General features: G+C 44.0%; 1 protein-coding gene across 1 annotated transcript; it reads left to right on the top strand.

The window, feature by feature from the left end:
* Window positions 1–19,454: 19,454 nt before the first annotated feature.
* On the top strand, window positions 19,455–56,790 carry RASGEF1B (RasGEF domain family member 1B). Its single transcript, XM_069742846.1, has 14 exons — window positions 19,455–19,657; window positions 33,581–33,763; window positions 36,749–36,871; window positions 38,802–38,939; window positions 41,484–41,696; window positions 41,778–41,852; window positions 43,941–44,036; window positions 44,121–44,223; window positions 46,653–46,732; window positions 47,318–47,413; window positions 49,378–49,473; window positions 49,627–49,750; window positions 50,085–50,157; window positions 52,159–56,790. The coding sequence occupies exons 2-14, from the start codon at window positions 33,587–33,589 to the stop codon at window positions 52,181–52,183; spliced, it is 1,419 nt and encodes a 472-aa protein (XP_069598947.1). The 5' UTR covers window positions 19,455–19,657; window positions 33,581–33,586; the 3' UTR covers window positions 52,184–56,790.
* The last annotated feature ends 15,299 nt before the right edge of the window (window positions 56,791–72,089 follow it).

Below are 72,089 nucleotides of genomic sequence, written 5' to 3'. Positions count from 1 at the left end.
GAGGCACCCCATCATTGAAGTGCGTGAGACCCGTGGAGCATATCACACGCTCTATGCGGAGCTGAATGCCAACCCGGAGAAATTCCAGGATTACACCAGAATGTCTCAAGATTCTTTCCGGGATTTACTGTCTCGTGTAGAAGGTTCCATACGGCGGCAGGACACACGGCTCCGTAGAGCAATTCCACCCGAGGAACGTCTGTTAGTGACATTACGGTACGTTCCAAAACTAAACCAATGACAGTCCAAATTTTTGGTTATGACATGTATTTTTGGTTGTTTTTTTTTACCTTTTTCTTATTTAAAAACACCATTAAGAGCCGATTTTAAATGTTTTTTTGTTTCCTTTTCTTCTAGATTTCTGGCCACAGGAGAGAGTTTATCTTCCCTGCACTTCCAATACCGCATTGGAATCTCAACCCCGTCCAGAATTGTTGTGGACACCTGTCGTGCATTATGGAATGTACTCCGTGAGGAGTTTATACCCGTACCCACCGTGGACATGTGGCGGGAAATATCAAAAACATTTTTGAACGTGTGTGATTTTCCAAACTGTTTAGGGGCGGTGGACGGGAAGCACATCCGCATTGTTAAACCTGCCAGAACCGGATCTGAGTTTTTTAATTATAAAAAATATTTTTCGGTAGTGCTCATGGCAATAGCGGATGCGGAGTGTCGCTTCATCGCCGTGGACATTGGAGCTTTTGGCCGTGGCAATGATTCCCAGACCTTCAAGAGCTCGGATATGGGCCGTCGGGTATATGGCAACAATTTTAATTTTCCCCCTCCACAGCCTCTCCCCAACACTCAAGGCCCACCGCTGCCATTTGTTATGGTTGGGGATGAGGCCTTCCAGATGTGTGAAAATCTCCTAAAGCCCTATTCTAGTAGGGACTTGGACCACACACGTAGAATATTCAACTACAGACTGACCAGGGCCAGAAGAACCGTAGAGTGCAGCTTTGGCATTCTGGTTGCTAAATGGCGCATTCTTGCAACAGCCATCAATCTAAAAGTGGAAACAGTGGACGAGGTGGTCAAAGCCTGTGTGGTTCTACACAATTATATAATGGCTAAGGAGCGACCCCACATTGAACTTGATGAACCAGTTTCACACCCATTGCCAGATTTTCAGCATCACTCGATGCGGTCAACTGCAGCCGTTGGTCTTATGCGGGACCAATTTGCGGCCTATTTTGTGTCCGATATTGGACGGGTTTCATGGCAGGACAATGTTGTTTAAATGTCCTGTTGTATGTTAATGTTTACCAATTATTAAATACTGATACAAATTTTTCTAATTAATAAACTTTTTTGTGTTCACCAGGTCTCCTGTCTTTTTCCTCTCTAAAAAAAGGTTGAACAAAGATGGGCAGTAGATATGTATATCATAATTTGTAATCCAAAACCAGAAGTGGGTGATAGTTGATGAGGTAATAATTAGATTTTTTTAATCATAATTGACCTCTGTTGCACTCCCTATTTTGGTTTACAAAGAATGATATAAACACGCATACTTATAATAATGTAACCAGATTTAAATTTATTTATTGGTAATCTTCTTGACGTCATTGCGTCAAGACTGGCACGCTCTCTATACCCGTCAAGTCAAGTGTAAGAAATAATGAATTCATGATGAACATATACATGATCATGAATTCAAAATTCTACACCTGCCCAGGTGAGGATAGATAGTTAGCGTGTGCCAACCCTTGTCCCATCAGTTTGACAAACATTTTCACATAATGTGCTATATAGAATATGGTGAATATACAAGTCAGTAATCAACTAAACAGGTCAGGTGTCTATTTTGACATCTGACCGGTTCAGTTGAGTTCTGAACTTGATTGCCACCATTTTCTCTTTGTACAGTGACACTACACTAGTTAAAAATTAAAAATAAGAGTATGGAAATAATTACTATTTTTTTGGCCAACTCATATCTGTATACTAAAGAAACACATATAGATGTTGTCTGGTATTTTATACTACTGGAGATATGTGTAGGCCAAAAGAATAAGTGTGTGACGAAGTTTATTGGTGTGTATTGAGAGCGGTGAAAGACACAATAAACCAAACATAATTGTTGCAAATAAACTTTTTTTTTATTGAGGAAAAACAAAACAAATTTATTTTTTGGTACCGCGCCGGGTTGAACCACGCCGGCTTGGGGTTGAGTGACGTAACTGGGGGGTATTCAGAACTGAAGCCTGGCTCACCGTGGAGGAGGCAGAGGTGGCAGGAGAATGGGCAAGAAAACTTGAAGGGTCTGTAAGTTCGGGGATGGGGCTTAAAACATGAGGGGCTTGAGACACACTGGAAGGTTGAGACACATCGGTAGGTGATGGGGGAGGAATAATCAAAGTTTTTAGTTTTCTATGCGTTTTGCCAGTTTTACGTTGGGTTTTCCGGGTTGGGGGAAGTCTTCTTGGGCTAGGTTGTAAAGTGTGGGCGGGAGACACGTCAGGACCCGGCTCCACAATTACACAGTCAGTCTCCATTGTGGAGCGCTCGGCAATGTCTGAGTCCAATGGGGGGAAAGATAAAGTCCCGCCTGGGTCCTGGTGCCTCGTTGGGGGGGGAAAACAAAAACCCTCCCAGGATCCTGGTGCCTCGTTGGGGGGGGGGGGAACATAACACCCTCCCAGGGTCCTGGTGCATCGTTGGGGGGGGGAACATAAAGCCATGGATGGGTCCTGCTGCATCGGGGTGGGTCCTGTCCGGAAAGGTATGGCTTGGTCGTGCTGCATCATGGGGGGCCCGGTGCGATACGCCATGGATGGGTCCTGCTGCATCGGGGGGTGTCCTGCCCGGAAAGCAACGCCTCGGTCCTGCTGCATCGGGGTGGGTCCTGTCCGGAAAGGTATGGCTTGGTCGTGCTGCATCATGGGGGGCCCGGTGCGATACGCCATGGATGGGTCCTGCTGCATCGGGGGGTGTCCTGCCCGGAAAGCAACGCCTCGGTCCTGCTGCATCGGGGGTGGGCCGGTCCGATATTGCATGGATGGGTCCTGCTGCATCGGGAGGGTGCCGGGCCGATAAGCCACGCCAGGGTCCTGCGTCATCGTGGTGTCAGCGGAGGAGGTCCAAGCCGGAGCAGCGGTCGTCATGGTGGTGGCGGTGGGATGTCCAACAGCACTCGTCATCGTGTTGGCGCTGTAGTGGAGTACACCTGTAGAGGGAATAGAGGTGGCCGTGAAGTGGTATGCAGCAGAGGTAGGAATAGTGTTTACTTGTGAGAGTGACGGCACAGTTGGATATGCCACCACATTACGACTCTGACTCTGCTGCATAGCCTGCACAAAAGCAACATTGCAGGCCTGCATCACACTCAGCTGGAGATCAGGGCTAAGGTTTTCCGACATGCCCTGTTCGATTTGATTAAAAAAATGATGAGCTGGCTTCTGGAGGTCGGCTTTCACTTGATCAACGCTTTTGGCGACATCCTGGATGCGGCACTCTAACAGGTTATGGGACACATCCATTCTGTCACCTAAAGCCTTGATAGCTTCGTGTAAAACCGAGCTCAAGTGCAAAAACTCGGGCATGAGGGACCTATCCGAAGCCCTCTGTCGCTGCCGGGATGAGCCCGCAAAAATGGGTGCAGCGAAAGAGGACTGCGAAAGGGGAAGACCTGATGGGCCAGCCCCCTGGTCTCCAGTGAGTGTGGAAGACCCACCTGGTGCTGCGCTGCTGGATGGCTGGGACGGGTCCGTGGCTGCCGGCTGAAGGACCGCTCCAGAACCTGTGGCGACAGTCGTGCAGTGTGTGCTGTGAAAAAAGAAAACAGAAAATTAATACCAAACTTTAACAAGACGGTACATCCTGTGGAATTAAAAATGACAGATTATGTCAATGCAGTACAACCGGAGGCATGTGAGAAATACTTACGTTCTCATGAGAAGGACCGGTCTCAGGAAGGCCAACACACGGTGGTATTTGTAGAGCCGGTGCCTTGCTCCGGAACCACTAGCTGCACTCTTCTCTGCACGCAGGTCCTTGTTGAAGCGGTCGTTCATGGAACGCCAACGTGTCCTTACTTTGTCCACTGTGAAATAACAATAAAATATAATGGTCAGAATAAGGACTTTTGCCCGTGCTCTCGTGACTGTGTGTGATGACAGAAACTACGAAAAGTTTCTTTCATCACACACAGTCAAGAGAGCATGGCCAAGGTCTGTTGCTTCACACTACCGTGCAATACTTACCAAATGCATTACGGACCCGTGGCGGGGAATTCTCCCAGCCATCCCACAACGCTTGGGCCACCTCACTCCACAAACGACGGAGAACACTATTGACGGCGTGCTGTTGATCCCGGCTGTCCCACAACGGGACTCGCTCCTGGACCAGACTGATCAGCAGGTCATTATCAATCCGGTCGTCGTCCCGTTGTGAAACCTAAAATTAAAAGAAAATCATTTAAGTTTGCTCAACCACATTTGGAAAAAATAAGACACGAAGATGAGAAAGGGCAGGAATATGAAAGACAACTTTCAGAAAAGGATGATACAAGAAAAATGTAAAGAAAAACAAGGGTACAGAAAGGAAGTTAAAAGAATATTACAATAAGGACAGTCTGCCTGGTATACATACCCGCTGCCGTCTTCCACCTGGACCTTGACTCCGCTGCTCAGTACCTCTCTGTCCCTCAGTTGAAGTGCTCTATAAAATTTAAAAAAAAAAATTGCCTCATGTGTCGATGTGACAGTCAATACTTACCAAGCTGACGGACAAAAAACTTACCTCGCTCACGTGATCCACTTCTGATTGACGTGGCTGGAACTCCTCATCAGACGAGGAAACCAGAGAAGACATTCTGATGCGTGTTGAAAGAAAAAAATAGAAGAAATTAGGACATGTAGATCCAAAAAATTGAAAATGAATGTATTGGCTAGGATATACTCACATTGCTCTGTGTCTTGTCCAACAATGCGTCCGGGCAGGGTGCTGTCTTCTTTGGAGTCTGATGAGAAGTGACCAGAAACTTCCCCCAACCTTCCTTTTATAACCCTGCTGCTATGGGGGAGGCTTATCAGTGTCTAGACATCCTTATCTACAGTTAATTCAATGGTGCCAAAAAAACGCATGCGTCAAAAAAACGCATGCAAACGCATGTCCAAAAAAACGCATGCGTCCCCATTGACTCCAATGCATTTTTTGTAAAAAAAAAAACGCATGTAAACGCATGCGTTTTTTTGGTAAAAAAAACGCCCCTCAAAATACTACAAGTTGCATTTTATAAACGCGTTCACAAACGCGTGCAAACGCGTACACCTAAAAACGCATGCGTTTTCAATGTTAAATATAGGGGAAAAAAACGCATGCGGTTTTTTTTGTAAAAAACGCTGCAGACAAAAACGCAAGTGTGAAACCACCCTAAGACGTTTTTTTTTTGTAAAGCTGAGCTGTAAAGTCTTGCAAATAATTTTTTTTTGCTAAGTAAGTCTGTCTTCCTGGCTTATCTGCTTGTTTTCAGAAGGGTTCTTATCTTCTCTGCTCTTATCAGTACACATATGCTAGCCCAGACATGTTACCTTTCAGTTTCTTTGGAGAGCAGCTGTGTGCTTCTACCCCCATGGCCTCTTCCGGCATCAAAAGAAAAAGATGCAGCTATTGCCCTTCTACTTGTGACAACAAGACGAGTATAACATGTTCTGGCTGTAAAACATTTCTATGCAAAAATCATGTGTATTGTTTTTCATGCAAGAATCCGTAAATTTATATGATCATGTAAATATATTCACATTGTAATGTTTATTATCTTTAATTTTTTATCCCAAAATGTTTGATTTGATTGTTTTTTTTTTTTTATTTTTTACAAAATATGTGTAGTTTTCTATTTTCGTTTTGCTCATTGGATGGATGTTTTTTCAGAATAAAAACAAAAAAAAAAGATTTCTAGTTCATTTTTCTTTTTTTTTTTTTTACTACCAAACATGTTCACAAACAGTCTAGTAAGCAAAAAGTATAAAAAAAATGGAGTTAGAGTGTCTAAAATCAAGGTTTAATAAGCCGGGTCATAGTGACCCGGAACACTACAAGTGTATAGTAAATGTGAACAAAACAGCAGGGTTAATATGTCTATTAAGTAAAAAAATAATACAGAAAAAAAAAACGGTCTGACCTTGTATTTATCCTATGCCAGATTCCTCATCATGTTATGCAGCCGGCTCATATGGTACACCCATATTAATAGATCACTGAATATGTCTTGTGTGTTAAGGTACCGTCACACTAAACGATATCGCTAGCGATCCGTGACGTTGCAGCGTCCTGGCTAGCGATATCGTTCAGTTTGACACACAGCAGCGATCAGAATCCTGCTGTGATGTCGCTGGTCGCTGCAGAAAGTCCAGCACTTTATTTACTCGCTGGATTCCCTGCAGACATCGCTGAATCGGCGTGTGTGATGCCGATTCAGCGATGTCTTCGCTGGTAACCAGGGTAAACATCGGGTTACTAAGCGCGGGGCCGCGCTTAGTAACCCGATGTTTACCCTGGTTACCAGCGTAAAAGTAAAAAAAAAAAAAACACTACATACTTACCTACCGCTGTCTGTCCCTCGGCGCTCTGCTTCTCTGCCCTGTGTAAGCACAGCGGCCGGAAAGCAGAGCACAGTGGTGACGTCACCGCTCTGCTTTCCGGCCGCTGTGCTCACAGTCAGTGCAGGAAAGCAGAGCACCGAGGGACAGACAGCGGAAGGTAAGTATGTAGTGTTTGTTTGTTTTTTACTTTTACGCTGGTAACCAGGATAAACATCGGGTTACTAAGCGCGGCCCTGCGCTTAGTAACCCGATGTTTACCCTGGTTACTGGCATAGTTGGTCGCTGGAGAGCTGTCTATGTGACAGCTCTCCAGCGACCAAACAGCGACGCTGCAGCGATCCGGATCGTTGTCAGTATCGCTGCAGCGTCGCTTAGTGTGACGGTACCTTAAGGCTCGCGTTACACTAGTAGTATTTGGTCAGTATATTACCTCAGTGTTTGTAAGCCAAAACCAGGAGTGGGTGATAAATGCAGAAGTGGTGCATATGTTTCTATTATACTTTTCCTCTATTTGTTCCTCTCCTGGTTTTGGCTTACAAATACTGATGTAAAATACTGACCAAATACTGCTAGCGTGACGGCAGCCAAAGAAGAGTTGGAGACAAGATGTTGCTGCCCAAGGACACTTAAATGTCCAGGACAATTCATAAGATGAAAGCTGAATTGTAGATGTGGTCAACAAGGTCATTTGTGATACAAGACTAACTTTATCTGTTGAGTAAATTCTACTGCTTTCCAGATAACTATCAGAGGACAGCTATGGTGTTGGATTGCAGGACTGTTTGTTTCTGTAGAAGTGTTTTGTGAAATCATATTGAAAAGCCTATAGAGAATGTCACCTTAAAAATTGCTCATGATGAGCATGCTACAAAAGAAGGCTGCAGCCCTCAAAATTGCAAACAAAGCGCTGTGCAGACTTTTTCAGAACTTGTGTTTAGCTCCCAGCTAGTGATGAGCCCAAGTGCCCGTTAATCGAGTAGAGCGGGCGCTTTGATATGCACTGAGTAGCACGGGCGCTCGAGTGACATGTTCACGTCCCCGCTATTACACAATCACAAAATATGTGGGGATTGCATACAAACAGGGGCAATCCCGGCATGTTTTCTGGTTATCTAACAGAGGCGATATATGAGGCCCCAGGTATGTGAACACTCGAGCACCTGCGCTACTCAGGACATACCAGAGCACCCTCGGCAAACTTAAGTAACGAGCACTTGCGCTCATCACTACTTTCAGCAAACATCTTTAGATACCCAAAAAAACTGTGTGAGAAAGTCTCTGTGTACAAAATCCATTATGTCACTTTTATTTTAGGTCGGCAAACCCGTTGAGTTTTTCGAGAGGAAAATCGCCCCGGCAAACGTTGGCCTTTTTTTTTTTCCCTGAAGTGTCTATGTTAGGCCGGTTTCACACGTCAGTGGCTACCGGTACGTGAGGTGACAGTTTCCTCACGTACCGGAGCCACTGACACACGTAGACACATTCAAATCAATGCATCTGTGCAGATGTCATTGATTTTTTGCGGACCGTGTCTCCGTGTACCAAACACGGAGACATGTCAGTGTTCGTGGGAGCGCACGGATTACACGGACCCATTAAAGTCAATGGGTCCGTGTAAAACACGTACCGCACACGAACGTTGTCCGTGTGCAGTCCGTGTGCCGTGCAGGAGACAGCGCTACAGTAAGTGCTGTCCCCCCCACTGGTGCTGAAGCCCCATTCATATCTTCCCTGCAGCAGCGTTTGCTGTAGAGGAGATATGAATATTCCTTTTTTTTTGTTTCTCATGTTTAAAATAAATATCCATGTCCCCACCCCCCTGTCACCCCCTGTGCGCCCGCCCGCTGTTCTTAAAATACTCACCCGGCTCCCTCGCTGGCTGGCGCTGCTTCCTGTCCTGGCCGCACCTTCTACTGTATGAGCGGTCACCTGGGGCCGCCGATTACAGTCATGAATATGCGGCTCCACCTCCCATAGGGGCGGAGCCGCATATTCATTACTGTAAATGAGCGGCCCCACGTGACCGCTCATACAGTAGAAGGTGCGGCCAGGACAGGAAGCAGCGCCAGCCAGCGAGGGAGCCGGGTGAGTATTTTAAGAACAGCGGGCGGGCGCACAGGGGGTGGGAGGGGGTGGGGACAGGGATCTTTATGTTAAACACGAGAAACAAAAAAAAAAAAGGAATATTCATATCTTCTATACAGCAAACGCTGCTGCACAGAAGATATGAATCGCGGCTTCAGCACGATGCAGCGGACAGCGCTAAACTTTAGCGCTGTCTCCTGCACGGTGCGTGTGGTACCCAGTGGGCACACGGGCGGCACACGTGTGCCACACTGATGTGCCACAGAAACGCACGGGCACACGGACATGGATAATTCCGGTACCAATTTTTCCGGTACCGGCATTATCTGGACGTGTGGGACTGCCCTTAGCGTTGTTTCTCCTGATCACTTTTTCTAAGTATTTGGCCACCATTGGGTTTTTTTTAGGGTTTTTCCAGCATTTTTTCGGCATCTTTTTCACTAGTGTTTTTTCAGTCTTTTTAACCCCATTCAACAATGAAGAATTCAGTAATTTTTCAAGCAAAAATGCAGGCAAAATATTTGAAAAGATGCCTGAACATCTTCTGAGCCTTCACTTTTACCTTAATTGTAAAGCATAGAGCCTCTTCAGAAAAGAAAATGCCTGAAGAATAGTCAGATCACATAATTTCACCTCCTGGTGTCTTTGTAAACCTAAAGCAGTTAAAAGAGGTTCAGAAGACTAAACATATGAACAGCAAGTAATTTTTAGCTCAAAATCTACCTGAAAAAGCTTCACAAACGCATCCCATAAAATGAACATAATGCACAGCAATGTCAAATGATATTGCTTAGTACATACATGTTCAGGATTTGGAAACCCTGGAGGTGTTGAAAGACGTGACCCGTATATTGTAACAGAAATGGCCCGCTCGCCATACCTCAAAGTATAGAGTAAAAGACTTGCTGCAGTGTCTCGCTGCTAAAACATCTGAAAAGACATTGACGAAGCCGCCTCAGGAAAGCAGTTACAGGTTTTTGCTGTGTGGTTTGGTTCATTTTTTTCCCATCTATCTGAATAGGTGAAAAACGCTGCAAAAATGCTGAAAGAATTGATTGACATGCTGCAGAGTTGAAACTGCATCAATCCATACACCGAAACACTGCATATTGAAATTCTGATTTGGCTTTTTTCCTAAGTCACATTACAAGGCTCGATGAAGGGTTGATTGTGACTTGTAGGATTGCTACTTCCATCAGGTGGCGCTATAGAGTTCGTGTACTCTTCCTCAAGAGGCAATTTGCATACCAAGAAAAATAGACAGCATGTGTGTAAGATTTCAGAAATCTCATTCACTTTGCTAGTACTGTAAAACACTGTGCTTTTTTTGCGGCAAGAACGCATGGGGAAAATGCGAAAAAACGCACCTTGTGAACATTACCTTAGGCCGAATTTACGCTTTCTGCAGCAACATTGATGTTTCAGGCTAATGCTATTGGACCTATTGATATAGACAGATACTGCATTACAGTCTATACTAAGATATCAAACGCCACAATGTCAACTACTCACAATAATGTACTCATCAAGACTGATAGAAAACCAGAAGACGTAAGTTGCACCAACTGTCATCTACCTCAGTAATGTGAAAGTCTGTATTAATTGAATCAGGCTTTACCTTAGGGCTCATACTCATTTGCGAGAAAAACGGATGAGTGCAATCCGAGAAAAAATCGGATGGCACTCTGACCAATGTTATGCAATGGGTGACATCTCATCTGCCATTTTTTTTCTCAGCTGACATCAGACTGAGAAAAAAATTGCAGCATGCTGTGAATTTCTGCGTATCTCGGACGAGACTCACCAACGCAAGTCAAAGGATGCGAGAATAAATGCTCCGCACTCACACAGTCACTTTCCCATGGTCCACAGTTCACCGCAGTTCAGGCTGTGAGGGAGCGCAGCTTCAGTGACGTCACTGTTAGTCACTGAAGCTCCGCTCTCAGCAGCTAATTCACCAGTGGTTTTCAGCCGGGACAGTAGCATCTTGGCACTGTCCTTGTTGAAAACTGGATATCGCACAGATATGGATTACTGCGTGGGACACAACGACGGACAGGCATGGATATATTGTTGGTTTGTTATTTCACTTTTATTACAGGAGATTGAGGACTTTGCAGGAATTAGGTGTGGTAATTATTAAAGGAGTCTGTGTCTTTATTTCAATTAAAGGATTTTTTACGGGGTGTCTATGTTTTCTTAACAATGTGACTATGGGGTTAGTAATAGGGGCATCTTATTGACGCCTCTCCATTACATCATGACATCATGATGTCACAAAGGTGACATCAACCCACACAACTATTACCTCACTTGCCACCACTGCAGGGCAAGTGGGAAGAGCGAGGCTAAGTGCCAGAATTGGTGCATCTTAGAGACAAGCCTTTTCTGGGGCGGCTGAGTGCTGATGTTTTTAGTCAGGTAAGCCAATATCCATTGCCCCTTCCTAGGCTATTAATATCAGCCTGCCGCGGTCTGCATAGCCTTTGCTGGTTATTAATTCTAGGGGGACCCCACGTCATTTTTTTAGATCCCCATTTGAATAGCCAGTAAATGCTAAGTATACAGTTGTGAGCTGATATTAATAGTCTGGGAAGCTCCATGGGTATTACCCCCTTCCCAGGCTATAAACATCTGCCCCCAGTCACTGGCTTTCCCTCTGCTGGTTGCAAAAATTGCACGGGAGTCCACGCCATTTTTCCCCGTAAAAAAATCTTTTATTAATACATGTCCAGTAATTTGCACATACACTGTACTAATTGTATTTGTCACAGACATCTATATATCTACCAATTCTATTTGTAGTTACTGTATGTAATCCATCTCTTCTATCCTGTAGGCTCTTGCAGTGATTTTACAGAACACGGCAGCTGAATTTTCAGCTTTTCCTCTATGTATCTTTCTGTATATATATATATATATATATATATATGTATGTATATATATATATATATACTGTATATATGTGTGTTCTTCTGACATGTATATATATGTAAATATGTATTCTATGTGTTTATTTCTATTCCATCTATTCTAACCTGTCAGTGTGATTTTACTGCATGCACACAGGAATTACTGGCTTTTCTTCTATCTATCTAGATATTATATATGTGTGTGTGTGTGTGTGTGTGTGTGTGTGTGTGTGTGTGTGTGTGTGTGTGTGTGTGTGTGTGTGTGTGTGTGTGTGTGTGTGTGTTTTGACGAATATTTCCTTTGAAAGCGATGTGTAAATGACATAGAGAACTGCTGTATGTAAAGGCTCATGTTAAAATCGCAATGCACTCGGATGTAAATCGGATGCTAGGTGTGCAAATCGCATTGTACTCGCATGACACTCGCACGTCACTCAGATGACACTCGCATGTTACTCGTCCGTTTTTTCGGTCCAGATTACGGACCGTTTTTTTTCTCACATATGGGTATGTACCCTTACATTGAGAATGAATGATCAGTTCAGGAGGAGAGAGAAGCAGATCTCTCTGATAAGACAAATTACAAAGTTGCTTATTTTCACATACACTATTGATGAAATAGGAATTAAAATGACACTCTAAGGCTGCCGTCACACTAGCAGTATTTGGTCAGTATTTTACATCAGTATTTGTAAGCCAAAACCAGGAGTGGAACAAATAGAGGAAAAGTATAATAGAAACATATGCACCACTTCTGTATTTATCACCCACTCCTGGTTTTGGCTGAGAAATACTGATGCAAAATACTGACCAAATACTGATAGTGTGACGGCAGCCTAAGTATTTCAGAGAAGGGTATTGGAAAAAGCACATGGGGCCAGACTCATTAAGGCGTTTTCCCCAGTTTTCTGTTATAAAATACCTTGAAATATCTCAGCATTTTCGAAGTTGCAACAATTTTTTACAACGTCTGGCGGTTTAATGCCATTCCCGCTAAAATGAGTAGAACTTGGAAAGTATGGTGTGTGGCAATGGTTGCCCACAAATTTTTCTAAATTTATGCCAGAAATGTATTTTGACAGGAGTAACATTTCTGGCAAGGTGCATCTTTCTTCAGCAGTACCTTCATTAATCTGTATGCTGAGATAGGGTTAATCTGCAGGTTAATAGCAGGAAGCATTACAATACAGCACCTGCGGCACCCAGGAGAAAATTAACTTTATTCCTCCCTGGAGCCGCCGGCTTTCAGTCACAGAGGCGTGATGGAGTAATTACAGTCATTGCTTGCCAAACTGTGAGAAGGGGCTGTAATCTTGCGTTGGCATTAATGACAGTCACGCTGCACCGCAATTAACCCCCTATCTGCAGGTTAATAGCATTTGGGGACAGGACAGGTTTTCATTGATACTGCCATGCAAAACTCCAGTCTTTAAGCGGTATTCTCAAGTCTGGATTGCTCTCGATTGCTGGGACGCAAGCTAGAGATCATTGAAGTGCCATTCATGCTTACGGGAGTGCTGAAGACCAGCTGAGTCCATCATAGACCACAGAGCTTTTCTCGGGATCGGTAGGGGTCTCATCACTGAGATCCTCAGCAAGTGTGGCGTTATCTATCACATGGCGCTACTTCTAATTTTGAGAATATCCTTTTGGGCTCATTCCCACTTACGATGAAATTGGACGAATTCAATACGATTAAAAATCAGATTGCATTTGGACCGATGTCATTCTATGATTGTGTGTTCATCTGTGTTTTTTCCAGCTCGGATCGGATCACGATCGAACTGGAAAAAACTCCCAGCATGCTACAATTGTAATCAGAAATCGGATCGCATCCTGCAATAGAGCAGAACTTTCTCATGCTCGTGGTGCCTTCAGATAGCTAATAGGAGTTCACAGGGAGACACTAAGCACACGGTTCTCAGTGTCTGCTGGATGACAGGCTGTATGGTCACATCATGCAACCATGCAGCCTGCCATCTAGATGTAGCAGAGCTAGTCCCGTCATGGGACAAATGGATTAGCAGCATCTCTACAGAAAGGTGAGGAATATTGTTGTTTGTTTTTATTTAACTCTTTTGCCGATGACAAGGGCATCGGGGGAATGGGAGAGGTATGGTTTAAGATTTATTAAAGGAGTCTGTGTCATCCTTTCAATTAAAGGACTTTATTCTGGGTGTATGTGTTTTCTTACGTGACTATGGGGTTAGTAATGGAGGCGTCTTATTGACATCTCTCCATTACCCCGGGGTTTGATGTCACCTGACAATATAAAGGTGACAATAATCCCTCATCACCACACTTGCCCAAGCTACAGGGCAAGTCGGAAGAGCAAGGCTAAGTGCCAGAAATTGCACATCTAAGGCCGGCTTCACATTCAGCGTATGAAAATACGGTCCGTATATTACGGCCGTAATACGCTGAAAAGTCCCGAAAATAGTGGTCGAAAGCTCCTCCGTAGGCAGGGTGTTTCAGCGTTTTTTGCGCATGGCATCCTCCGTATGTAATCCGTATGTCATCCGTACTGCGTGTTTTTATCGCAGGCTTGCAAAACCGACATACGGATATACAAGGGATCCATGTGTAAAAAAAAAAAAATATATATATATACTGTCTATATATATATATATATACATATATATATATATGTCAGTAGACACATATATGTATATATATTAATATTTCATCCAGCGCGATGTAGCAGAAAGCCGGTAATTCAATTACCGGCTTTTGCTATCTCCTTCCTAAACCCGACATGATATGAGACATGGTTTACATACAGTAAACCATCTCATATCCCCATTTTTTTGCATATTCCACACTACTAATGTTAGTAGTCTGTCTATGCAAAATTTGGCCGTTCTAACTAGTAAATTAAGGGGTTAAATGGCGGAAAAAAATGGCGTGGGCTCCCGCACAATTTTCTCCGCCAGAGTAGTAAAGCCAGTGACTGAGGGCAGATATTAATAGCCTGGAGAGGGTCCACGGTTATTGGCCCCCCCCCCTGGCTAAAAACACCTGCCTCCAGCCACCCCAGAAAAGGCACATCTGGAAGATGCGCCTATTCTGGCACTTGGCCACTCTCTTCCCATTCCCGTGTAGCGGTGGGATATGGGGTAATGAAGGGTTAATGCCACCTTGCTATTGTAAGGTGACATTAAGCCAAATTAATAATGGAGAGGCGTCAATTATGACACCTATCCATTATTAATCCAATACTAGTAAAGGGTTAAAAAAATACACAAACACATTATTAAAAATTATTTTAATGAAATAAAAACAAAGGTTGTTGTAATATTTTATTGAACGCCCAATCCAATGACTGAAGACCCTCGTTCTGTAACAAAAAAAACATAATAAACCAACAATATCCTTACCTTCCACAGATCTGTAAAGTCCAACGATGTAAATCCATCTGAAGGGGTTAAAATATTTTGCAGACACGAGCTTTGCTAATGCAACGTTGCTCATGTCTGCAAAACCCCGGGGAATGTAGGTAAAGTAGGTCATTGACCTATATTTACCTGCATTTGCGGTGAGGCGCCCTCTGCTGGCTGTTCCTAGATCGTGGGAACTTTCCTAGAAAGCTCCCAGGCTCGAGTTCATATGAGGACAACCAGCAGAGGGCGCCTCTTATGATCTCGAGCCAGGGAGCTTTCTAGGAAAGTTCCCACGATCTAGGAACAACCAGCAGAGGGCGCCTCACCGCAAATGCAGGTAAATATTGGTCATTGACCTACTTTACCTACATTCTCCAGGGTTTTGCAGACATGAGCTGCTGCATTAGCAAAGCTCGTGTCTGCAAAATATTTTAACCCCTTCAGATGGATTTACATCGTTGGACTTTACAGATCTGCGGAAGGTAAGGATATTGTTGGTTTATTATGTTTTTTTTGTTACAGAACGAGGGTCTTCAGTGATTGGATTGGGCGTTCAATAAAATATTACAACAACCTTTGTTTTTATTTCATTAAAATAATTTTTAATAATGTGTTTGTGTATTTTTTTAACCCTTTACTAGTATTGGATTAATAATGGATAGGTGTCATAATTGACGCCTCTCCAATATTAATTTGGCTTAATGTCACCTTACAATAGCAAGGTGGCATTAACCCTTCATTACCCCATATCCCACCGCTACACGGGAATGGGAAGAGAGTGGCCAAGTGCCAGAATAGGCGCATCTTCCAGATGTGCCTTTTCTGGGGTGGCTGGGGGCAGATGTTTTTAGCCAGGGGGGGCCAATAACCGTGGACCCTCTCCAGGCTATTAATATCTGCCCTCAGTCACTGGCTTTACTACTCTGGCGGAGAAAATTGCGCGGGAGCCCACGCCAATTTTTTCCGCCATTTAACCCCTTAATTTACTAGCTAGAACGGCCAAATTTTGCATAGACACACTACTGACATTAGTAGTGTGGAATATGCAAAAAAAAATGGTGATACGAGATGGTTTACTGTATGTAAACCAGGTCTCATATCATGTCGGGTTTTAGGAAGGAGATAGCAAAAGCCGGTAATTGAATTACCGGCTTTAAAGCTGTCTAGCACTGGAAGAAATATTAATATATATATATACAGTGGGGCAAAAAAGTATTTAGTCAGTCAGCAATAGTGCAAGTTCCACCACTTAAAAAGATGAGAGGCGTCTGTAATTTACATCATAGGTAGACCTCAACTATGGGAGACAAACTGAGAAAAAAAAATCCAGAAAATCACATTGTCTGTTTTTTTATCATTTTTTTTGCATATTATGGTGGAAAATAAGTATTTGGTCAGAAACAAACAATCAAGATTTCTGGCTCTCACAGACCTGTAACTTCTTCTTTAAGAGTCTCCTCTTTCCTCCACTCATTACCTGTAGTAATGGCACCTGTTTAAACTTGTTATCAGTATAAAAAGACACCTGTGCACACCCTCAAACAGTCTGACTCCAAACTCCACTATGGTGAAGACCAAAGAGCTGTCAAAGGACACCAGAAACAAAATTGTAGCCCTGCACCAGGCTGGGAAGACTGAATCTGCAATAGCCAACCAGCTTGGAGTGAAGAAATCAACAGTGGGAGCAATAATTAGAAAATGGAAGACATACAAGACCACTGATAATCTCCCTTGATCTGGGGCTCCACGCAAAATCCCACCCCGTGGGGTCAGAATGATCACAAGAACGGTGAGCAAAAATCCCAGAACCACGCGGGGGGACCTAGTGAATGAACTGCAGAGAGCTGGGACCAATGTAACAAGGCCTACCATAAGTAACACACTACGCCACCATGGACTCAGATCCTGCAGTGCCAGACGTGTCCCACTGCTTAAGCCAGTACATGTCCGGGCTCGTCTGAAGTTTGCTAGAGAGCATTTGGATGATCCAGAGGAGTTTTGGGAGAATGTCCTATGGTCTGATGAAATCAAACTGGAACTGTTTGGTAGAAACACAACTTGTCGTGTTTGGAGGAAAAAGAATACTGAGTTGCATCCATCAAACACCATACCTACTGTAAAGCATGGTGGTGGAAACATCATGCTTTTGGGCTGTTTCTCTGCAAAGGGGCCAGGACGACTGATCCGGGTACATGAAAGAATGAATGGGGCCATGTATCATGAGATTTTGAGTGCAAACCTCCTTCCATCAGCAAGGGCATTGAAGATGAAACGTGGATGGGTCTTTCAACATGACAATGATCCAAAGCACACCGCCAGGGCAACGAAGGAGTGGCTTCGTAAGAAGCATTTCAAGGTCCTGGAGTGGCCTAGCCAGTCTCCAGATCTCAACCCTATAGAAAACCTTTGGAGGGAGTTGAAAGTCCGTGTTGCCAAGCGAAAAGCCAAAAACATCACTGCTCTAAAGGAGATCTGCATGGAGGAATGGGCCAACATACCAACAACAGTGTGTAGCAACCTTGTGAAGACTTACAGAAAATGTTTGACCTCTGTCATTGCCAACAAAGGATATATTACAAAGTATTGAGATGAAATTTTGTTTCTGACCAAATACTTATTTTCCACCATAATATGCAAATAAAATGTTAAAAAAACAGACAATGTGATATTCTGGATTTTTTTTTCTCAGTTTGTCTCCCATAGTTGAGGTCTACCTATGATGTAAATTACAGACGCCTCTCATCTTTTTAAGTGGTGGAACTTGCACTATTGCTGACTGACTAAATACTTTTTTGCCCCACTGTATATATATGTGTGTCTCACTGACATATATATATATATACCTATTCTATGTGTACACATTTATTCTACCTATTCTACTGTAAGCTGTCAGTGTGATTTTACTGTACACCGCAATGAATTACCGGCTTTTCTCGCTAACACCGCTGCGTATTTCTTGCAAGTCACACTGCTGGTCCGTGTGTGATCTGTATTTTGGGGCTTCCATAGACTTTCATTGACGTTTTATTTGCGCAATACGGTGACAAACGCAGCATGCTGCGATTTTCTACGGCCGTAGAAAGCCGTATAATACTGATCAGTTTAATACGGCAGATAGGAGCAGGGGCATAGAGAATAATTGTGCCGTTTGTTTTGCGAGTTTTACGGACGTAGTTTCTGCGCTCTTACGTCCGTAAAACTCGCAAGTGTGAAGCCGGCTTTAGAGATGCACCTTTTCTGGGGCGGCTGACAGCTGATGTTTTTAGCCTGGGGGGAGGCAGTATCCATGACCACCACCTAGGCTATTAACATCAGCCTGTAGCTGTCTTTATAGCCTTTGCTGGTTATTAATTATAGTGGGACCCAATGTCATCTTTTTTCAGGTGCCCCATTTTAATAGCCTGTAAAGGCTAATTATACAGCTGTGAGCTGATATTAATAGCCTTGGAAGCTCTATGGGTATTACCCCCTTCCCAGGCTATATCTGCCCCCTGCTGTTGGCTTTCCCTCTTCTGTTTAAGAAAATGATCCGGGAGCACACGCCATTTTTTTCAGAAAAATATTTTATTAAATACATGTGCAGTAAGCTGCACACACACTGAACTAATTTAATTTGTCACAGACCTCATGATATCTACCTATTCTATATGTAGTTACTGTATGTAATCCATTTCTATCCTGTCGGCTCCTGCAGTGATTTTACAGTACACGACAGATGAATTGCCGGCTTTTCTTCTATGTAATATATACATATATATATATGTGTGTGTCACTGACGTCTATATAGCTATCTGTTCTATATGCATATATCTATTCTATTCTAACCTGTCACTGTGATTTTACAGTGCGCGGCAGATGAATTGCCAAGTTTTAACCTATGTATCTATCTAATATATATATATAATTATATATCTATATATGCGTTGTAGAATATTTCCTTTAAAAACCATGCGTAAATGACAGAGAATTTCTCTTAAAAGCTCATGTTAAAATCGCATTGCAGTGTGTTAGCAAGCGCACTGTTCAGATGTAAATCGGATACTAGGTGTGAAAAATCGGATTGTACTCGCATGAAAAACCCGACACTCGTCCGACTCTCCTGCAGCAAAACCGGATCGATTTTTAAACCCGCAAGTGTGACTTCGGCCTCATGAATTATTGCTCTTGGTACAAATGTAACAAACTAACTAAAGCCGCTTGTTGGCACACCATGTGCTCTGCAGGGTGATACATGATTATTGCTGGGCAGACATTGCCATATATCTCCCTATATCATCCCTATAAAGAAGCCGCGAACACTGGGACGATACAGCGACATTAGTGTCCCCACACTGCATCTCTGTGCCGCTGACCTCCATCATTCCACCCCACTAGCCCCATTTCTGTGCATTCATCAGCCTGTCTCCCCAGTGGCCCTGAGGCGACCACTGCAGCCATAGAGCAGGGGGAGATGGCTGTCTGCGCGGCCGACCTGTGATTCACACGTCTGGGGAAGAAGGAGGAGTGGGCGGGAAGGAGGACACAGCGGTGACGTGTGGGGGAGGAGGAGGAGGAGAAGCAGGAGGAGGACACTCCGAAGAAACAAGTGCACATTGCTGCTGCTGGCGACCGGCTGAGAGGAGCAGTAGTCCTGAGCGTGGGGCCTGTGGATTTATCAGTGAGTGCACCCTGCATGGCGGCGGCATTAGCCCGGGGAGCGTAAGGGCAACTCCGGAACCGCGCTCATTCCCAGGTAATGTGTCTGTATGTAATGTGTATGTGTAATATATGTGTATGTAATGTATAGAATATGTGAAATAGATCATGCACAAGTGTGTATGTGCATGTGTGTAATGTATACATGCAGAGGTGTGTATGTTTATATATATATATATATATATATATATATATATATATATATATATATATACATGCACAAGTGCATGTGTAATGCAAATATATATATATATATATATATATATATATATATATATACACACACTTATACATGAATGTCTAAAAAAAATATATATATATATATATATATTTTTTTTTTTATTTTTATATATAAAATGTGTGTATATACATATTCCATGTATACATGCAGCCATATAGGCGGACTATGCCCTTTGTAAGCGCAGTGCGTGGTGATCAGACCTTGCTGCACACCTTATGCTGATGACTGGTGCGGGCAGTGCACATACATAGCTGTGACATTGTCCTGAGTGGGCCCGGGTGACCTCGGTGGGTGATGTGAGCAGTGAGCCAGGGCTGCCAGTGGAGGTGATGGGGCAATGTGCCTGGCTTTCTGTAGCCCAGTGGTACAGTGTGCACCTATGTGGTATCCCGGCACAGATGCCACCAGGACGGTGTTATTTCTCCTAATGTATATAGTCAGGACTGTTCAGCGGTCCCTGGGGGAACACAGAACGCTGTTACTACACGGTTACCGCGCCACGCTCCATCTCTTCCATAGAGTTGTATGGCTACGAGCAGACGATTAATGATGCCACTTTTCTCAGCTCCGCGCCCGTCATTCCTGTCACATGTATACACAGGGCTATCGTCGCCTTCCACACTACACTTACTATTGGATATGTTCCTTTACCTAATGATCGCTGTTAGTTGTCCTGACTAATGGAGGGTGGCATCAGAGAAATGTCATCGGCCCGGTGCTAATGACATCGGTGGCACATTGACTCCATGCCATCAGCCTCTGATCATTGGTGGCCTCCCCTCAGCCACAGAAGCCTTGGCTACTATGGAATGCACAAAATTAGATATATTTTTTGCTTCCAGCAACTCTAAAGCTCTCCGGCTGTTGGATTTGGGTCACCGCCGTAAGGCTTTGTTCACATGCCGCCTTTTTTGCCGCATTTTTTTAGTGCAAATTGTAAGTTGTGTTTTTCAGTACCGGCATAATCTGAGATGTCAGAAATCTCATGCACGCTCTTGTTTTCGTGGCCAGAAGACAGAGCAAATGTAATCTGCTCCCAAAAAAACGCTGCAGAACCGCTGCATGTGAACATAGCCTAAGACCCCAGAGAACCGTCACCTCTGCTGGTTGTGGTTCGAATATCCAACTTTCCAGATCGAACACTTTCCTATTGGAATCCCTCCCCCGCCGAAACCATGAAATAAAGGGGGGGGTCTCATGGCAACACAGAGCTTGAATATAATATCTGTCGTAAGCCTAGAATCATACTCTGGGGCTTTATTGGTGAGTTCAAAGAAAGGTCAAGTCAAATGTCTATTTAAAGAGTATTTCTGGTTTAATCTGGTTTTGGTTGGCGCTTTTGGCGCCTTTTTAAACGGTTATTATTGGTCAATATGTGGTTTCTGGGGGCTGTGTGAATGATAAAAGCCCGGTTTTCTGGCTAGTTACCTCAGACTGAAGTTTTTGATGAAGATCCCACCCTCCCACCCCTTTTTTATGTCCCGTCGTGATGTCTTTAATTGTGGGAAAATCACCCATTTTATGGGCGGATTGGTTAATTGGTGTTTTGGATTTATGGACATTTATGAGTTATTATTTAAAGCATTTCTTGGATATGGATTAACCCTAAATAAACATCACGGCCATTTTTCCTCCATTACAACTGTGTTGCGTTTTTATTTAAAAGGTATGAATAGGTCTTGTGATGCCATGGGCTTTGATGTGAATCCCAGCAGTAAGACCCCCATAAACCAGTCATATCTGCTGTTTCTGGTGGGAATACCCTACCCAGGTAACAGGGGTATAGACCACTAGTTATCAGCCCTTTCTCTAGGCTTCAACAAATGTGCATTGATGGATTTGTCATCGGCGCAAATGAATGAATGAAAGAGAAGTGTATCCCGTCCTGGCAGAAATCTAAGCTTCGTTAATGAATGGCATTTGTCGGACTGCTCAGGAGGGACATCACACAAGGACCTCCCGCAAGGACCTCACACAAGGACCTCCCGCAAGGACCTCACGGCTTTTGATTCAAGCTATGCATAGATTCAGAGAGGGGAATGGGTGTAGTAATTACCGTACGATCGCAAACCGAAGTACTTTCTATTTTGTAAATCTCCATTAGTCTGAAACCTCTCTGGATGAGCGCAGGTTACACGTTTCCATAAAGGTACCTTCACACATAACAAGCCGTCAGCTTCCCTGCCCTGACTGTCAGTGCCGGCCATAAAGCAGAGCACAGCGGTGACGTCACCGCTGTGCTCTGCTTTACGGCCGGCGCTGACACAGTCAGTGCGGGAAGCTGACGGCGGGGGACGTGACAGACATCGGAATGTGAGTATGTAGTGTTTTTTTTTTTTTTTTCTTTTACTTTTACAGTGGTAACCAGGGTAAATATCGGGTTACTAAGCGCGGCCCAGCACTTAGTAACCCGATGTTTACCCTGGTTACCCGGGGACTTCGGCATCGTTGAAGACAGTTTCAAGGATGCCGAAGTCGTTCCCCTGATCGTTGGTCGCTGGAGAGAGCTGTCTGTGTGACAGCTCCCCTGCGACCACACAACGACTTACCAACGATCACGGCCAGGTCGTATCGCTGGTCGTGATCGTTGGTAAGTCGTTTAGTGTAACGGTACCTTTAGTTTGTTGTGGAACTATTGGAAACCCACCCAAATAGTATACATGATAAGTATGGTGAAAGAGAACCCTATGTAAGAAAGCTGTTTGTTTTCTTCATATGACTGGTCTCCATTGTTTAGTCTTTCCTGCTTCCAGAAATATTACATAAGTGATCTTATATTATGGAACATGTTCTTATTGCTTGCACTGCATGGAAACGCTTTACAATGGCACAGCGCCACCTGGTGGTCGCTTTCTCATGATGCACAGTGGAATGTATTGTACCAAATTGTTCCCGAGTCAGTGAATGATGATTAATTGGATCGTTTGGGTAATTATATGTCCTACACATCAAACCAGTGCAACGTGCTGATCGCTCTATATAACTTCTAAAGTGCTCCATACATATTGGGCTAAGGTCAGCTGATCTCAGTCTGTGATGGATGCCCCTACTGAGTGAAGAGGTTCCTTTTGTCTTTGGACATGCTTGGTGTTGGCTCTCATACACAACACAACGGCCGAGTGAGTACATGAGAGAGCCGGTTGAGAACCATCATTTGACTGACTGCTATCCAAAGGGCATGGGGAAACTTAAATGGGTTATCCGAGTCTTTGCTTATATATTTGTATGGGGCTATGAATGAGTGAACCCGAACTTAAGTTTGTGGTTCGTACCGAACACAGACTTCTTCCAGAATTTTCAGAGTTCCGGGAGAAGAATCTTTTCCATTGCAAAAGTTCAGGATAATAATTATTATTATTATTATTATCTTTATATGACAACATATTCTGCAGCGCTTTACAGTAACAGTTTCAAACACAACAGTCATAAGTAACAACGTTAACCATACAATAATTAAAGCAAAATAAGACGTCCCTGCTCGTGAGAGCTTACAATCTACAATGAGGTGGGGGAGATACAAGGTACAGGTGAGTATTTACAATGATGGTCCAGCCATCTTCAGGGGGTGGCGGATAGATGGAAGTAGTGAAACATAAACTGACTTTGACTTTTCAATGGGGCTTGGGGTCGGTTTCAAGTTTAGATACAGTTCTGGTACCCGAACCGAACTTTGGAATAAAGGTCGGGTATCGGAGCCCAAACTTCCATGGGTCCGCTCATCCCTAGCTATGAACTTAAAGTTGCTAACTACTTGTTCGTGCTGCCTGGCGACGTTCTCTGCCGACTCAGAGAAGTCACGGACCACTCCTGCCGGTGATTCTCCTTCTGGGGACATCCCGTCGAAAGATCTGCTTCAGTCAACCGGACGTCGCTGCCAATCAAGCAGATTGACAGCGGCTCTCCACTGCCTGAAATAGGGAGGGAACTGTTAATCAGCATGACGTCACCAGCGACGCTCCATTGACAGAACAGGCCAGAAAAGAAAGACCAGGAGAGTCGCCACGTGAGCCGACAGAGGTCATCGCAACTACCTACTGCTAGGTTATTAGTCCCATACGAAACCATACCTAAAGTTCCACATAACCCTTTTAAGTCTATAGGTGTGGTATGGAAAAGTATTTGACCCTTGATTTATAGTTGTTGAACTGGGGATCAACCCCAAACAAAGCATAGCAAACAATAGCACTACATGTTTAGAATAGGAAAATGAATAGTAGGTCCGTGGTGATGTGTTCCTAGTGACACATAATGTTTCACCATATGGAGTGTGGCATGCCATCTGACTGCTACACCGGCCCTTTAACTACACACCTACATTTCTGCACAGTGACGGGGAACGGACCGATACTAAGTCAGCAAATAACCGCTCAGTGGATCTCTCCGTGTATCTGGTGCTCGTGCTGTTCTCCTTTCCAGGGTAATCTAGTGAGAGCCTTCCACACACTTCTTTTTTTTTTTGGAAAGGATTAATCTGATGCAGGATAAACAGTGATGTTAGAGAAGCGGCTATTCTTAGCCATGTCGTGACCCATGAAACTAATCCATTGCAAACATAATCAAGAATAAATCCTCTAATATTGTACATCCCCTAAGCTCCCAGAGGGCAGGTGGTGGCAGAGTCTGTGCACAGCGCTTACTCGCCTGCGCTGCTGTCGCATAGGGTGCGTAGTATTTCAGGCACCGCAATGGATGTTTCTTCTAGTGTAACAAACCGAAAACTACATTTAGGTTTTTGCTTTGGAATCTGAGAGCAGCATATTGAAGGGACAGAGAGCCTGATTTCAGTGATGTCACCTGCTGGTTTGCGTGCTTACATTCTGATACAATCAGCCAGCAAGTTATGGTCATGTAATCTGAGAGTAGAATAATATAGGGACAGAGACCCTGATTCCAGCAATGCATCATTTACTAGGCTGCATAATAACAATTACGGTATAATGTTGTTTCTATAGCGCCAACATAGTCCTCAGCACTTTGCATTTTAGAGGGGACTTGTGCTGGCAATAAAAGACATTAAGGTGGTTCCAGTCATATGATATTGCTGACCCATCCTTATCCTTGGTCATCAATATCCCGTGTAGTGCGACTCTCTGCACCCCCACCGATTAGCTGTTACTAACTCATCTTCTGGATGTAGATGGTGCACGGGGCCGTGGTGTTTACCTCCGGTCACCGTGCCAACTTCTTTACTCTCGATTTGCTGCCACACAATATGGCACCATAATGGCCGATAGATGCCACCTTTAGGATTCTGAATCCAGTTGTGTCCATAGTCGTATTGGATCTGACGTGTTGGATTTCATCAGTGCAGACTGGTTGTCAATGAGAAATATGAGGTATCATCTTGTGGACAATTAATGACTTATTTGGCCAAGATATTTCCCCTATTCCTTACTTTGGGGATTTGACGCATAGGATGTGTTCTGCAAAGATAGCAGCGCTGTGTGTAGTAATGAAATGAGCAGCTTTTCATTCTGTAAAATGTCAGGTAGAATCTGGTTACCATGGACTCGGCATCTGCTCTTTTACCCCGGGGCCTTGCTTTTGTGAAGAGCTGTAGGCTCTGCATACATCCAATATTTGCTGTAGGCTGTATAGACACAGCTGGCAGGAGGTCCACATTCCAGGTGGTGTGACCAATGGTGAGATCTCTCCTGATGTCCTGTCCTGTCCCATATTTATACCAGATGGTCAGATGCTAATCTACATGTGAAAAATCTAAAGGCTGCTGTAGATAAAAAAAATAAATAGAAAATGATTTGCCTTCCTTGGTTTCGAGGCCGGCTGTACGATTGGCTTCAGCCCTGCAGACAGACAACACAGACTGGGGCAGCGGGGAACAACTGGCGCTGGGAAAGGAAAGGGACGATATGCTCTTTTTTATAATAATTACGTCCTCCGCTTATAGCAGAAACATTCCAAAAAGGGGACAACACCTTATAAATAACAGCTTGAGGACATTGTACAATTCCTAGGACGGTCTGAAGTGCAGGACCAGCAGGAGTCTGGGTTTTGGGTACCTGGGGGCCCCTTTTTGCGCTCTGCTGGCACATGTGATCAGAAGCTGGCCGACTCTGCTACCAGCAGCTGACAAGCACTTTTTGCAATGCAGAATAGGGACATCAATGTTTTATGACCCATCTGTCAGCATGTGCCTAATTAATAAAGAAGTGTCTGTGAGACAACTGGCCACCTCTCCACACACTGGGCCCTGATCAGCCTGCCCTGGTATCTGCAGGAAAAATCTGCTATACTGGGAGAAAGAGAACGTCGTCTAATCATTGCTATGGCAGTGGAAGTCAGTCAAATCTGATTCTTTTTATGGACAAGTCTGCAGCAATCTGCTGTGACCTCAATTTTGCAATATATGGGACGATTTGTCAAACAGCGGATAAGCGGATCAAGAAGAAATGAGAAGGTGCTGGTTTCCTCCAAATACACCAGATCCAGTTATACTATAGAAAACTTGTTTAAAACAGCAAGCTGCAGGTTTCTGCTCCAAAGCGGGGCCTTCTTCAGGATCCTGAAGTCCACTACAGCCGCTTTAAGGGTATGTGCACACGTTGCAGATTCGTGTGCGGATTTGCGCCCTGCGGGTTACCTACGGATTTCCTGTGTTTTTTTTGTGCAGATTTCACCTGCGGTTTTACACCTGCGGATTCCTATAAAGGAACAGGTGTAAACCGCTGCGGAATCCACACAAAGAATTGACATGCTGCGGAAAATAAACTGCATTGTTTCTGCACCATGTGCACTGCGGATTTGGGTTTCCATAGGTTTACATGGTACTGTACAATGCATGGAAAACTGCTGCGAAATCCACAACGTGTGCACATACCCTAAAAAGGAAAATTGTAGCATTTGCTAATTGAAAAAGTGAAAAATCTGTTGGTTCTTACACTCAGCTTTTTTTTAATTTTTTTAAATCTATTTTATCTTTTTTGACATTTGAACACAATATAGTCTATCTTTCCGTGATGGAATGGACGATGATGATGCTGAGCGTATTGTTAAAATGTCAGACGCTTGCGTCATTGGCTGGGCCACATTAAGGTGTCACATTTGACATGTCTGCTTTTTGCAGTTAATTTTAGATGCTATTTTTCCAGGCGGGACGGCGTTTGTATAAAAAAAAAAAAAAAAAACACAAGTATGCACATAGCATGTAACCAGGTGTCGCCGTGTAGTGACAACATGGGTTGTTCCAGTCACTGTCATCACTTCCGCTGGTGAGGTCTACAGTGAATGGTGTTCAGATGCACATTTATGCTGTTACCTGCTTATTGCATGACCAGATTACACAGACCTGTACAAGCTTTTGGGGATCAAGCTTAGTCTGGGACAAAACACTGTGTATATAAAGGCACAGATGATTGGCCTCGGGGAGACCAAAACATCCAACACCGCGGAGACACCATCACGTGTTTCTCAACGCAGTGATTCCAGAACACTGCCCCCATCCCTTATGGGAAATATGCAGATGCATGTAAAGAAGCTGTGGAGACACCATCACGTGTTTCTCGACGCAAGCAGTGAATAGCCAGGCCTTTCCCCGGGAAGGAACAACCACGGGAAGGGCAGCATCCTATGAAGGAAAGCCACCTATGCCAAGCATGGTATCCATCCACAGAGCTGTTTCGGGGTTTTTGCCCCTCATCAGTGTGGAGTAGGAATCTGGCTATTAGGAGCAGTGCCTAGTAAAAAGGCTATAAAGGCACAGGTGATTGGCCCCGGGGAGACCAAAACATCCAACACCGCGGAGACACCATCACGTGTTTCCCGGGGAAAGGCCTGGCTATTCACTGTTGCGTCGAGAAACACGTGATGGTGTCTCTGCAGCTTCTTTACATGCATCTGCATATTTCCCATAAGGGATGGGGGCAGTGTTCTGGAATCACTGCGTTGAGAAACACGTGATGGTGTCTCCGCGGTGTTGGATGTTTTGGTCTCCCCGGGGCCAATCATCTGTGCCTTTATAGCCTTTTTACTAGGCACTGCTCCTAATAGCCAGATTCCTACTCCACACTGATGAGGGGCAAAAACCCGAAACAGCTGTCTGTGGATGGATACCATGCTTGGCATAGGTGGCTTTCCTTCATAGGATGCTGCCCTTCCCGTGGTTGTTCCTTCCCGGGGAAAGGCCTGGCTATTCACTGCTTGCGTCGAGAAACACGTGATGGTGTCTCCGCAGCTTCTTTACAAAACACTGTGTATGGCATGGTAATTGCCAGTGATAGATTACATTGCCATACATTGTGCAGTTCCAGACTAGTTCTGCCGGCACAAGACCGAAAACTATTCTTTGCCCTGTTGAACTGGATATATACGGGATTGGGAACCTACTTGCTGGACCTCAACCCTCTTGTCAACCAGAGTACATTGGTTCTGTCTTCTAAATCTGCAAGCAACGTCATTGGCTTCGGTGAGCTATATTGAGGGCCTCTAATCATTGACCAATATCATGTCAAGGTTCAGGTCCACCCAACCAGAGCATGACCGCTTCATCCATTTCTATGCGGCTGTCCTGCTCTGGTCGGGAGACCTGCGGTCAGTCCATGTGCTAGTGGTCCTTGCTCAGACCTATTTGCATGGACATCTCAACTAACCCTAGGGCAAAGTTAATACTACGCATTTTTGATGCAAATTTTCAGCTGCTTTTTACAGTACCAGCAAAGTTTGAGATGTTAGAAATCTCATGCACACACATTTTTTTTTTTTTTTGTCATCAGTATTTTGTGCTTTGCATTGTTTTCGCACAATGGAGCATACCATTTCTTTCAGTGATTTTCACCCATTGACTTGAATGGGTGGTGAAAAAAATGCAGATATCGTGTTTTGCTGCTTTTTTGTGACAAAACCTGGACTTGTTTTTTTCAACAATAAATTCGAGAAATGTAGCATGCAAAAAACGCTGTGAAAAATGCAAGGAAAACATGCTTACCCTAAATGAGTAAGAAGCTCCCTGTCATTCCATCATCGTGAGCTGACTGAAAGAGTCTCAGTTAACTCATTCTGCAGTCAGCAAAAGACAGTGCAACTCATATAGGAGGTAAGCAGTGACATTTTTTTAAATGAAGTCCAATGGCAAAAAAATATTTTTTGCCCTAAATACATTTATTTTAAAAAAAAAAAAAAGAGACCCTAAAGGTGGACAACCCCTCAAGTACATCTGAAGCTGGATAATAATGGTTTTCAGTCTTGTATATTGGATTTATATGTCCAGTTATATAATTAGATTGCTAGCATTGCTAATTTGGCTTTCCATGAGATACAGTGCACTGTTGTCAGTATCCAATTTATTAAAATTAGTATTTTTGTGTGTAAGATTAATATATGTGCACCAGGTAGTTAGATCTTGTTATCCGTAAGTGGCACGGGGTAGTCAGATCCTGTTATCCGTCAGTGGCACAGTGTAGTCAGATCTTGTTTTCCGTGAGTGGCACTGGGTAGTCGGATCTTGTTATCCGTCAATGGCACTGGGTAGTCGGATCCTGTTATTCGTCAGTGGCACAGGGTAGCCAGATCCTGTTATTCGTCAGTGGCACAAGGTAGTCGGTTCTTGTTATCCATCAGTGGCACTGGGTAGTCGGATCTTGTTATCCGTCAGTGGCACTGGGTAGTCGGATCTTGTTATCCGTCAGTGGCACTGGGTAGTCGGTTCTTGTTATCCGTCAGTGGCACAGTGTAGTCGGATCTTGTTATCCGTCAGTGGCACAGTGTAGTCGGATCTTGTTATCAGTCAGTGGCACTGGGTAGTCGGATCTTGTTATCCGTCAGTGGCACTGGGTAGTCGGTTCTTGTTATCCATCAGTGGCACTGGGTAGTCGGATCTTGTTATCCGTCAGTGGCACTGGGTAGTTGGATCTTGTTATCCGTCAGTGACACAGGGTAGTTGGATCTTGTTATCCGTCAGTGGCACAGTGTAGTCGGATCTTGTTATCAGTCAGTGGCACTGGGTAGTCGGATCTTGTTATCCGTCAGTGGCACTGGGTAGTCGGTTCTTGTTATCCGTCAGTGGCACTGGGTAGTCGGATCTTGTTATCCGTCAGTGGCACTGGGTAGTTGGATCTTGTTATCCGTCAGTGACACAGGGTAGTTGGATCTTGTTATCCGTCAGTGGCACAGGGTAGTCGGATCTATTTTTTCTTCAGTATCGATGTGTGGACTTGACACTACTATTTCCGCACACGCTGGCACTTCACAATACATAACCACTAATATTTTTGTATTTTGTTTTTAGTATTTTACTAGTGTTCGGCAGTCTGGTCCCATTGTGGTGTTGTCAGCTGAGGAATGAGGACGGCCTCTGAGTGCTGTCACAATGACTCTGGTCCTGTCTAGACAGGAGGTTGTTGGTGGAGGTTAGCAAATTGCTTTCTTCAGCTGAAAAGATCCCCATTTCTTTGTATGTCCTGTTCACATGTGCTGCACCTGTAATTCATTTCTTGCCACGTGAATCTACAAGGAAGTGCCAGTGCCTGTACAGCTGTGATCTCCGCTGTTGTGAAACACCAGATTTTTCCAACATGTTCAGGTCCCGGCTTTCCTACCAGGTAGAGAAGGTTGAAAGTTAGGCAAAGTAATGTATAAGTGGACACCGACTTAGTAATTGGCCATATGATGAAAGTAATTACAGTAAAAAGGCTGCACAATGAAGCCATGGCGGTTCATGTAGCTGACCATCCTGCCTTTTTAGAATGGCAGGCCCATCTGTGTTGTCTTCCATTCATTTCCTTGTGTGCCAGTACTGCCCATGTGTCTTCTGTGTATTTCACAACAACCCGGAAATTAACTGCAGATAACCCGTGATGGCTGATAAATGTTCAGACAATTATTAACCTAACTCGCTGCTCAAGGTGTGTAGTAATATAATGGGGCACTGTGTGCAGCCTCATTTTTGGCCGGCAGCTCGTGTAGCCCATATGGGTTTTTATCCATACTGTCCATCAGAGGTGTTTATTAGGATTTACACTGGGATACATATTTGCCTTTGAGGTCTGCAGGAACTGCCGCTACCCCCAGTGGGAATTATAATGGCACTTATCCGTTATTTTAGGGAGAATTACTCTTCCGTATGCCCCATTCATTGGTAATCTCTAGTATTTTACCAGAATAGTCGCTGAATACTGTGATAAGTGGAATAGTCAGCCGGGTTCTGCACTTCAATAAGTGGTTTGACCGTGTCAGCTTATATCAACCTGGAGAACGCAGATTGGTTTGACTTGATTATTCCATCTAAAAGCTACTTTAATAGCAATCTTCAGACTATCCTGTCTTCCTATTATAGGACAAGCGCTTCCTAGTTCTATTACTGAGAACTAAGCAGTTTAGCTTGTGTTGCATAAGCTTTCTGTAAATTCCCCTTGCAGGCAAATGCCGCATCCTATATAGTCCCATGGACGGCTGCGTATTCCTGGCCCCTCACTCACTACATTGCTCTCCTAGAGCTCTGAGCAGAGGTGACATTTGCATCCCAAAACATTTATGTCTGAGCATGAAACATATAATGTTCACTGACATCGTCTGGGCTCTGATGGCTCCATAGTCACGCAACCACAGCTGACTAGATACCTTCAAGTCTACCGAAAAGCTGACCTTCCCCGCAGCTGCCACCGTGAGACATATATACCGTATATATTTTTTACAAATTTGCAATTTTGTCTGCCTTGCGCAGCTAAGACTGGACATAATTGTAACAGATTTGGTAATTACGGTAGTTTGCTTTTGCCACAGAAGATCTTTTCTTTGACCTCTGTGTTTTGGTTCCTCTGTTATTCCTCCTCAATACTAATGAATAAAGTTTTCACACCCCTTTGACAATCTGAGGGGTAATGTCCTGTTGTTGTTTTCTTCATAAATTTCCAGGAGGAATAATCAAGGAAATGCACCATGCAGAGTAAGGTCTCATTCAGACATCAATTTTTTTCTGTGCGAGATTCATCAGTGACTTTCAGCAGTTTCCTCAGATTTTCATCAAACTTTCGTCAGTGTTTCATCATTATTTTTTTTTGCACTCTTGAGAAAGTCGACTTTCTTCACCTTTCTCCTCCTTTCTCCTATCAGTCAATGAAAAATGGATGGCACGTGGTTTTTGGAGTGCATGGATGGCATCAGAGTGCTGTCAGATTTTTTTTCACTGACCCATAGACTTGGATTACCGATCGGATCAATATCGAATATGTTGCTGTGATTTTGCACAGACCACTCGTTTTGAGGGAAAAATCTGACCTGCGACAGCTCTATAGACTGTCCCAGTACGAGTGCTATCCATGAAAACGTGGCATGGGCCCAAATTCTGCTTTCAGTAATTGGGGAACAGGCCTTTCTAGGAGCACTTGTTCCTGACTATCGGGTCAGCAATCACCAGATTAATAATAAGCAAAATTTGTTGGGTGTGATGATTTTTAAGCTGGTTTCAAATTCATTGTTAGCAGCACATCGTCCTGTTGAACCAGAGGATGTGCTGCCCATAACGTGACTCTGTAGGCACAGAACATTTGTCTTAATGATCACCCTTTGTGCGTGGTATTTTGGGTGGCATGTCTAAATCGGCCATGAAATGACCGCTGTAGCCTACAAGTAGCCAGCCGCAGTTGACACGTGTAAACCAACATTATGACAACATGGCTATTGATGAACAATATATGTATTATTGCTAAATCAGACAAGTCAGGAGAGATAAATGAAAATGCTCCCTAATGCATGGCTCAGACATGCTGATAAGGAGTTATTGGGATTTTGGTGGCTAATGTGTAATGTTTAAACCCATTTTAATAAGATTATTCTGATAAGCCATCTCCCTTGAGGAAACAAACAATGGGAATGAGTATCTGTCTCTTTTTGGTTTTGCACTACTAATTGCCGGTCAAACTGCCTTGTTCCCAGCTGTCTTCTGATCCTATGTCCTGTTTCTTCTATTTCTAGCTGCACACTTGGCCCTGAATCTGTGTCTGGCCATAAAGAAACAGTTGGGCTCATTATATTCCGACACGTCTGTGCTGCGCTAAGAAGAGACACGTGCGCTATTTAGACCTCGTCTCACAGCTGAGCAGATGTGAAACCCTACTTGGTGTTTTCAGCCTTCCTCTTCTTTTAATGCAAATATCAGATTGTAGGGCTATCAATAGGGGCTGAAGTCCCGGCAGTTCCGCAGTTGTGCCGAGTTCTGGACTTTGGAACCTGCCAATTGTTTACTCGCTGAGCCATATAATTCCTGATTAGGTCTGAATACCTCTTTTGTTAGGCTTTGCTGCCAGAAGCTAGAAGTGTGTGAGTAGTGCCTTTTTGTCCCCAGGAATCCAGCTAATAACTGAATAGTCTCCCCTCCACCATGCTTCATTGTGGCATTCTTTGTTGAGAGATGTGCCCTACAGATGGAGGAAAGTACTTAACTGCAGGCTGTCTCTTCACTCCTAGTTCCTGTGATCAGATGTCTGCTTTCTGGTATTGTCCACCATCCAAACTCAGCTTCTTTAAGATAACAGCATCACAAAAGGGGGTGGGGGGTTGCATCTGTTCTTTTAGGAATGAGAACAAGGAGTGCCAAGGGATAGATGCTAATGCACATTGGTCTGTTTTCTCAATTTTTTTTTGTTGCCTCTGGCTTTTTTTCCCTGTGTATGTTCTGAAATTCTAAACTCTTTGGCTTCGAAGAAGAATAAAGTCAAAGTAAGAGAACATAGAGTTTCTATATGTTTTATTTTATTTATTTTTTTATAGGAAAGAATGCCACAAACCCCAAGTTTGGTAGTCATGTTTGACAGCGGGACTTTCAACAGGAGTTTGTATCAGTCCAAAGAAGAGAGTTGTTCTGATCTGTACTACCAAGATAACAACTTGCTGTCTGGATCCCTGGAAGCCCTCATCCAGCACTTGGTGCCTAGCGTTGATTACTATCCGGATGTAAGTTGAAGCGGGACCAAAATAAATCTGTTGTCAAGCATGCATTTTCACACTGACTTTCTTCTTTTCAGCACAGGAAACGTGAAGATAACTTATCTCTGTAACACTTGGGCAGGGAGACAGAATCATTTACTGGCTGTGTGTATGGCTTTTCCATTCCTACACCACATAAATAAAGCTGCAATACCATCAATTTCACTATATTGTGAAAGCACTTTATAGAGGTTGGGGGCAACAAAGCATCTTGCCTGTGTCCAGTAGGAAAACTGGTAGCTAATATGACCATGGTAATATCTTGTCAAGTTCGGTCACAAATTTTGGCAGCTGATCAAAATGGATGACAGCCAAACTCCTCTCAGGTTGATGCTTAGCCAGGTGATCATCAGTTTGTTCCCAGGACAGGAATGGGAGAAAGTCACCGATAAACCCTTCTGGTTGTGGCATGTTGTAAGTGATGATAAAATGATCAGGAATGTTGAAATCCAACGTGTGACCCTTCTTTCTGATAACATGCTATCAGGGGAAGAGTCAGAACACCCAAATAAATTAGATGGTCAGAAGTCCTGGCGTTGACCAACATTCGTCTGAATGGCCACTTTATCTGATTAAATCTGCCTACACATTTGATTATTAAGTCGATTTTATATGTGAAACGTAAAGTCTGCAGTATGGAATTACACAGGGGGGGACACATCACTGGTGCAAGAGGCCCATGTACTTTTATGGCACTGGGGCTTTTTTCTGTCAGTCCACCACTGAATTTATATGTACTTTTTAAGGCCCCAATACACCGAAGACTAAAGTCATCGAAATCCACTGAAATACTCTGTTTATGGGGGGGGGCACCAGTTTCCAATGATGTTAGGGATAGAAGGATCCACTCAGCAATGTTGTGTGAGTAGAATCACAATAACAGTGCTCTCAGGATCACAAATTGAGTGTAGCTAGGAGAGTATCCCTTAAATTAAAAGGTAACTTTTAGGCTATGTGCACACGTTCAGGTTTTTTCACGTTTTTTTCATGGTAAAAACACTATAAAAACTCATTAAAAACGCATACATTGTGCATCCTATCATTTAGAATGCATTCTGCATGTTTTGTGCACATGATGCGTTTTTTTTTCCGTTAATGTTCATTAATTTTGCGGATTTTCTGCATTTTTCCCGCTATTCTATGCATTTGGGAAAAAAAAAACGCATGAAAAAACGCATCACGGTAAAAAAAAGCAGCATGTTCATTAATTTTGCGGATTTTCTGCATTTTTCCCGCTATTCTATGCATTTGGGAAAAAAACGCATGAAAAAACGCAAAAAAAACGCATCGCGGTAAAAAAAAGCAGCATGTTCATTAATTTTGCGGATTTTCTGCATTTTTCCCGCTATTCTATGCATTTAAGAAAAAAAACGCATGAAAAAACGCGAAAAAAACGCATGCGGATTTCTGGCAGAAATGTCCGGTTTTTGTCAGGAGAATTTCTGCAAGAAATCCTGACGTGTGCACATACCCTTACTGTAAGGCCATGTTCACACGTAGCGTCGGGTCCCTGCGAGTTCTCCCGCAGCGGATTTGATAAATCTGCAGGGCAAAACCGCTGCGGTTATCCCTGCAGATTTATCACGTTTTTTCTTGCGGTTTCCGCTGCGGGATTTCCTACTATTGATGCTGCATATGCAGCAATATGCAGCATCAATAGTAATGTTAAAAATAAAAAAAAAATGGTTATACTCACCCTCTGACGTCCCGATCTCCTCGGTGCTGCAGGCGGCGGTCCGGTTCCAAAGATGCTGTGCGAGAAGGACCTTCGTGACGTCACGGTCATGTGACCACGACGTCATCGCAGGCCCTGCTCGCATAGCAACCTGAGACCGGACGGCCGCGTGCAGCGCTGAGAGGTACAGCCCCATGCGGGAAGTAAGCGGATCAATGCATTTCTATGGGTGCAGAATCGCTGCGATTCTGCACAAAAGTGACATGCTGCGGGTTGTAAACCGCTGCGTTTCTGCACGGTTTTTCCGGCAGCATGTGCACAGCAGTTTCCCATTGGTTTAAATGTTACTGTAAACGCAATGGAAACTGCTGCGGACCCGCAGTTCCGCGGTAAAAACCGCAATGTGTGCGCATAGCCTAACATTAAAATCAGGACAAAAAGACACAAACCCGTGTTTAAAGTGCTCGTGTATACCAGTGTTCAAGTTAAGAAATGCTTTGGTCTCACCATTGTAGATGATATACTTTCACATGGGGTCCATCAGTTCCTGGGCAGGGGAAAGATCTGACCGGGTAATAATTTATGACTCCCTGTAGTGCCCCTGTACAGCTTCTGTCCTTACAAGGACAGGCCCCAAGTGTGCCCTTCTATGGACATCCCACCATCCACAAACTTCCCTACACGTTTCTTCCCCGTTCCTGGGGATTCATCAGGGGAACAGCTCAAATGAATATTGTGAGATTTAATGTCTATCATCAATATGGGGTCCTGCATTGGCGGGAACTCCCTGAAGCCGCTATGGCTGTCTGTGTCTCAGCCTACATATGGGTAGGAAGTCAGAAATTATTACCCGGTCAGATCTTTCCCCTGCCCAGGAACTGATGGACCCCATGTGAAAGTATATCCTCTACAGTGGTGAGACCAAACGTGTTTTTTTTTTTTTTTTTTTTTAACTTGAGCCCTGGTATGCTCGAGCACTTTATACACGGATAGAAGGATCCATCCTGCTGAATTTCAGCGTACAATCCTTCGTTCTCTCTAGAGCCAAGCCAGCTGTCAAGATGCTTGGCAGCAGCTCTCTCATAGAGAAAATGGGAATACTTGCCTGAGTAGAGCAGTCCTGTGTATGAGCGACTTTGGAGAGGTGGCTATCGTGGAAATGATCAATGTCCTTTTGGACCTTTCCATGTAGACTTTGGTACATTTTGTGCATGCTTTGTTTTTTGATAAGATTTATGCTTGTCTAAACATTCTTTTTGGTTTTTTTTCTTCCTCAGAGGACATACATCTTCACCTTCCTCCTCAGTTCTCGCCTTTTCATTCATCCTTTTGAATTGATGGCTAAAGTCTGTCATGTTTGTGTAGAGCAACAAAGGCTAAATGAACCAGGGTCTGATAAGGTAAGAGATGACTCCTGGGTCTCTGACTGGTTAAACAATAGCTAATTGTCATTTGTTTTAGTACTTGGCATCCATAGAAAGTCTCAGAGATTGATGATATGGGTAATCGGGGAAACCAAGCCACTGTCAGAAGTTTCTGGAAGTAGTTTGTTCCCCTCTCGCATGTATTTAATAAGTACATATAGCTCTCCAGCTGAGCAATGAGAGAATTCCACAAGAGTTGATTGTGGAATTTATACATTTGTACATTTACAGTACAGACAAAAAGTTTGGACACACAGAAAAATCTTTAAATGAGAAGGTATTTTCATGACTGTGAAAATTGTACATTCACACTGAAGGCATCAAAACTATGAATTAACACATGTGAAATTATATACTTATCAAAAAAGTGTGAAACAACTGAAATTATGTCTTATATTCTAGGTTCTTCAAAGAAGCCACCTTTTTGCTTTGATGACTGCTTTGCACACACTTGGCATTCTCTTGATGAGCTTCAAGAGGTAGTCACCAGGAATGGTCTTCCAACAATCTTGAAGGAGTTCCCAGAGATGCTTGGCACTTGTTGACCCTTTTGCCTTCACTCTGCGGTCCAGCTCACCCCAAACCATCTTGACTGGGTTCAGGTTTGGTGACTGTGGAGGCCAGGTCATCTGGCGTAGCACCCCATCACTCTCCTTCTTGGTCAAATAGCCCTTACACAGCCTGGAGGTGTGTTTGGGGTCTTTTTCCTGTTGAAAAATAAATGATGGTCCAACTAAACGCAAACTGGATGGAATAGCATGCTGCTGCAAGATGCTGTGGTAGCCATGCTGGTTCAGTACGCCTTCAATTTTGAATAAATCCCCAACAGTGTCACCAGCAAAGCACCCCCACACCATCACACCTCCTCCATGCTTCATGGTGGGAACCAGGCATGTACAGTCCATCGGTTCACCTTTTCTGCGTTTCACAAAGACACGGTGGTTGGAACCAAAGATCTCAAATTTGGACTCATTACACCAAAGAACAGATTTCCACTGGTGTAATGTCCATTCCTTGTGTTCTTCAGCCCAAACAAGTCTCTTCTGCTTGTTGCCTGTCCTTAGCAATGGTTTCCTAGCAGCTATTTTACCATGAAGGCCTGCTGCACAAAGTCTCCTCTTAACAGTTGTTGTAGAGATGTGTCTGCTGCTAGAACTGTGTGGCATTGACCTGGTGTCTAATCTGAGCTGCTGTTAACCTGTGATTTCTGAGGCTGGTGACTCGGATAAACTTATCCTCAGAAGCAGAGGTGACTCTTGGTTTTCCTTTCCTGGGGCGGTCCTCATGTGAGCCAGTTTCTTTGTAGCGCTTGATGGTTTTAGCCATTGCACTTGGGGACACTTTCAAAGTTTTCCGAGTTTTTCGGACTGACTGAACTTCATTTCTTAAAGTAATAATGGCCACTCGTTTTTCTTTACTTAGCTGCTTTTTTCTTGCCATAATACAAATTCTAACAGTCTGTTCAGTAGGACTATCAGCTGTGTATCCACCAGACTCCTGCTCAACATAACTGATGGTCCCAACCCCATTTATAAGGCAAGAAATCCCACTTATTAAACCTGACAGGGCACACCTGTGAAGTGAAAAGCATTCCCGGTGACTACCTCTTGAGGCTCATCAAAAGAATGCCAAGTGTGTGCAAAGCAGTCATCAAAGCAGAAGGTGGCTACTTTGAAGAACCTAGAATATAAGACATAATTTCAGTTGTTTCACAATTTTTTGTTAAGTATATAATTCCACATGTGTTAATTCATAGTTTTGATGTCTTCAGTGTGAATGTACAATTTTCATAGTCATGAAAATACAGAAAACCTTTAAATGAGGTGTCCAAACTTTTGCTCTGTACTGTATGTGCCATGTGTGACTTGTGTAGTTTATTGTAATGTGCATATATTTTCCTCCGCAGACTCACATGAAAAAGATTGCTCCGAAAATCCTTCAGCTGCTGACAGAGTGGACCGAGACCTTCCCTTACGATTTCCGAGATGAGCGGATGATGAGAAATCTCAAGGACACAGCCCACCGCATCACGCATGGAGATGAGGTATGTACACAGTTTTTTGTTTGTTTGTTTTTTTTGGGGGGGGGGGGTTAAATTGTTGCACCGCAGGCGTATAATCGAGCATGGCTTGGCAAGATCACTTTATCCCTCTCAATATTTTTGTAAAGGCAAATCAGTAACCGTGTGTCGCTGCACTGAGCTGAATGCAGTGCATAATGCCTGACTCACAACAGATGGCTCCATTGAGATCACAGAGACCTCCATAACCTTGCTTCTGTCATGCTGAACCGCTTCATCACATGAGTTCCTTGCCTGTTGGAAAACTCTGCTGTACATTTCCCTTTATAAACTATTTTTAATTTGTAGAGAAAAAAACCCCCTAACAACCAATGCCTGACGTATGTGGTTTCCTCTTGGAAAATGGTTAAAGTGCACCCACTGTATTTGTGTGTTACCTGATGTATATTGGGGAATATTTTCACAAAACCAGAACAATTCAGCTCATGATTTTGAAGAATATATTTCATGTATGTGAAATATGCATCCGCAAATAATGTTTACGTTACTGTACATATTACTTTTGTGTAAACTAGGAAACTCCCAATGTGTGTGTGCTAAATATATAATATTTTTTTAGACTAACTTTTTTCCATGAACATTAGCAGCAGTGTGACCATATTTTTTATATTGAAGCCTCTAATGAACATGTGTAAAATTAATTGTGAAGGGAGGAAAAGCAGAGTCATCCGTGACATTGCCTGTTATGACAGGTGAATCCTGTGTTGTCAGCTATATAGAGGCACTACCTGTCATTGTAATCCAGCCTCTGATGATAAGGAGCTTGCTGAAAACTTTTCCTGAAAGGACACTAGGTATGAATCTGAAAAAGCCCCAGTGGCCAGTGTGAGAATTGCAAGGTTACTAATTATGTTTTTAATAAAGATTGTGAGATGGGAAAAAAACACATTTCTCCCAATAATGTTAACACTACATGCAACACAAAAACCTGATTCTGAACACTAGGTCATTTTCTGATGTTACATTCCCCTTAAATGTATACAATGGAACCTTGGCGTATTTTATAGACTGGTATCTGGCAGCGGCATCCTTTTATCTCGTACGTCCTTCTATTTACCATGGATGTGATATTGGATGGCATCGATAGAAATCAGTTTATTCATGCCACTGGGGCTTTATAGACTGTATGCTGGAGGAGATAAATGACTGCGTCACTGCTACTCACCAGCAGTTAATGGGTAAACTGTTTCCCGACGTCTTGTCTTTGCTATGGGTATAATAATTAGATAGGAATGTAATCTAGGAATACTTCATTCAGCTTGGAAGTAGGGGATTGTACTGATTAGTGCATTACACTTAACAGGCGGCCAGTGACCTGCCGAGTGCACAGTAGGCATCACCCAGCGGTGTCTTCTGTACAATGTGGGCCCAGCTCCGTGAATAATTACACTTACTGCTGTTAGAAAGCAACCCCATCATATAATTCATTGAATTTGATCTGAATGGTCCTATTTTGCACACAAAAAACCCTTGTGAAAACAGGCTTTGTTTGTTTCATCATTTTGGGCAAAGAGCGCACCCTGTGATCGCTGCACTGTGCAGCCCATCCTTGTGGGATCAAATGGCATTTAAAACCATTTGTGCTGATAAATTCTTGCTGGAAAAGTTCTTGTATTAAGAATGCATTGATTGTATCTGAGCGGGCAAGCACGCAGCAAAACAGATGGATGGCTCACTGTGGATCAGGCCAGGCTTCAAAAAAGTGACGTTTCTAAGCGGAGATGAACAGTGCCAGGAATATACCAACATAACGTCTGCACGATTCATTAGCGGGCATCAGCGGTGAGGGGGTTTATTCTAAGAAGACCTAGCTGGCACAGTGCCACATCTGCTAGCAGAGCTGTAATAGGTTATTGACACCGGACTGTCACTACTATTATTGTATATCTGTCAATCTCCTTTGTTAACCCATTAGTCTCTCCATTCTATGTTGGCTTCTATCAGGAATAATTTACTGTTGAAAGAAAAGCACAGAAAGATTATTCTACAAAATTGCATTTTAAAGGCATTTGTCACCAGGTTCTTGCTATGTAATCTGAGACCACTATACAATGTAATTATAGTAATGTTTCACTTTCTGCACTGTCTTTTTTTCGGTTTCAATGCATTCCGTGTTTTATCAGCAGGAGATTATTATTACAGGACAACTGGCCTCGAGCCTCCTAGTCTAACCATCCCTTCCACCACTGATTGGCTGTCACTATACATTGGTTGCTTTCTGTGTACAATCAGTGATGTGGGCGGGGTTACACAGGGCTCAACATCTGAGCTCTGCTAGATCTGCAGCAGAGAACTGTGACGAACATAACTGCTGAACTGTGTAAACTGTGATACATCATTGGAATCTGGATCTCTTCCTCTACATCATGCTGCTGTCAGATTACATAGCAAAAACTTTTTGATAGATTCCCTTTAAGAGGAAGATCTCATTATGCCCAGTGTCTATTGATGTCTATTAGTTTACACTGATTTACATTAGGTGTGTTTTTTGTTTTTTTTCTCGCCTAGATGTACAGGAAAAATGTTCAGCAGATAATGCAAAATCTTATTCGGAAGCTAGCATCATTGAGTCAGTATGAAGAACTGATTGCAAAAATCAACGCCCAAAGCGCCGATCGCATGGCTATCTTAAAGAGCAAGCCGCAGTCCATACAGAGGGACATCATGAGTATCTGTAGTGACCCTTATACATTAGCTCAGCAGCTGACCCATGTAGAGCTGGTGAGTAATGGGTGCATGCCATGGCACGCTGACGGGTTGTAGTCCTCTGATGTATCTTTTACATTGCTGCCTGTGTTACAGGAGAGGCTAAGTTACATCGGGCCAGAAGAATTTGTGCAAGCTTTTGTGCAGAAGGACCCATTGGATAGAAATGAGGTAATGTATCATCTCTCTATGTATCATCTCTCTAGTATCTATCTATATGTTTATCTACTATGTATCTAGTATGTATCTAGTATCTATCTAGTATATCTATCTAGTATTCAATTCAAGTCAAAGCAGCTTTATTGGCAGGACCAAATAAACATTAGTTTTGCCAACGCACATGTACAGTAGGGATTAGGGACTGTGGGGATAATGGGTGGGGACTGTAGGAACGATGGATGGGGTACAGGGTGGGGGCTAAGGAAGTCCATGCCATATCATGGTTGTCTTTCTCGTAGTCTATGCATGCGCTCACATACTGCGCTGCTATCTCCACCGCATTCTCTTCTTCCCCCCCAGCAGGATATAGGTTTTCTCCTCCTCCTTTAATGGAGTTGAAATCCGGGAAGAGATCAGTCTCCTGAAGCGAGTGTCCCTCACTGCTGTGTATTTGGTGCAGTGTAGCAGGAAGTGGGTCTCCATCCTCCAGGTCACAGTGTAGGCCCAGTCTGTCTTCTCTGGGCTTATAGCTCTTTCTGTGGCGGCCGAACTCGATGGCCAGACTGTGGGTCTATACTGGCTCAGGATCTGGTGGTCTCTGGAGTCTGAGAATTTCTCCAGATATAGAGCCAGTGAGTAGTTTCTCTGTAGACTCTGGTACATGGTCAGTTTCTGTGAGATGCTGATTTAGTTCTTCCAGTCCCTGACGTACCTCTCCAGCCCCTCGTCTACGATCTTCCTGATTTTGGCTTTTGTCAGGTTGGTTTTGGGTGAGCTGTTCCAGGGGCCCTGGTTTGTGGGGACCACTTATATGTAGCATGGCTTTATGGTGATTGAAGCTTGGGTTGCTACTCTGTAGGTGAGCCTGGAATGACAGTGCCCTCTTCAGGACTGCTAGGTGCAGTGGGAATCTGCCCTGCTGAGCCCGACAGGCACTGTTGGTGATGCTCCAATGGACCCAGAGAAGGTGTTTACTGAATTCCAGGTGGAATATTTATTTTGGACTGGAATCCCACTTTGACTAGTCTTGGTGTGTGTGAGGGCCCCATACTGGATTGGGGTGATTATGGCATCAAAGATTTTTAGCCAGACCCTTACTGGCAGCTTCAGATAGTAGAGTTTCCTTCGGACGGCATAGAAGGTTTTGAAGGCCATGTCCTTCTGTGTCTCTATGGCTTGTTTGAAGCTCCCTGACTGGTTAATTTCCAGGCCAAAGTAGGTGTGTTTGTCCGTTCCTGTAAGAACGCAGTTGTTTAGCACAAATGGGAGGTTCGATCTTGGCTTTCTCCTTTGGAACCTCATGATAGTGGTTTTCTTTGCGTTGATTGGTAGTGACCATGTGGAGCTGAATTTCTCCCAAGATTTTCAGATTTTCAGGTTATATTGAATACCTTTCTCAGTTGGTGACAGCAGCCGTAGGTCATCTGCATACAGCAAATATTTCACCTGGGCGTCATGGAGGGTGAGACTGGGAGCCGTGGAAGATTGCAGAGCAGTGGCCAGCTCATTGATGCAAATATTGAAGACCGTTGGACTTGGGGTGCAGCCCTGTCTGACTCTGCGGCTCTGCTGGAAATCAGCTGTTCTTCTACCGTTCACTCATGCTGCAGCAGTTCTCTTTGTAGGAGCTGTTGTTGACATCATAGGTCTTTCCTCCTATTCCGCTCTCCAGCAGTTTCAGTAACAGGCCCGGGTGCCATACTAAGTCAGAAGCATTTCTAAAATCCACAAAACAAGCGTACATCTTCCCATGCTTTGTGTTATAGACGTGGCTCTGAATGAGGCTGTGCATGGTGTAGATGTGGTCAGTAGTGCGATGGTTTGGCATGAACCCTGCTTGGATTTTGCTGAGGACGTTATGCTCTGAGGAAATTAAGGATCCCCTTGTTCAGGATGCTGTTGAACAGTTTCCCCAGATTGCTGTTGACGCATATGCCTCTGTAGGTCGCAGGATTGTACCTGTCCCCACTCTTTGTACCTAATGAGGGTCTACACCCTATATTCACTTGTGCTGCTTTTTACTATATTTTTATTTATCTATCTATCTATCTATCTATCTATCTATCTATCTATCTATCTTATAAACACTTTTATTTACAGAGCTGTTTCAGTGACCGAAAAAAGCCTCGTAATTTAGAAGCTTATGTGGAGTGGTTCAACCGGCTCAGTTACCTTGTGGCCACAGAGATCTGCATGGTAAGTGCCTGCTTGGGTTGTTATATTGACCGCTTCCCTTTTAGGTGGAGTGTGAAGAACTAATTGGACTTTCTTTCTCTGTAGCCTGTTAAAAAGAAACACAGAGCCCGAATGATTGAGTTCTTCATTGATGTAGCTCGGGAGTGTTTCAACATCGGAAATTTTAACTCTTTAATGGCAATAATTTGTAAGTATATCAGTTGGTAAATGCATAAAGCTCCATCTTTGCTGTTCTGTTTATATGTTTTATCAGAAACCACAAAATTTCTTGCAGAATAGAAAACACAAGGCATTATGTCCATGTAGCAAGAATCTTCCTTTTGGTTTATTACGTTCCTTGGTCTGCACATGTTCTGTCCTTTTGAGCCTCTTTTAACTGCTTCACATTTGGAAGCTAAGCAGTTAAAATAAGTTACCAGACCATTGGACAGGCAACTTGCCCTTGGAAGATGCTCACTATTCAATTTTTCCCTAAAAACCACCAGAAAAGACACTTCAGGAAAAACAATGACAGCATTTTCTTGAAGCATCTTCTGCTTGTCTAAAAGACATTGTGTTCATGAAACGTGGACAAGGCACGGCCACAGGGCTAGGGGTACAGGAGCAATCAACAGACACTCACAAAGATTAGATATTATATTAATATTTATTAACCCATTTTTAAACAAAGGAAAGGATGGTAGGTAAACCGTGCATAAGCAGCAAATACAAGGACAGCAGTTACTCTCTATAACACCGACTAAGAGCATGCGCAGGTACACTTAGACAGGATGAGCAGTTTCATATGTAAGCAAAATACAAGTCTATTAACTTTCTTTGCATAAATCAATGACAGTATTGTGCCAGTACTTCAGTAATCATATACTCTTGGCAGGTTTAAAAGTGTCTCACAGAAGAGGCCTTTTCTCCTGCCTAACTGAAAAAAAAAATATGTATATATATATTAGTATTGGTACATCTTGAAACTGTAGTAGAAGGTCCTTGCGGCTCTTAGGGAATGCCGATCTCTCTAACACAGGGCTTCCCTAAGTCTAGGTGGCCTAACCCAAGATGCAGCGTACTTGGTTGTCCTCATCAAGTCAGCTTAAGTCAAGTCGAACATCACGACTGAGACACCAACAACAGATCCATTGTCGCACTACCATGTCCAAACTTTCTCCAAGGATCCGCAGCTTCACTTCCCCAGTGCTCTTCCTTCGACTACTCCCAACCTCCGAAAAAAATCCCTCTGCACTCCAGATTTGGCCTCTACAGGCCAGATCCTAGATTACATCACAAATCTCCAACAATACAGTAAACTGTGATTAACCCTTTACAGTGCACATGCCCTAACCCTGCAAAAAAAAACCCCCAAACAAACGTGTCAAATGTTAGCTTGTCAGCAGTAAATGTTTGCCATGTACTTTCAATAGTTATGCCCAATACCCCTACTGCAGTGTTAGGTAAATGCACTGGTACTTGAATTAAGGTACCTTCACACATAACGATATCGTTAACGATATCGTTGCTTTTTGTGACGTAGCAACGATATCGTTAAGGAAATCATTCTGTGTGACAGCGACCAACGATCAGGCCCCTGCTGGGAGATCGTTGGTCGCTGAGGAAAGTCCAGAACTTTATTTCGTCGCTGGACTCCCTGCAGACATCGCTGGATCGGCGTGTGTGACACCGATCCAGCGATGTCTTCACTGGTAACCAGGGTAAACATCGGGTTACTAAGCGCAGGGCCGCGCTTAGTAACCCGATGTTTACCCTGGTTACCAGCGTAAATGTAAAAAAAACAAAAACACTACATACTTACCTACCGCTGTCTGTCCCCGGCGCTCTGCTTCTCTGCACTCCTCCTGCACTGGCTGTGAGCGTCGGTCAGCCGGAAAGCAGAGCGGTGACGTCACCGCTCTGCTTTCCGGCCGCTGTGCTCACAGTCAGTGCAGGAGGAGTGCAGAGCAGCACAGCGCCGGGGACAGACAGCGGTAGGTAAGTATGTAGTGTTTTTTTTTTTTTTTTTACTTTTACGCTGGTACCAGGGTAAACATCGGGTTACTAAACGCGGCCCTGTGCTTAGTAACCCGATGTTTACCCTGGTTACCCTGGGACCTCGGGATCGTTGGTCGCTGGAGAGCTGTCTGTGTGACAGCTCTCCAGTGACCAAACAGCGACGCTGCAGCGATCGACATCGTTGTCGGTATCGCTGCAGCGTCGCTGAGTGTGAAGGTACCTTTACTCTGGTATTCTTAGTCTTTTTCCTTGCTGCTTTCAGAAGTCTGCTGGTTACACCTGGAAGAAGACAGCTATGGGTTCTCTGCTGCCAGGCATGCTTTAACAATTCACTGCTTTTGGTAATGGGGAAACCAGCAGAATTCTGAATTTGACATTAGATTTTCTGAAACAAGCTAGCCTACTATCAAAAGTTTGTTTTTTTGAAAGACACTCAACATTTGCAGAAGACATTTTGGAGTCTAGTTGAACCTTACATTATAGGAGTGAAATGTAGCTATAGTATTATATGCAAACACTAGTTAGTATATTGCTCTATTCAGTAACGATGCAGTACACGGCCTATGTTGTATGTACATACTGTATATGATGTATGTATATGTTTTCTATTTTGTACAGCTGGAATGAACATGAGTCCCGTTTCTCGCCTCAAGAAAACATGGGCAAAAGTGAAGACTGCCAAGTTTGATATTCTGGAGGTATGGAGTGCTTGTGTGATGGCTTTAATGGTAGTAATATTATCTAGAACACCTGCATACTGTTTTTGTTATGGAGCCTCTTCCTGGTTTACGGATTGGGCCGCTGAAATACAGTTGGATGGGTTTTCGACACCCTGCACACCCACCAATCAGCTGGTATCCGTTCAGCACAGAATAGGAGCTGATCTGCAGTTCTTGGCAGTGGGTGCAACAAATTGTATGTAGCTGTGTTGTACCCCTCTGTTCTCTGTGTACGTCTGGCGGCCAGCGCCCACCAGAGCTAATCGCAGCTGACCATGGGTGTGCCAGGTGTCAGACCCGCACTGACCTGTTATTGATTAACTATTCTAAGGCTAGGTCATCAATATTGGATGACTGGACAATCCCTGTAATATATTATGCTTTGATAAACGTGTATGATACTTTCAGAATTTGAAGTTGCCAGCATGACAGGACATTTTCAATATTGAAATCTTTAAGAGGAAAATTTAGTTACTCAATTCAATATGAATTTACAGATCTCCTAGTAACCATAGACTTGGTGATCACCATTTTAATCTAGATTCTTTTTGTGTCCCTGTACAGCATCAAATGGACCCATCAAGCAATTTTTACAACTATAGGACAGCTCTGCGAGGGGCAGCTCAAAGGTCCCTAACTGCCCACAGTAACAGAGAAAAGGTATGTTGTCCGAAATTCTGAGCAGACCAGCAGTCTGTGGTATGGATGTATGACAGAGCCATAGAAGAGCGTGATCACACCATGCCCTTTAGTTTTGTATTGCAAGAAGAGGGAGGTAACATTTCAGGTTTTACAACTGATTTGTAAATGGTTAAACCATCGGTGATGCATGTTTTGACGTCACTGACCAACCAGCCAAATCCATTACAAACTAAAATGCTTGACCTGACTACCAATGCGTACGGTATCATAAGCCAAGCATCTTACTTAAATAATCTTGGTTTTGAAACCTCCACTTATAATGTCGAGGCCATTATTTACTTACTGGGAAGGGGATAAGCAAAGGGGCATCTACACAGCAAGGTAATCAAGTGCTTGTGTTGATATAAGGAATGCTTGGTCATCGGGTGAAATGATCTTTTGTGTAGCGCACATGATCGTAGTTCTTGGTGGTGTATCATCCTGTGTGAACTATAGCAGAACTATAGAAGTCTGTACACACTCACCGATCTAGTATACAATGGTTGTTTGCTTTGCTCTGCATGTGTAAAAGTTTACGGATCAGCAGTTGTATCATGCCGCCAGTCAGTGTGTGTAAAAGGATCTTTAGCGTTGTCATGCTTCCCAATTCTAGGCTTTGCTACGGTGTTGGTTATCACTGCCCAATGCAATCATCACAAACCCTGCACACATTGGAATTGGTAGGAAGACCTTGTCTAAAGTTGTAACTGTTATTCCTAAGCTAAGTACCCCTACTGAAAATTTTTCGAAGTACGGTACCCCAAAGGCTGTGATCGTGTATGTAGCACGTTAACCACTTAGTGTGAGAGAGCACACATGCCACCCCCCCACGGTACATGTACCACAGTTTGCGAACCTAGGTTGTAGACCAGCTGATATGTGGCTATACCTAATTTAGGTATGTAGTAAGTGTATTCCATATACCATGCCATGGATGGAGAATGACCCATCCATATTTTATGCTGACATACACATGGGCCCTTTTAGATTAACAGCTTCTCACTTAACAAGCACGTCATCCTGGCAAATCTGCTTTTTCCTAACAAATATAGTATCCATCTTTTACCAAATGGGTAACAAAAATGCTGTGTTCATGCATTTCTCTCCTGGAGTTTGGAGATCAGCCAAGTATCTCGCTATCCCACATCCGTTGAGGAGGGGACTGCTCATTGGTGTCTTGCTGACCTTGTTCTTGTACTGAATGTTTAGTAAGCAGGTGGATGGTGTGATCAAAGGACCTGTTACAAAATATGCTATTGTAATGGGTTGTACATTTCTATCTATTCTCTGGGATGTCTTGTTGGATGTGAAAAGGATCCGACAGGTTTTAATAAGTCAGTTGAATTAGAAAAAAAAATGGAGAAAATGAGGTACGAACGTTTGGGCCTCTATACATGCCAAGAAAGTGTAAGTTTGCAATTTGGTATTTTAGGAAACTTTTTAATTTACCAAGAAGAAATCCAACTATAACTGTATATTAGATGTATGTCTCTTAAAATGGTTGTCCCTTTTCTCCTTTTTACCTGTCAAGCTGTCCCAAATGGCAGGCCAGTTATCCCCTGACTGCTAGACCTATTGTCCCAAATTTGTGCTGCATCCGGTGGTCTTATGACCACTCTCCCTTTCCTTTTCTTCACATGGCAGCCTTGGCGGGGAATGTCTGTTTCACAAGTTACCGCTCACTCCTGACCCATCCACCGTTCAGTTTTTGCTCTCTTCCTCCTGGAAAGAAATGCTGGAAAGGAGTGTCAAAGCCAAGGGACAACAATGTCTGCCGTGTTGACAGGGCAGGGTTGTGAAGACACCATACCACGTGACAGTCGACATGTCACCAGAGCGATACACCGGCAGCAATGATTAATCAACATTTAATACTCATAATAATTGGATGAAATGGAGAAATGTTTTATTAATACATATTTATTTTCTATTTTTCCCTGTAGATTGTTATCCCATTCTGCAGTTTGCTGATTAAAGACATTTATTTCCTGAATGAAGGCTGCACCAGTCGCCTCCCCAATGGTCATGTGAATTTTGAGGTAAGATTTTGAGTAGCCCCTTTCAATGGGAAAGTGACTGATGTGTAACGTCCCTATTTTGTATGAAAGATTCCCCTGAACATGCCAGTTTGTTACATTATGGACTTGATCGTAGGTGGAGAATAATGCTTGTCATGTTTTCTTATTCTTAAGAAATTCTGGGAGCTGGCAAAGCAAGTCAGTGAATTTACGGCTTGGAAGCAAGTTGAGTGCCCGTTTGAAAAGGATCGAAAAATTCTGCATTATGTCCTGACTGCTCCTATATTCAGTGAAGATGGTATGTGTTCTTGGCAACACTGACTGCCGCAATTTGTAAAGTATATTTTACTGAATAATACTTTATGGTATCCTAAAACTCATAGCCCCAACTTTGTAATATTCAGTTGTGTGTATTATGTTTCTTCATTGTTCATTACCTATAATCCATATCAAGTAGTACCGTTAATTGTAGATTGATTTCAGTATTTTGAAGATGCTTCTGAGAGACCTGCTGTGTTAGTAGCTAGACTTCGATATATTTCAGGATTATCCATTTTAGCTGATCTTTAGTATAGTGTGTGTTCTCTTGAGATATGTAGACTTCATTGCTTCCTTTTCCCTTTTGCGTGTAGGTCTTTATCTGGCTTCATATGAGAATGAGAGTCCTGAGAATCACATTGAAAAAGACAGATGGAAAACTCTGAGGTGTGTTTCACAGGCCGCACCATTAATCGAGGAAGGGTGCATTTCTGCTACTCTCTAGATACTCCTATTCCAAAAGAGATTTGCTGGATTCAACAACCAAATACTGACTCCAATTGTGTTTTTAATTCTTATTTATCTTTAAATTATTATATTTTGTATGTGTTTTTAATCCTAAAACTTTTATATGTTTTGTGGGGGTCTTCAGTTTTTGGTGTTTATGCTCCATTTCTATTCTGAGTATATACTTTGTACAACCCCTGGCAAAAATTATGGAATCACTGGCCATGGAGGATGTTCATTCAGTTGTTTACTTTTGTAGAAAAAAAGCAGATCACAGACATGGCACTACAGTCATTTCAGATGGCAACTTTCTGGCTTTAAGAAACACTAAAAGAAATTGAGAACAAAAAATGTGGTAGTCAGTAATGGTTACTTTTTGAACCAAGCATAGGGGAAAAATGATGGAGTCACTCAATTCTGAGGAAAAAATTATGGAATCATGAAAAACAAACAAAAAACACTCCAACACATCACTAGTATTTTTTTGCACCACCTCTGGCTTTTATAACAGCTTGCAGTCTCTGAGACATTGACTCAGTGCTCTTCAATCTGGCTCCAACTTTCTCTGATTGCTGTTGCCAGATCAGCTTTGCAGGTTGGAGCCTTGTCATGGATTATTTTCTTCAACTTCCACCAAAGATTTTCAGTTGGATTGAGATCTGGACTATTTGCAGGCCATGACATTGACCTTATGTGTCTATTTTCAAGGAATGTTTTCACAATTTTTGCTCTATGGCAGGATGCATTATCATCTTGAAAAATGATTTCATCATCCCCAAACATCCTTTCAATTGATGGGATAAGAAATGTGTCCAAAATATCAGCATAAACTTGTGCATTCATTGAAGGTGTAATGACAACCATCTCCCCAGTGCCTTTACCTGACATGCAGCCCCATATCATCAATGACTGTGGAAATGTGCATGTTCTCTTCAGGCAGTCATCTTTATAAATCTCATTGGAATGGTACCAAACAAAAGTTCCAGCATCATCACCTTGCCCAATGCAGATTCGCGATTCATCACTGTTCATCATTATTGCTTTTCTTTAGCCCGTTGAAACCTTGTTTTTTTCTGTTTAGGTGTTAATGATTGCTTTCGTTTAGCTTTTCTGTATGTAAATCCCATTTCCTTTAGGTGGTTTCTTACAGTTCGGTCACAGACGTTGACTCCAGTTTCCACCCATTCGTTCCTCATTTGTTCTGTTGTGCATTTCCTGTTTTAGAGACATATTGCTTGAAGTTTCCGGTCTTGACACTTTGTCTTCCTTGGTCTACCAGTATGTTTGCCTTTAACAGCCTTCCCATGTTTGTATTTGGTCCAGATTTTAGACACAGCTGACTGTGAACAACCAACATCTTTTGCAATATTGCGTGATGATTTACCCTCTTTTAAGAGTTTGATAATCCTCTCCTTTGTTTCAATTGACATCTCTCTTGTTGGAGCCATGATTCATGTCAGTCCACTTGGTGCAGCAGCTCTCCCAAGATCTGATCACTCCTTTTTAGATGCAGACTAACGAGCAGATCTAATTTGATGCTGGTGTTATTTTTGGGTATGAAAATTTACAGGGTGATTCCAAAATTTTTTCCTCAGAATTGAGTGAATCCATAATTTTTTTCCCTATGCTTGGTTAAAAAAGTAACCATCACTGACTACCACATTTTTTGTTCTTGATTTCTTTTAGTGTTTCTTAAAGCCAGAAAGTTGCCATTTGAGATGACTTTAGTTTTGCGCCATGTCTGTGATCTGCTTTTCTTTCTACAAAATTAAACAACTGAATGAACATCTTCCAAGGCCGGTGATTACATAATTTTTGCCAGGGGTTGTATATTGTGAGTCTTATTGACTCATCAATGTACTGTTTAATTAGCATATATGGGTAGGTATCTATATATTTTTTAACTTCTATTTACAGTCTTTTATTTTTTTTATTTTCTAGGTCAGCAATTTTGGGCAGGGTCTAATGTATGAAGGCACGGCCATGAAATGACTATTCTTTCTGGACACATTTTGCACTGTGGGATTGGAACGATGGGTGCATTGCATTGCAAGCAGCTGAGGCTTTCCAGCGGAGCAGACGTGAATCAAGACCGCTCGAGGGCAGTCAGATGAAATGACTCATAACTAGGTTGTCAGCCTAGCCTGCTTAGGACAAAACAATCACTTGATGTTTCACAGTCACCCCCAACACCGAGTTTTATTTCTTCAGTCGCATCTCGATTCTTTTCTGGGTTTTAACATCCTTCGTATCAATCCTACCCAGCTGTTCCTCCTGCATTACAAAGGAACACAGTGCTGTAATATGACTGACAACCACTCGCAGGCCGGGGGTCTTAACCCATTAATGCTGCGCAGTTAATTTGTGGTCTAGAGCTTTAGTTTACCGCTGGAAGGTAAACTCAACAGTGGGACTCATCGGACGTTTATTACTATTAATTTTGGAAGTAATATATGTTCTAGTCCAGAGCTAAAGCCTAATAACTATAGGCTACAACGTAACACAGTATATGTGTATATAGACGAGAGCGGTTTACAGTGTTTTTCCTTGTTTTTGTGATTTGCTTGTGTATTCTTTACCTAGGATCATGAAACTTTCTTATTTATTGCAGCAAGGTCTGTACAGAACATTTTAATACAGAGCAAGTTGTGCACTGAGTGTATAATGGGACGAAGCTATTTTCCCCCAACATTCCTTCCTCTTTGTAGTATTGCATTTTTATACGTGAGCTTTTTATCACTTTTCCGTTTTGTCGTACAAACACATCACGGCTTTAGACATCAGCATTTATTACCCAAGAGGCTACACAGAGGCACTGGAATTTTGGGAAATAACGTATGCATGTTTTCCTGAATATCTGGGCTGCAATGCATCGTAACGGACTGGATGCTTAACTGCTGTGAAGAGACGTTTGCAGTTTCTCGTAAAGAAAGTCTCTATTTTGCTACGGACTGAATAGTTACTGTAGTGTTATAAATAATAATAATGCAGGTTTGTATATACAGATGATCTTGTCTGTTTGCTAGTCTTCCTCTATTGATGTGACAGTCCTGTGACAAGGACAAACAGACCTTTTTACCTCATACCTATCCTTGCAATGCGCAGAAGCATCATGACAGTGGAGTCCTTGGTGTCTACTTTTTTTTTCCCAGTGTAATTTTCCCCTTCATTGATTGATAGGTTACTATGTGCATGTACTGTATAGGAATGCTAAGAAGGGTGAAGTAGACAATGATAATAAATGTGATGATATACATGCTACATTGCAAGGGGGGTAAAAGTGATTGTGTGTTGGGATTGTAATAAGGCCAGGGGTTAATGCATTCAGCTCCAGATATATCTTGTGTCTGGTCTCGGCTGCGTCATATGAGACACGACCTATGAGTGGGCTCCTTAATTAATTTGATTGTGACTATAAATGATAAAGCTCATTTCACAGGGAAATAATTTACCGTTTCATTGAAAAATGAAGCTTATCCATGTACAGGCATTCGTATACTATGCTAGGCGGCTAACATATCCATAGGGCTAAAAAAAAGTCCATTTAGCTGCTGCTGGTCTCGTATACCGCTGTAGGCCTTTTTAATGCAGAGGTATATGTAAAGTGGCATGTCCTAGTTTGGAGGTGTATGTCAGGCAATATTCCAGATGTATGCATCCAATTGAAGTCTCAGACATGTAGAAGTCCTGCACTCCATTGGTATAGACGCTAAAAGACGTCTTCCAATAGATCAGTAGAACATCCCTTTTCTAGGAAATGTCTCTCTGATATTTCTTAAGGTACTGTCACACTCGGCGACGCTGCAGCGATATAGACAACGAGCCGATCTCTGCAGCGTCGCTGTTTAGGTCCCTGTAGAGACGTCAAACACAGCAGCTCCAGAACGATGCAGGAGCGATCCAGTGACGTAATGGCGACTCACTTATCGTTCTTGCTGGTTGTTAGCTCCATGTAAAACATTGCAGGCATCGTTGCTTTTGATGTCAAACATGACGATACACGCCGACCTGGTGACGAAATAAAGTTCTGGACTTCTAGCTCCGACCAGTGATGGCACAGCGGGATCCAGATCGCTGCTGCGTGTCAAACACAACGAGATCGCTATCCAGGACGCTGCAACGTCACGGATCGTTGTCATTCTCGTTGTAAAGTTGCTGAGTGTGAAGGTACCTTTATACGTTTGTTAGAATTAGCATAATCAATTTTAAAGACTTTTCCCACTGCTGGGAAATGAATATTCTGACAAGCAGCTGCTGAGACGAGACACCAGGCACCTCCTTACTACTTTGCATGAATACATTTAGCGGATCCCTAGTTGAAGGGTCACGTCTGTGCACTCGAATGAAGCACAGCGGGTGTTAAATTTTTTTTGCATCAGTATTTCCATCTTGTGGGCACAGGTTCTCCATGTAGAAGGAGTCTTACAGGCAATATGGCATATCTGTCATCTGTGTCCATTTTTACTCAATATGCTCCTTATGACTCGGAGGTCTTTATGTGCAGAGAGATAATGTATTCTCCAGTGGAGATGAAGTTCTGCCTTATCAGAAGAAGATGCAGATCATTCGGATCTGAATGGGAAATATATACAATAAGGAGAAAGGCAGCTATAGAAATGGGTCATCTATTAACAATAACAATATCATTTATTAGGTGAATCTGTACAAAAAGTCCATGTGGCTAAAAATCCATAACATCACAAAGCTAAAAACAAGACCTAACAAAACACCAATAGGAGTGTTGGGGTCAAAATACCCTCTATCTCATCATAAAAGACTGCAAATCTGCTGTCCTAAAAATACAATTTCTATAAGATATGCAGATCCAAGAAAAGTAAGTAAAAAGAAGTATAGCAATTGGTGATGAGCGAGGGTGCTCTGATATCTGATTATCTGACCACGCTCGGGTGTTATCCGAGTATCGTGTACTAGAATAATATGTTCGAGTCCCCGTCGCTGCATGTTTCACGGCTGTTAGACAGCCCCAAAACATACGTAAATTCCCTAACAAACAGGCAATCCACGCATGCTGCCACCGGGACTCGAACGTATTACTCTAACATACCTTCAATACTTGGATAACATGATATCTGAGCACTTTCACTCATCATTAATACAAATACATAAATGATGATAATCTCAAAATATTGAGGAAGTCACGTTTGTGAAGATACGTGTGAGGTTGCCTCATACCCAATTAGTCTCTTTTGGCAGCCCTCCTTGTTTTTGTTTTTTGTAGTATTCATTTTAGGAATATTTATTGTTGTATTATTTATTGGTATACTTCTATGGTATTTTCTATGCTAGCGAGTTCGCCATCTTCTATAATGAAGTAGGGGGTGTTTTTGATACCAGCACTTATGGTGTTTTGTTAAGTCTTGTATCTGATGTTGCACACTTTTAAATTGTTTTAATGCCTTTTTGCCACATACATCATTTGTACTCCGTCACCTTATAAACTGTTTAATTGTTGTTTAACTCCTTATGGTATATATTTTAGAAAAACATATTGAATGGCTTTGAGCAATATTTATCAGCATTCTTTGTGACATGTATAACCTGGGCGTAAGGCTATGTGCACACGTTCAGGTTTTTTTCCGCTTTTTTCGCGATAAAAACTCACTAAAAATGCATACATTATGCATCCTATCATTTAGAATGCATTCTGCATGTTTTGTGCACATGATGCGTTTTTTTCTGCGGAAAAAACACATTGCGGTAAAAAAAGCAGCATGTCCATTAATTTTGCGGATTTTCTGCGTTTTTCCCTATGCATTTGGGAAAAACGCGTCAAAAACGCATGGAAAACGCATGCAAATTTCTGGCAGAAATGTCCGTTTTTTTTGTCAGGAAAATATCTGCAAGAAATCCTGACGTGTGCACATAACCTTATTCTCAAGCGATCATTATAATGAACACAGTACTTCATGCAGACAATAGTAAAACCTTAGATGCCGCAGGTCTTGGCTGTCATAGTGGTAACAATAGAAACAAGTAAGGTCAGTACAATAATTTTTTTACTTTTGTTTGGCATCAGTATGGTGTTTTATGTAGACTGAATCTGTGAACTTGCCTAATAAATGGCATGCAAAATATGGAGAGGCATAGGGGGCAAGTCATCGATCGGCTCCATATTTGCCAAATATAGTGGGTACAATGTGTGCCCTCCGACTCTGCATAATTGGGGCATCTGTAGAAAAGTGTACTCCTTATCAATTGACACGTTCCTTTTAACTCTTTATGAGCAGTATGAGGTTGTGACCATATTGTGGAAAGAGTAAAAATGACACAAAATCCAGGATACAGGTAACATATCATATCACTACCAATAAAATGTATGGTAGCTGAATTGTGACCACACCAGGTAAAGCCAACGAAACATCAGATAAAGATGTAATATATACCCTACAGCAGGTACTATTCCATAAATCTGGAAAGCGGGTCTCTAGTTCAGAGACCGAAATGTGTGTATGTATATAGAATTGCAGTGGATTTTGACTTGCTTACAAATTGTATTTCGAATTTGTGTAGTTGATGCAAACTGTAAATAAAAGTGAACCACATTGTGTATAAGGACTGTTTGCTTTTTGGGGGGATTGTTCTGTCTCCACATACGGTGAATGGAGGTGACTGATAAGGGGTTGTGAGACTTCTTCCCTCCATTTTTCCAAGATGGAGAGCAGACAGGACCAATTGCATACTCGGCGTCCGCAGACTTGAATGCTGACCGGCAGTGTTGGTACAATTCAAATCTTCTTTTATTTGTTTTTAGAGCCTGGGTACAATGCAGTAACTTTCTCTGAAGTCGCCGGCACAGGTTGCAGTTGTTTGCTGATGTTTGGAGGTGCTCAGATATTGGTGTTTTCACCAGCCTAGTAAATGTGTGACTTGTCTCACAGCATGAAGAAAAGAATAATGGCTGCTAAGAGCAAGTGACCTACGAACTGCAGGGAAGAGACACTCGTATGATTGCGAAATTAGAATAACAGATATGAGTAACAAATATTGGCCAGCAGACGGCACAAAGCAGTATGTCTAACAATAGTAATATATCTAACTGAAGCAATGCAAAACTTATACTGTGAAATATACAAACTAAACATCTGAATAGTAATATCTGGGGAACAGCACAGGGATGTTTATTGGCTTTCCATGTGTATGTGTGAGACATGGTAGCATTGATGTGCTCTGGACGTTGCATCTGCGTGCTGTAGATAGGAAAAAAAAATGTGCCCTCATTGATGCCACTAAGGCTGGGCATTGAGATCACATCTGTGGGCATTTGGTCTCCTAATGCGGTCTACGTAATGTGGTGTGAACGGTACTTTTAGAAGAAGTCAAAGTCTAACATATATGTATTTTTCCTATCGCCACGACAGCACCCACAACGAGAGAGGGGATCCGCCCACCTTCCGGACAGGAACCTACAGGTTAAAAAGGGGCGGTCCCCCTCGCCGTCCAGTTTGGGTTCCTGTCCGGACGGCGGGAGCGTACAGGTTTCGTTCGTTCTTACCCGGGTCCGCCAAGCCTCTGTGCGGTGTCCGGGGGGAACGGCAGAGTCGGGGGCCCGGAAGCAGCATCGGGGGAAGTCCTGTATCCAGCTTCCCCCCTCATCTGGCAAGGAGCGGTGGCGTTCCCGGGGGAAGGCACGCCGCCCTGGTTCGTCCACACGCACGCGACGCTGCAGGAGCAGGTCGGCGCTTATGACCCGGAAGTGAACCAACGACTTCCGGAAGAGGCCGGGAGGAGGAGCGCGGGACCTTTGAAAAGAAGGCAGCGCTTGGTGAGTGGTGTGCGGCAGCATGTCTTCCACAGGAGACGCCGAACACCGACAGTTAGGAGAACAGAGGAGCAGCAGCAGATCTCATAGTGGAGATGTGGCACGCGGGCAGCAGGATCCTGGCAACCCGACGTCACGTCGCACCTCACCCCCTCAGAAACCGGTACTCTAATTTCATCAGCAGTGGTGAGTGTTATATTTGAGCCATTGGCTGATACAACTGTCTTCTATACTATGCTTTGTTGTAGGGGAAAAAGGTCTCAAAATCTAAGCATAAGCAGTGTGCGTTATGCACGGAGCCACTACCTGACACCTATTTAAAGAAGTTATGTCAGACGTGTATATGCCGTACGTTAGAGGAAGAGGCCCCCCTACGTGTCTCGGATTTGAGGGAAGTAATTAGGGAAGAAATAAAATCGTCCCTTAAATCTAAACGGCATGAGAAGAGTAGTATGGAGATGGTATCCGATTCCAGCCCTTCGTTGCAGGAGGGCGAGTGCTCGGAGAGTTCTTCACCGTCCTCAGATGAGGAAGGAAGGCCTTGCTTTTCCACTGACAATATGGAGACTTTAATTAAGGCAGTCCGTGCAACTATGGGGGTTGCAGAGAGTAAAGAACCGAAAACAACCCAGGAGATCATGTTCGCAGGGCTGAGCCAGAGAAGTCGCAAAGCTTTCCCGGTGGTAGATTCCATTAAAGATCTGGTCAAACGGGAGTGGAACAAGCTGGATAAAGGGTTCTTACCTTCGGCCGCAAAAAGAAGGTACCCCTTTGAGGATGACACCTTATCCCAGTGGATGAAGATCCAAAAAGTAGATGCGGCAGTAGCCTCTACCTCGAAAACAGCCTCGCTACCATTAGAGGATGTAGGACTCCTTAAAGATCCTTCAGACAGGAAGGCTGAGATGCTCCTTAAGAAGTTGTGGGAAGCATCATCTGGAGCCTTTAAGCCCGCAATCGCAGGCACCTGTACGGCTAGATCAATTATGGTCTGGGTAACTCAGCTGGAAGAACAGCTTAAAGCTAAAGTCCCCAGGGATAAATTGTTAAATTCCCTGTCTCAGGTCAGAGAAGGAGCGGCTTATCTAGCGGATACCTCGATTGATTCCCTGAAATTGGCTGCAAGATCGGCGGGTCTTTCAAATGCAGCCCGGCGGGCACTATGGCTAAAGACCTGGAAGGGGGATGCTCAGGCAAAAGCCAACTTGTGCTCCATTCCGTGTAGGGGTGAGTACCTATTCGGCCCGGTGCTGGATGACATCCTTGCAAAGGCAGAAGACAGAAAGAAGGGATTTCCTAAAACATTTAATCCCACTTTTAGGAATGCCTTCCGAAGACGCATGCCCTTCAGAAAATTCCAGTCAGACCAGCAGGGATATAATCGTGACTGGGAGACGTCGGATCAAAAGAAGAAAGGTGGATACTATAAGAACCCTTCATCTTTCTCAAGACGTAGACGTAATTACAGATAGAACAGATCTACCAGTAGGGGGAAGACTAAGGTTCTTCTCAGAGGAATGGAGAAAGATAACTTCTAGTGCCTGGATAATGGGGGTAGTTGAGTCAGGGTTAAAATTAGAATTTTTGAGAACTCCCCCAAATCATTTTGTGATAACATCGCTGGACACTCCGGCCCAACAACAGGCCTTAGAATTAGAGATTCAACAATTGCTTACAAAGCGAGTTATTGAAGAAGTACCAAAACATCAGGAGAAGACGGGCTTTTATTCTCCGCTATTCTTAATCTCTAAACCTGATGGGTCCTTTAGGACTATCATAAATTTACGTAAATTGAATAAATATCTTCAGTACCACGCTTTTAAGATGGAATCCATTAAATCAACAACTAAGCTTTTGTTTCCTAGGTGCTACATGTCGGTTTTGGATCTAAAAGATGCGTACTACCATCTTCCAGTTCACAGAAATCACCAGAAATTCCTCAGGATGGCAGTATGGGTAAACCATCAGATTAAACATTTCCAATTTTTGGCAATGCCCTTTGGCCTGTCCATGGCACCTAGAGTTTTTACAAAGGTTGTTTCGGAAGTAATGGCCCATATCAGGGAAAAGGGAACCCTTGTAGTGCCCTATCTAGACGATTTTTTGATAGTTGGAAATTCAATTGCTCAGTGTACGTCTAGGGTAAATGCCATAATATCATCCCTACAGGAACTCGGATGGATAATCAACTGGGAAAAGTCAAAACTGGAACCCACAAGACGTCAAATGTTCCTAGGAGTTCTTCTAGACTCAGAAGATCAGTCATCCTTCCTACCAGAAGAGAAGAAGCAGAAGATCATTCAAAGGATCACGGCTGTAAGGAAAGTTCCAAGCTTAAGTTTAAGAGACGCAATGTCTCTACTGGGATCTTTGACTGCGTGTATATCGGCGGTGAGATGGGCTCAGGCTCATACCCGAATGCTTCAATACGAAGTTCTTCAAGCAGAGAAAGATCTTCACGGTGCTCTAAGCAGAAAGTTCAAATTATCACCCGCCACTCTTCACGATCTGAGATGGTGGCTCAATCTAGCACATTTGTCAAAAGGAGTTCTCTGGACCATCACTCCGGACAATGTAGTTACAACAGATGCCAGTCCGTTCGGTTGGGGAGCCCATATGGGAGAAATTCTAACCCAAGGGCGATGGCCGATTCAAGAGTCCCAGAATTCCTCAAATCTAAGAGAGCTTGCTGCAGTCAATCAGGCTCTTCTTTCCTTACTACCATCCCTGAGGAATTCGCATGTACAGATACAAACAGACAATATGACTGTGGTGGCCTACATCAATCATCAGGGGGGGACAAGGTCACGATCCCTAATGACCACTACAGCACAGATATTGTCTCTGGCCGAGAATCACTTACAATCCCTGTCGGCAGTTCATATAAAAGGGGAACTCAATATAGAGGCGGACTACCTCAGTCGCCATTCCCGTCAGGGAGAGTGGTCCCTAAACCAACGGATATTCGATCAAATAGTCAATCTGTGGGGTTTGCCGATAATAGATCTATTTGCTACGAGGAAGAACAGGAAGGTCAGGAGGTTCGCATCCTTACACATAGCAGATCAACCATTCATAGTGGATTCTCTTCGTGTCCGTTGGGACTTCCAGCTGGCATATGCCTTTCCCCCAATTTGTCTGATTCCGATAGTTCTCAGAAAGATCCGGGAGGAAAGAGCCAGAGTGATTTTAATCGCCCCCTTCTGGCCCTGGAGGCCTTGGTTCTCTCTCCTCAGGACAATGTCGGTGTCCGATCCCTGGGTGTTGCCAGTGGTTCCGGAACTCCTTTCTCAAGGTCCATTTCGTCATCCAAATTTGGAGACTCTTCACTTAACGGCTTGGAACTTGAGAGGGAGCTTCTGAGGGAGAGGGGGTTCTCTAATGCCTTAATAGCCACCTTACTGAAAAGTAGAAAGGAGGTCACTACGAAGATCTATACAAAAATTTGGAAGAAATTCCTTATGTTTTATCAGCAACCATTAGGAGATAAGGCTCCGATTTCAGCTATTTTAGAATTCCTTCAGAAAGGCTGGGAATTGGGTTTGGCAGTCAACACTCTAAGAGTTCATGTTTCAGCCTTGGGAGCTCTATATAACAGTGATATAGCTGGTAATAGATGGGTTGCTAGGTTTATTAAGGCATGTCAGCATTCTAACCCAATCCATATTGTAAGGTTACCCCCTTGGGATCTAAATTTGGTGCTTGAGGCGTTGACTGAACCTCCTTTCGAGCCATTAGACTCTATTTCGATAAAAAATTTAACCTTAAAAACAGCTCTACTTTTAGCGTTAACATCTGCCAGGAGGGTCAGTGATATACATGCGTTGTCAGTAGATCCTCCCTATCTAATAATTCTCCAGGATAAGATTGTCTTAAAACCTGATCCTGCATACTTGCCAAAAGTAGCAACTAAATTTCATAGAAGTCAGGAGATTTATTTACCATCTTTCTATGAAAATCCAGGTTCAGAAGAGGAGAAAAAATATCATACCCTAGATGTAAAGAGGGCGATATTAGAATACTTGGATAGGACACAAAGCTGGAGGCAGAGTAGGGCTCTGTTTGTTTCTTTCCAGAATCGGAAAAAGGGTTCAGGCGTCACGAAGAACTCTATCGCTAGATGGATTAGAGAAGCGATATGTCTTGCTTACTCTGCCAGGGGAGTAACACCACCAGAAGGCATCAGGGCGCACTCCACTCGGGCTATGGCATCATCCTGGGCGGAGAAGGCAGAAATGATATGCAAGGCGGCAACTTGGTCATCACCTTCCACCTTTTATAAGCACTATCGCCTTGATCTATCTGCCAATTCCAGCTTACAATTTGGCCGTTCAGTACTTAGTGCTGTGGTCCCTCCCAGTTAAATAGTCTTTGAAAGTCTCTCGTTGTGGGTGCTGTCGTGGCGATAGGAAAACCGGTTTTTACATACCGGTAATAGGATTTTACAGAGTCCACGACAGCACCCATACATTCCCCCCCGTATTTAGTTACTTATTCCTGCACTCTGTTGGAAAGTGTGCCTTAGAGATCACTCTATAGAGGTGGTGGTATTTAGTAGTGTTTAAGATAATATGGTCATGTACTGATTCATTGGTGGTATCCCTTGTACTCTGGAACACAAACTGGAGGGCGAGGGGGACCGCCCCTTTTTAACCTGTAGGTTCCTGTCCGGAAGGTGGGCGGATCCCCTCTCTCGTTGTGGGTGCTGTCGTGGACTCTGTAAAATCCTATTACCGGTACGTAAAAACCGTTTTTTTCATCATCAAATATGTGTCAACCACTTGGGAAATTCCATGCCTGCGCATTGCCCAGCAGCTGCCTGGGCATGCACCCCAAATCTGAGTGTACATCCCCAGCCTCTTTTCACAGTGTCCCCAGCTACTGCAATGCCCTGGACATGGGGTGAATGACATAGCAAATCTGGAAAACTATACTACATGGAGGTATAATTACCCCTACTACATACTGAGATAGGATCTTGGTGATGGGAATACCCCTTTAAGTTGCTTTTCTAATAGTGTGCTCCTTTCTAATTAACTTTTACATTTAAATGTAGCTTTATATTTAATGTCATTTTATATAACAAATTTCAGCTAACCTCTCCTGGTCGCATGGCTTTTGATTCTCCCCACAGTTTAGGATGCTTAATTTTATGTAGGAAATAGAGTTGAGCGACCTTGACCTTTTTAGAGTCGAGCCGGGTTTCGCGAAACCCGACTATCTCAAAAGTCGGGTCGAGTGAAATCGGCCGATTATGACGTAAAGTCGGGATCGACCGAAACACGAAACCCAATGCAAGTCAATGGGGCAGCATAGTCGGCAGTGAGTGGGGGCCAGGAAAACACCTAGAGTGCCCATTTTAATGTCAAAACCATCCATTCTTCTTAATGAAGCTTGTCAAGCGTAATTTAGCTTATAATAATTGGAAGGCATTTGAAATTGGGGGTCATTTGGCTAAAGTTGTGGTGGGTAGGGCTGGTTCAAGTAATTAGTGGGCCCAGGAAATCTGGACCACGTCACGGCAGTGGAGCAGGGAGAGGTAAGTATTTCAACTTTGCAAGTGCTGTGAACCTGAGCAAGCAGGGGGGGCCCAATCGTTGGCATTGGCACTGGCACAGGGCCCCTCAAAGTACAGCGGTGTGTTTGCACGGCGGGGGCGTCTCCCACCGGCAGCAACACTTTTGCGTACTATGAGAGGCCCTGTGCCAGTGACGTCGCCAACTAGTATTCCTCCCCCCACCTGATGAAGGAACCTGCACTTTCATCTGCACCTTCCTCTTTGTCCCCGTGTAAGGTGGTATGGTATGCGGGAAGAGCAACCTGACTTTCAGCAGGGTCACAATGTTGTTGTGTAGCGTGCACGGGGAATGTTGCGTTATGGGTCAATGTACCAGCAGACTCATCTATCACTGGCTGGGCAATGGGCAGGATGAGGAGGAAACACAGATATAGGCCCAAAATAAAGTTGGCTAAATGCAGTTCAAAATTGGTAACACAGGAATAACCAGGGGGCATTGCAGTGGAGGACAACTGGAATGAGAGGCTGACACAGAGAGTAGGCCCAAACCAGTAAGTAGTCGAAATGCAGTTCAAAATTGGCAACCGTAGTAAACAGGCGGCACAGCTTTGTTCAGTGGAGGAGAACAGCAAGGAGTGGCAGACACCGATAGTAGGCCCCAACCCAACTAGTAGGCCAAATGCAGTCTAACATTAACAACTACTTAACGAGCGCCTGAAAACGGAATTTCAGGACAGGAAACCAGGAGAACAGCAAGGAGTGGCAGACACTGTTAGTAGGCCCCAAACCAACTAGTACGCCAAATGCAGTTGTTCCATTTAACCACAATTTAACGAGAGCCTGAAGATAGAAGCTCAGGAAAGGCAACCTGGAGAACACCTTGGAGTGGAACACACCATCTCTCTCCACCCGATACCCATTTTGTAGGCCTAATGCAGTGTAGTTTTCTACAACTACTAAACGAGAGTCTGAAGATCGAAGCAATGGCGAGGAAACCTGGAGAACACCTTGGAGTGTAACACACCATCTCTCTCCACCCGATACCCATTTTGTAGGCCTAATGCAGTGTAGTTTTCTACAACTACTAAACGAGAGTCTGAAGATCGAAGCAATGGCGAGGAAACCTGGAGAACACCTTGGAGTGTAACACACCATCTCTCTCCACCCCATAGCCAATTTGGAGGCCTAATGCAGTGTAGTTTCCAACAACTACTAAACGAGAGCATTAAGATCGAAGCTCTGGAAAGGCAACCTGGAGAACACCTTGGAGTGGAACACACCATCTCTCTCCACCCTATACCCATGTTGTAGGCCTAATGCAGTGTAGTTTTCTACAACTACTAAACGAGAGTCGGAAGACCGAAGCAATGGCAAGGAAACCTGGGGAACACCTTGGAGTGTAACACCATCTCTCTCCACCCCATACCCAATTTGTAGGCCTAATGCAGCCTACTTTCCGACAACTACTAAACGAGAGCATGAAGATCGAAGCTCAGGAAAGGCAACCTGGGGAACACCTTGGAGTGTAACACACCCTCTCTCTACACCACGGAAGGGCTGATTCTTAGGAAGGAAGGCTGTCGGAAAGAAGCAGGGCGCGTCCGAGGGTGATTATATTCTTATTAGGTATATACTCACCCTCGGACGCGCCCTGCTTCTTTATTTGTAATGAATGTTTATTTGCAATGTGGTTTTGACTTACTCTATTTTTTTGGTAAATAATGATTTTATTATTTTCATTGTTTTGCATCTTCTTGGCAATAATATAAAGAAGACGCGACAGGACAACACTCGGTGGATGCCATATCTGTGTTTTAAATTGAAAAAAACTTTCAGTTAACTACTTGCAGGAGAAAGTTATTGTAGCTGGTGGCCATTTTTAGTACTGTACCAGATTTATGTTGTATGTGTTTGTTTTTAATGTTAAAATGTCTGCATTTGATATCTCTCCAGTATTTTCTTTTTTTATAAGCAAAATACTTATTTTTATATTTTCTGATGTTGGTTCCAGGGGAACACGGGCAGCAGTAGACAGGTCAGTGGAGGCCTAGTGGAAGGAGGGACCGCAGACAGGCTTCGAAGCCCTAACATAATAAATTGGGCTGGCTGTAGGCAATTTAAAATTGGTTCCAGGGGAACACGGGCAGCAGTAGACAGGTCAGTGGAGGCCTAGTGGAAGGAGGGACCGCAGACAGGCTTCGAAGCCCTAACATAATAAATTGGGCTGGCTGTAGGCAATTTAAAATTGGTTCCAGGGGAACTCGGGCGGCAGTAGACAGGTCAGTGGAGGCCTAGTGGAAGGAGGGACCGCAGAGAGGCTTCGAAGCCCTAACATAATAAATTGGGCTGGCTGTAGGCAATTTAAAATTGGTTCCAGGGGAACACGGGCGGCAGTAGACAGGTCAGTGGAGGCCTAGTGGAAGGAGGGACCGCAGACAGGCTTCGAAGCCCTAACATAATAAATTGGGCTGGCTGTAGGCAATTTAAAATTGGTTCCAGGGGAACACGGGCGGCAGTAGACAGGTCAGTGGAGGCCTAGTGGAAGGAGGGACCGCAGACAGGCTTCGAAGCCCTAACATAATAAATTGGGCTGGCTGTAGGCAATTTAAAATTGGTTCCAGGGGAACACGCGCAGCAGTAGACAGGTCAGTGGAGGCCTAGTGGAAGGAGGGACCGCAGACAGGCTTCGAAGCCCTAACATAATAAATTGGGCTGGCTGTAGGCAATTTAAAATTGGTTCCAGGGGAACACGGGCGGCAGTAGACAGGTCAGTGGAGGCCTAGTGGAAGGAGGGACCGCAGACAGGCTTCGAAGCCCTAACATAATAAATTGGGCTGGCTGTAGGCAATTTAAAATTGGTTCCAGGGGAACACGCGCAGCAGTAGACAGGTCAGTGGAGGCCTAGTGGAAGGAGGGACCGCAGACAGGCTTCGAAGCCCTAACATAATAAATTGGGCTGGCTGTAGGCAATTTAAAATTGGTTCCAGGGGAACACGGGCAGCAGTAGACAGGTCAGTGGAGGCCTAGTGGAAGGAGGGACCGCAGACAGGCTTCGAAGCCCTAACATAATAAATTGGGCTGGCTGTAGGCAATTTAAAATTGGTTCCAGGGGAACACGGGCGGCAGTAGACAGGTCAGTGTAGTAGTAGTGGAAAGAACGGGCCGCAGACAGGCTTCGAAGGCCTAACATAATAAATTGGGCTGTAGGCAATTTAAAATTGGTTCCAGGGGAACACGGGCGGCAGTAGACAGGTCAGTGGAGGCCTAGTGGAAGGAGGGACCGCAGACAGGCTTCGAAGCCCTAACATAATAAATTGGGCTGGCTGTAGGCAATTTAAAATTGGTTCCAGGGGAACACGGGCAGCAGTAGACAGGTCAGTGGAGGCCTAGTGGAAGGAGTGACCGCAGACAGGCTTCGAAGGCCTAACATAAGAAAAATGTCAATACAATGATATTGACAGTGCCAGGCATTGAAGGATGTCAGCGCATAGACTAAACATTGGTGGAGCTGTGAGAGAAAATTTTGCAAGTGGTAGAGCACTGTTTGACCTGGGGGGGGGGACTGTCTTGTGGCCGGCGGTACAGGCCCAGGGCCCCTCATATTACAACGGTGTGTCTGACGTTGGGTGCGCACCACCACCGCCAGACACTTTATTGTACTATGAGGGACCTAGTGGCAGTGCCGTCGACCAAAAGCGGGCACACCCACCTCTTCAGACAAACAGTACTCTCACGGGTGCTGGCGCCAAGTGGCGATACCACGGCCCCGTGTGGGGACTTTGGCCATTTAGGGAGGTGTTAACATGTCGGATGCTGGACAATCAGGTGCTGCAGATTACGAGATTGGAAAAGTCGTTCAGAATAGTCCACAGGCAAGACCTTTACATAGGAAAGCTAGGTGTCAGCCGGGCAAGGTGGGGCAAAAGATTTCGAAATCCAGTTGTGGTTCATTTTAATGAAGGTTAGATCATCTACATTTTGGGTAGCCAGACGAGTCCTTTTTTCTGTTAGTATTGAACCTGCAGCACTGAATACTCTTTCTGATAGGACACTAGCTGCCGGGCAAGCAAGCTCCTGCAATGCATATTCTGCCAATTCTGGCCAGGTGTCTAATTTTGATGCCCAGTAATCAAATGGGAATGACGGTTGAGGGAGAACGTCGATAAGGGATGAAAAATAGTTAGTAACCATACTGGACAAATGTTGTCTCCTGTCACTTTGAATTGATGCTGCAGTACCTGTCCTGTCTGCGGTCATAGCAAAATCACTCCACAACCTGGTCAGAAAACCCCTCTGGCCAACGCCACTTCTGATTTCTGCCCCTCTAACTCCTCTGGTCTGCTGGCCCCTGCAGCTCGTGTGAGAACGATCACGGGCGCTGTGTGCAGGGAATGCCAGAAGCAAACGGTCAACAAGAGTTGATTGTTTGGTTGCTAATATTAGTTCCAAGTTCTCATGTGGCATTATATTTTGCAATTTGCCTTTATAGCGAGGATCAAGGAGGCAGGCCAACCAGTAATCGTCATCGTTCATCATTTTTGTTATGCGTGTGTCCCTTTTGAGGATACGTAAGGCATAATCCGCCATGTGGCCCAAAGTTCCAGTTCTCAAATCTGTGGTTGTGCTTGGTTGAGGGGCAGTTTCAGGCAAATCCACGTCACTTGTGTCCCTCCAAAAACCACAACCTGGCCTTGCCGCGCCAACAATTTCCACTGGCCCCGGAAAAGCTTCCTCATTAAAAATATAATCATCCCCATCATCCTCCTCGTCCTCCTCCTCCTCTTCGCCCGCTACCTCGTCCTGTACACTGCCCTGGCCAGACAATGGCTGACTGTCATCAAGGCTTTCCTCTTCCTCAGCTGCAGACGCCTGATCCTTTATGTGCGTCAAACTTTGCATCAGCAGACGCATTAGGGGGATGCTCATGCTTATTATGGCGTTGTCTGCACTAACCAGCCGTGTGCATTCCTCAAAACACTGAAGGACTTGACACATGTCTTGAATCTTCGACCACTGCACACCTGACAACTCCATGTCTGCCATCCTACTGCCTGCCCGTGTATGTGTATCCTCCCACAAAAACATAACAGCCCGCCTCTGTTCACACAGTCTCTGAAGCATGTGCAGTGTTGAGTTCCACCTTGTTGCAACGTCTATGATTAGGCGATGCTGGGGAAGGTTCAAAGAACGCTGATAGGTCTGCATACGGCTGGAGTGTACGGGCGAACGGCGGATATGTGAGCAAAGTCCACGCACTTTGAGGAGCAGGTCGGATAACCCCGGATAACTTTTCAGGAAGCACTGCACCACCAGGTTTAAGGTGTGAGCCAGGCAAGGAATGTGTTTCAGTTGGGAAAGGGAGATGGCAGCCATGAAATTCCTTCTGTTATCACTCACTACCTTGCCTGCCTCAAGATCTACAGTGCCCAGCCACGACTGCGTTTCTTTCTGCAAGAACTCGGACAGAACTTCCGCGGTGTGTCTGTTGTCGCCCAAACACTTCATAGCCAATACAGCCTGCTGACGTTTGCCAGTAGCTGCCCCATAATGGGAGACCTGGTGTGCAACAGTGGCAGCTGCGGATGGAGTGGTTGTGCGACTGCGGTCTGTGGACGAGGTCTCGCTTCTGCAGGAGGACGAGGAGGAGGGGGTGCGAACGGCTACAGCCAACTGTTTCCTAGACCGTGGGCTAGGCAGAACTGTCCCAAACTTGCTGTCCCCTGTGGACCCTGCATCCACCACATTTACCCAGTGTGCCGTGATGGACACGTAACGTCCCTGGCCATGCCTACTGGTCCATGCATCTGTTGTCAGGTGCACCTTTGTGCTCACAGATTGCCTGAGTCCATGGACGATGCGCTCTTTAACATGCTGGTGGAGGGCTGGGATGGCTTTTCTGGAAAAAAAGTGTCGACTGGGTAGCTCGTAGCGTGGTACAGCGTAGTCCGTCAGGGCTTTGAAAGCTTCGCTTTGAACTAACCGGTAGGGCATCATCTCTAACGAGATTAGTCTAGCTATGTGGGCGTTCAAACCCTGTGTACGCGGATGCGAGGCTAAGTACTTCCTTTTTCTAACCATAGTCTCATGTAGGGTGAGCTGGACTGGAGAGCTGGAGATCGTGGAACTAGCGGGGGTGCCGGTGGACATGGCAGACTGAGAGACGGTGGGAGATGGTATTGTTGCCGCCGGTGCCCTAGATGCAGTGTTTCCTACTACGAAACTGGTGATTCCCTGACCCTGACTGCTTTGGCCTGGCAAAGAAACCTGCACAGATACTGCAGGTGGTGCAGAAAATGGTGGCCCTACACTGCCGGAAGGGATGTTGCGTTGATGACTAGCTTCATTGGCCGAGGGTGCTACAACCTTAAGGGACGTTTGGTAGTTAGTCCAAGCTTGCAAATGCATGGTGGTTAAATGTCTATGCATGCAACTTGTATTGAGACTTTTCAGATTCTGCCCTCTGCTTAAGGTAGTTGAACATTTTTGACAGATGACTTTGCGCTGATCAATTGGATGTTGTTTAAAAAAATGCCAGACTGCACTCTTTCTAGCATCGGATACCTTTTCAGGCATTGCAGACTGAGCTTTAACCGGATGGCCACGCTGTCCTCCAACAGGTTTTGACTTTGCCACGCGTTTTGGGCAAGATACGGGCCCGGCAGATGGAACCTGTTTCGATGTTGATGCCTGCTGCGGCCCCTCCTCCTCCGCTTCAGAACTGCTGCCGCCTGCACCCTGTTCCCCCAATGGCTGCCAATCGGGGTCAAGAACTGGGTCATCTATTACCTCTTCTTGTAGCTCGTGTGCAACTTCGTCTGTGTCACCGTGTCGGTCGGTGGTATAGCGTTCGTGATGGGGCAACATAGTCTCATCAGGGTCTGATTCTTGATCAGCACCCTGCGAGGGCAATGTTGTGGTCTGAGTCAAAGGACCAGCATAGTAGTCTGGCTGTGGCTGTGCATCAGTGCACTCCATGTCAGATTCAACTTGTAATGGGCATGGACTGTTAACTGCTTCACTTTCTAAGCCAGGGACGGTATGTGTAAAGAGCTCCATGGAGTAACCCGTTGTGTCGCCTGCTGCATTCTTCTCTGTTGTTTTTGCTGAAGAGGACAAGGAAGCGACTTGTCCCTGACCGTGAACATCCACTAACGACGCGCTGCTTTTACTTTTACCAGTTTCACGAGAGGAGGCAAAAGAGCTAGAGGCTGAGTCAGCAAGATAAGTCAAAACTTGCTCTTGCTGCTCCGGCTTTAAAAGCGGTTTTCCTACTCCCAGAAAAGGGAGCGTTCGAGGCCTTGTGTAGCCAGACGACGAACCTGGCTCCACAGCTCCAGACTTAGGTGCAATATTTTTTTTCCCTCGACCACCTGATGCTCCACCACTACCACTACCCTCATTACCAGCTGACAATGAACGCCCCCGGCCACAACCTCTTCCACCAGACTTCCTCATTGTTTTAAAAACATTACCAAACTAACGGTATTTGTTGCTGTCACACAACTTACACGGTGAGCTATAACTTCAGTATGATTTAGCTACCCCTTTACAGGTGGGTGAGACCACAACGAAAATCAGGCACAATGTTACACACTCTGTTGTTGGTGGCAACAAATGAGAGAGATTCCACACACGCAGGACTGTCACTGAAGCGCAAATGTAAATATTAATCTCCCACTGATTTATAGTAACATAGTAACATAGTTAGTAAGGCCGAAAAAAGACATTTGTCCATCCAGTTCAGCCTATATTCCATCATAATAAATACCCAGATCTACGTCCTTCTACAGAACCTAATAATTGTATGATACAATATTGTTCTGCTCCAGGAAGACATCCAGGCCTCTCTTGAACCCCTCGACTGAGTTCGCCATCACCACCTCCTCAGGCAAGCAATTCCAGATTCTCACTGCCCTAACAGTAAAGAATCCTCTTCTATGTTGGTGGAAAAACCTTCTCTCCTCCAGACGCAAAGAATGCCCCCTTGTGCCCGTCACCTTCCTTGGTATAAACAGATCCTCAGCGAGATATTTGTATTGTCCCCTTATATACTTATACATGGTTATTAGATCGCCCCTCAGTCGTCTTTTTTCTAGACTATTTGTTTTTTTTTTTTTAAAAGGGAGACTTTAGAAAAAAAAAATAATAAAAAAAAATGATTTTTTAAGGAAGAATTTATAAACCAAATAAAATGAAATGATTGTTTCAGGGAGAATTTAGAAAAAAAAAAAAAAAAAAAATAGGCTTTGTAGGGCCCACTGAGTGAGAGAGGACGCACACAGGAGTCAGGAGTGGCACACAAGCCCAGAGGCCAATATTTTTCTCCCACTGATTGATTTAGTGATTTTTTCAGGTAGATTTTGGAACCCAAATCAAGCAAAAAAATTAATAGGCTTTCTATGGCCCACAATTGGAGAGAGAGAGATGGCACACCCAGGAGTCAAGACTGGCACACAAGCAGAAAGGGCAATATTAATCTCCCACTGATTTGATTTTTTTTTTTTTCAGGGAGACTTTAGAAAAAAAAAATACAAAAAAATGAATTTTTCAGGAAGAATTTAGAAACCAAATAAA

The sequence above is a fragment of the Ranitomeya imitator genome, chromosome 1, assembly GCF_032444005.1.
Source record: "Ranitomeya imitator isolate aRanImi1 chromosome 1, aRanImi1.pri, whole genome shotgun sequence".
Lineage (NCBI taxonomy): Eukaryota > Metazoa > Chordata > Amphibia > Anura > Dendrobatidae > Ranitomeya > Ranitomeya imitator.
Note: the sequence above shows the minus strand (reverse complement) of the source record. Positions and strands in the feature narration are given on the sequence as shown.

Excerpts from the sequence above, each read along its gene's own strand:
- RASGEF1B (XM_069742846.1), top strand. The coding sequence starts at position 33,587 with ATGCCACAAACCCCAAGTTTGGTAGTCATGTTTGACAGCGGGACTTTC. Across the intron at positions 41,853-43,940 it reads ACCCATTGGATAGAAATGAG|AGCTGTTTCAGTGACCGAAA; the intron begins GTAATGTATCAT and ends TTTTATTTACAG. Across the intron at positions 49,751-50,084 it reads TCCTATATTCAGTGAAGATG|GTCTTTATCTGGCTTCATAT; the intron begins GTATGTGTTCTT and ends TTTTGCGTGTAG.